Raw genomic sequence first — 65,396 nt, 5'->3', positions numbered from 1 at the left:
GTTAACCATAAAAATTATTCGATTATTTCCTTAAGTACGGATTCATTAAGTGGATATTGATGAGTTTAGAAAGTGATAATATTTTAGAGTTAAGATAATGTTAGGAATTGAAATAGGAACTTCAGGTTTAAATATGATATATCTATTCATTGGAGATTTATTTAAGTACATGAATTTTTATAGGTAACGATTGACAATTGTCCAGTACTGTTGTAGAAAAATTCTGAAAAACTAAGAAGTTCAGGTAATTGGAGTTTCAATACTAGATTTTGCATAAAAAAAAATGAAACGAGGTTGATTTGAAAATATGTATGATTGTTTTGAAAAGAAATCTAAAAACAACTTTAGTTATGTGTTTCCGCATATGCATGAAAGTTGTATAAGAGCAAATATTTTCTGTCATGACTAGTGTAGACATGAGTTATTTTTATACATTCTGTTTATAAACTATGCAAAATAAGCGAATATGAAATTTATGAAAATTTGTACATGTGATGTGAAAATCTTTTGAAACTGTTTTTGAATATGTGAAAATATCTGAATTTGTTCAGTACTCTGTTTTGGATATGTTGTGACATCTGGAAACCTTAGTATGAGATTCTGATTCTGTATTCTGATTAAGTCTGATTATGATGTTCTGCTTGGTTTCCTTTATGGCCCAACCAAGGGTTATAATAGTGGATACGGCCTAACCACGGGTTATAATAGTGAATACGACCCAACCACGTGTAATAATAGTAGATACGGCCCAACCACTGGTTATAATAGTGGATAAGGCCCAACCACGGGTGTAATAGTGGTTTATAATTCTACCATGAGAGTTAAAAATGGTATATGGTCTAGTCACAGGTATAATAGTGGTTTACGACCTTACCACGGGAGTGAAACATGGTATACGACCCAGCCACAGGTATAATGGTATTTTATAACCTTACCATGGAGGTTAAACATGGTATCTGTTCCGATGTAATGCTTCAATATGATGAAGATGAGGTCTCAAATTTTGATATGCCAAAAGATTTTGAATAAGAAAGTTTTCGAAACATGATTTGATTTTACATTCTGAAAGTAAATGTTTCTATTTTTGTACTCTGAAAGTAAATATTCTGTTATGCATTCTAAATTCTGAAAAATGCTTATATTTACATACTAGTATGTGTTCTCTACTTACTGAGTTGTTGATAACTTATTCCTTATCTGCACAATATTTTTTTAGATGATTATAATGATCATGCAAGCGAGTAAGATTAGGCTATGTTAGAGAAGTTGTGAAGTTCGTAGAAGAATAAATAACCGGGGGTACAAGTATTTATTTAGGAGTCTCTTTAGCTAATTTAGGATTTTATATTATTTTGGTACTGTAAGTGGTGAAAATTTTGAGAGTGTGTGGAATTCTAATTTATTTTTTTTACGTAATTAATTAGTGTCTTGATGGATGAACGTATATTTTTATTTTGAATAAATGGATTTCGTATTTGGATGGAATATCATAGTGTAAAAATCTGTAATGGAAGATGACGTTAGGTTATAAGAGCGAACTCTCCGGACCTCCGGGTACGGAGTGTTACAAATATTTCATTTATTCCCTCATTTTCTTTTATTTTGATTTTTATCATGTAAGCAAATTTTTTTTATTGTTCATCATTTAAAACACATATGTTTCATTTTATTCTAAAAAATATCTTGAAAATATTTTTAAACCAATTTTTTCATATTTTGATTTTATTTGTAATTTTTATTTGGTTTATATATTTTTGTTTTATATGTATAAGACTGAATTGTTTTACATTGTATATAAAAACAAATTACAAATAAACAATATATGGATATTGTAAATTTTATTGGTAGAAATGAAATATTTAAAAAGAATATTTAAATAATATAGAGAAAAAACAAATAAGCTGATAGATGACATATTGCAAAAATCAATATATAAAATAGAAAAAATAAATTTTAATGATATATTTTAAAAAATAGGATAAATAATTTATTGAGAATGCTCTAAAAAATCATAAAGTTTGGTTTCGTAAGACGAAGGAAAGGACAACACTAAAAGCCCCCAAAGTGATGTAAAAATTAGAAAAAGAAAAATGCTTGGGTCCCGTGAGTGGATCTTGACAGTTTTTTTTAATTAATTAAGTATTGTTTTTCTAATAATGTTGTAATTTTTTAAAAATATTTAAGAGTATAAGAAATGTATGAAAAAAAAATCAAATAGCCTTCTTAGTGAGTTTTCTCGTGCGGTGGGTGCAGCACAATCTTAAAAAAATAGGTTTATGAGTCTCGAGTTGAGAAATACCCGTCAGCTTCCCACTAACTAATAACAAACACTTTCTTTTAACAAAAAGGGGGTGCTTTTGGGTCATTACCTTAAAGGATGATGATATATACCTCTTTTCCACACGAAGTTCTACAGCGACGTGGCCCTTTTTTTTTTTTTAAAAAAAAAAAATGCATTTGTTTCAAAAAAAAAAAAGATCCTAGTAACAGAAATAGGCCCCCTCCCGTCACGCCGAGACCTATTCTCCTCTTCCCCTCGTGTTGCGTCTTATGTGACTTTGACTACTGTGGTAGGAACCCATGTTTTGTGACCCATAGTCAAGCCACTAGTCAAGTCAAGACAAGGTTGGACAGCTCCAAAACAGCCCCACGGGCATGCCATGGGGCCTGCCTTGACATGCCCAGGATGCCCAAGGAGGTTGGTGACGAAACCAGCCCATTCAGCATGGCCAGCGCGCGCAGCCCAGTGCGCATAGCGCGCCCAGCGCGCACGCCTTGCCCGAGCCCCGCGCACGCATGCCTCTCCAGCGCCCCGCGCACGCACGCCTCGCCCACACCCAACGCATGCGCCCCAGAGCCCAGGCCCCTGCCTGGGCCATGCCAGCCATGCCAGCGCCCAGACCATCCCAGGGCCCTGTCAGCCACATGCCAACAGCCAGCCTAGCCCACCTATGGGCTCATGCATGCCATGGGTCAACTTGGCCCATGCCAACTATGTTATTTTTTGTTATTAATTTTTATTTAATTATTTATTTTTCAAGGGACCTATTGGGAGTTTCCAACTTGTAATCCTTATAAATAGGACCCTTAGTCTTTGCATTCATATCTTTGGACATCTTTTGGCAAATTCCCTAGTGGGTAGACAATTTTGTTCTTGAGATTATCTTTCGGTGCTAAAGCACTTGGGCTTTTTGGGTGCAATTTGTGAATTCCAAAGAGAGGATCACACCTTGCAGTTCGTGAATAAGTGTGGTTCAATCTATCTATCTTGTTCTTGTAACTTGGTGCAATTCGTGAATCCAAGTTGTGTTTATCAATATACGAGGTTTATTCAATTCTTGTGCAATTCGTGAATCAAGTATTGAATTATCTTGTTTGTTCTTTGGTTCATTCAAGTAGTTAAGTATTATTGCTTTTACTGTTGAGTGTTCTTCAAAGTGTTCTTGAGTGTTCTTCGTTTGTTCTTGGTGTTCTTCATATTATTTTTGCTCTTCCAATCCATCCAAGCCACCAAACTCAACCACCACCTTGTTTATCATTCTTTCCATAAGTTTGTCACTTTTCATAATTGGTTTGCCTCATCAAAACTTGCCCTAGCCGAAATACACCTAGCCTCCACTCCCACTTACCATATTCGGCCATCCTAAGTCATCCACCATAAAACCTAGCCGACCACATCCTTACCCTAAGTCCAAAACCCTAAACACAAACCCTAAACCCAAGTGGTGCCAACTCCCTCATCTTAACCCTTGACCTAGCCATCCATCAAGAGTCCTCTTTGGCAACTTCCTTAATTCAAGGAAAGTTGACCCAATCCAATACAATCTCATAATTCTAGGAACTCCCCTAAAATCACTCCATCCCTCCAATCACTCATCCAACTCCTAAAATCTCTCAAGGCTCCCTAAGGTGATTCTTTCCTTTTAGGAGTCTTGACTTCCTCCAATTCAATTTCAAATTCAAATCCCAAATCCAATCCCTTAATTTAAGGAATTGTAAATCCTCTTCAATTCCTTGAATCACTCTTCCTACAATCACTCTAAGTTAACTATTGACTTGTCATCTTAATTCAAATTCAAATTTCCCTCTTCACTCAAAGATTCATTCCATCTTTCAAACTTACCATATCCATTCCTAAGCCAACTAAACCCTAGCCTCACTCTTCCATCTCATTCCCAAACCCTAGCATCATTCTAAGCTCAAACCCTAAGCCATCTCTTGCTAATCTCGAAATCCACCCTAGCCACCCCACAAAACCCTAGCCACACTACATCATACCTACCCTAATCACCATCCAAGTGGCCCAAACATCAAGGGTCAACCTTAGGCTATTCCCATTACATCAAACACCCATAATCCTAAGCCAATCTTCCAAGACCACGCCTACCCTACTTTCACCATAGTCCACGGCAACCCTAGTTGCCTCCAACCCGAACCCTAACCACATCTCATCCATTCAACCATAACCTCCCTCATTTTGGCACTTCACTCAAGAACAAGTCTAGCCACCTACATTGATTTGCCTTAGCCTAAACACTTAGCCTACCCAAGTACATCATCATTCCATCACTCAAACACCATCATTTTGTGGAAGGCCAAGCAAGTTGGCAAGGTCACTCGGTCGTAATCTTCACCAAGGCAAGTTAGTGGACCTTAGTGTTAGGGACAAGACCGGGGTCCCTAACATACCGTTCAACTGCACGGTCTCAAATGAGAACTCTTTCGACATTTCTCATTTGCCTCTCTTTCTCTCAAGTGACAAGGAAGACAGTCCATGTGAGTCTTTAGGTTATTATGCATGATTGATCCATTGAGCCCATGTTATCCATAAAAGTAGGCCTTTGAGCCCATGAATCTCTAGAACTCGGCGTGTTTTCATCTATTTGATTGTTGGGTCGGTTGTACTTAAGTCAAGGCTCGGAAAATTAGAATTGGGGAATAACCGATTCAATGTATCGGACAATTTAAAAAATTGAATTTGAGGATTCATGATAATTTTGAATCGAATGATTTTATACTTATAAAAAAAATTATACATTGTAGTCCAAATTCTTGAAACATCTAAAATTATATACAAATGAGTTAAAAATATTGATTCATTGAAATTGAATAACTTTATAAGAATATTATATAAATACAAATATAAAGTTTAAAATTTATAGCACTATAAGTCGGCACAATCATTGTCATCGTCGTCCAACTTAAGTCTTGCATCTACCAAGTCATGTGTAGATGAGTGCTCATTTGTTAAGCTAAATTCTACATTTGTCACATCATGCCCAAAAGAAGATTCATCTTCAACATAAGAGTTTGGATTACTTTTGTTAAGATGATCACCATCCTCAAATATAGTATTTGTATCATCAATTAGGTCCTGCATATATGGAGTTATGAGTAAATACTTTTAGATCATATTCATTATTGAGCATGAAAAGACATCTATTATGACTCGCTACTTCAACAATTGAATGATCATCTCCTTGAACCCATTCGTCCAATGGATTCCTAAGGAATGAGTGTATAAAAAGACAATCCCTTGCTACAGCTCCAAGACCAAACAAACATTGTCGAGAATCCACCAATGCATCCTAGTTAATTTTGACTATGCCTCGAGGTGGTGGCACCCAAGGAGATAGAACAACATCTGCTCTAGGAACTCTGGTCTGTTGGACTTTATTATTACTCTCTATATCCCTAAGTCTTTGACCTGCTTGATTGAACAATGCTAAGGGAGTAGTGAACTGGTTCTAAAAAACCAATGCATTTATTCTCTTCCACAATTTCCACATAATAATAGCAATCTCCATAAGCTCCCTTTCGTTCATTTGATAAAACAGATGAAACAACAATTCTTTGAAGCACTGATCTGCAATCTTGCTTTTCTGCAATCTCTTGTAGCTGTAAACCCACACATCTCTTGCAGCAACACAAGACCATAAAGCATGCTCAACAGTTTCCTCAGACTGGTCACAAATTGGGCACATGGGATTATCAACAACCTTTCTTTGATATAACTTGAGCTTTGTAGGTAAACCTTCATGACATGCCTTCCTAAAAAAAACCTTCTCAGCATTAGGCAACTTAAGGGACCACGATACACTCCACTTATCATGATCAGACCTATTAACAGAACACTGAGCTTTCTTACTCTCCTCAAGATCAATTTGCATGTGATAAGCTGATCTCACAGTGAAGATCCCATTCTTTGTACATTTCCAAATCTGTTTATCTCTACTTCCACATTGGCTAACAGGTATCCTAGTGATCATACCAGCTTCATCCTGGTTGAAAATGTGTCTAATAAGCTAATCTTTCCACTAACATGTGGTTTTATCAATGAGGTCTGAGACTAGAGCATCTTCAGGGAGAATTGAACATTTACTTGAATCTTGAAAGAATAAGTTTTTGGAAGCCATCTATCATACCAGATCCTTATGCCCTTGCCATTACCTACCCTCCAAATTAAACATTCCTGAAGAATTGGTCTAGTTAGTAGAAAACTTCTGCATAGATAGGATGGGTTTCTTCCTAGCTTTGTAGTCAAGAAATCACATGTATTGAAATACTTTGAAGCTAATATTTGAGCTGCCAAAGAATAGGGATTATGCACTAACCTCCAAGCTTGCTTGGTCAACATAGCCATATTGAACTACTCCAAGTCTCGAAATTCCAAACCTCCCATAGCCTTTCTTTTTCCTAGTTGATACTTTGGAATCCACTGAATCTTCCTCTCATCTACTTTTTGTCCCCACCAATATGCTAGCATCACTATGTTAATCTTATGCAAGATGCCTTTAGGAATTTTGAAAACCCCTATGCTATAAGTAGGTAGTGCTTGAATGACAGATTTAATTAAAATTTCTTTCCCAGCTTGAGAAAGAAACTTCAATTTCTAGTTTGAAAGTCATGCCCTCACTCTATCCAGAATACCATTAAAAGAGGCAATTCGAGATCTACCCACCATGGTATGAAGGCCAAGGTACTTTTCATATGACTCAATAACTTTAACCCCAGCAATCCTGATCATAGCGTTCTTCACCTCTGCCCTTGTATTCTTGCTAAAACATATTGAAGTTTTGTCCTTATTAACCTTTTGACCATAAGCCATAAGCCATCTCATAGGTGGATAGAAGCCTTTTGTAACCTGCTTCATTAAATAAAGTTGGCCTTGCAAAATATCAAGCTGTCATCAACAAAGAAAATGTGATTAACATGAAACTATCCTTTTGCTAATGGAATGCCAGAAATGTACCCTGTAGACTCAGCTTGATTCAAGATGGAACTTAGGGCCTCAGAACATAAAATGAATAAGTAGGGTGATAGTGGATCACCCTGCCTAATGCCTCTAGAGGGAATGAAATTCTGTTGAGGACTTCCATTAATAAGAAGTGAGTATGACACAGTTGATACACACTGATATGAAATCGTGGGAATGAAATTACTTGAACCCACAATCAATTTGAAAACTCTCCGAGAAAGCCAAATTCAAGTCAATGGATGGAAAACCTAGACCAGATGAGAACTCATTTCAAGAACCTAGATTATATCAAAATGTAGACCCTTTGAAGAACCCGCCTCAAGAACCTAGATTACAAAGGAGGAATGCTACAAATGTTGTGATTTACCTTTGATAAGTTCAAGAGTTCAATCAAGAACAAGAGGAGAAAAAACTCAACTCACAATGAATAAATTCATCAAATTTCATAAACTTCTTAAAATGAGATAACATAAAGTATTTAAACCAAACCTAATTAAAACCCTAGCCAAAATAATGCCCCAACTTCCAAAAATACCCTTGAGTGAACAGTGCCCCGGCTACAGTACGGCGCTACAGTAACTAGGCTACAATACTAACCCTAACCCTAGTTCAATAAAATAATAACTTTCCCAACATGCCCTTGCATAGGCCCCCTTAAGTCCTTCACATAATAAACTCAATTATTGTAAACTAATAAAATAAGTCATTTAAATGAATCAAACAAGTTGAAAGCTTTCAAGTGCCCAAAACCTTTAAGTCTTGTGGTTGCCATCTTCTATAGCTTATCATATGAATCAAAACTTGATCTCCATCCTTCAAGCCCATCTTAAATGTTGAGCTCTTGCTAAACTCGTCCCAAGTAGATTGCATCAATCCTTGCATTGTCTCATTAATCTTCTTGGCCCATCTGGAAGTTGCAAATGATTTTTAAGACTAGGCTCATCTTGGTTCCCATCACACACCTCATAATCCATTCAATCTATCTTCTATCGAAATTCATTTTTATCATAACAACTTCCAAGAATGACCATTCAACTCTATCATAAACTTTACTCATGTCAAACTTCAAAGCCAAATATCCACTCTTTCCCTTGATCCTATTATTCATTGTGTGCAACATTTCATAAGCCACTATGAAATAAAGCTGCTAATGCCTTATCTTGGCTTCATGTCTTGAAAAATGTATTTGGCACTAAATAAGGGATTACTGCTACTAATGTTCTGACAATGCTGGCTATTTGTACCTTACAAGTTATTAGGTTGGAAGAACTTCGCAAAGCTTACAACCAAGACCCTCAACTATGTAAACTTACTAATAATTATCAATTGGGCATTCTAGACTCTAGTAAATACCAATATTGCAATGGCTTGCTCTTCTACAAAAGCAAACTCCATTCGAGTACTTTAAGCAACAAGTACTATGCCAATTTCACAGTAGCCTCTTGGGGGTCATATGGGCACACATAAGACTTATTCTCGACAAAAGAATGAGTTCTTTTGATAATGGGTGTTCGCACCTTTGTTCAAGAGTGTGAGGCCTGTCAATGTAACAAAACTGAGACCCTTCATCCTACTAGATTGCTCCGGCCATTACCCATATCGAGCCAATGTTGGGTCCACATTAGCATAGATTTCATTGAGGGACTACCCATGTCTGGAGGTAAGAGTGTAATCATGGTTGTTGTTGACAAGTTCAACAAATATGCACACTTTGTACCTCTTGCACATTTGTATACAACATCCTCTGTGGCCAAGCTCTTTTTAGACAGCATCTACAAGCTACATGACATGCCACGGTCCATAGTTAGCAACCGAGATTTGGTGTTTAACAGCAATGTTTGGAGGGAACTCTTTCATATAAGTGGGACTGAACTATTACTCAGTTTGGCTTACCACCACAAACTGATGGACAAGTTGAGGTGATCAACAAAGGGCTAGAGTGTTACTTGTGCTGCTTCTCTAAAGACCGTCCAAAGGATTGGGCACTTTGGATTCCTTTAGTAGAGTGGGCTTACAACACATCCGCACACTCTTCTACCAAAATCAATCTCTTCGAAGATATCTATGGTTGCCCCCTCCATGATTATTGCTTTATGAACTTGGATCTACAAAATTACCTACAAAAGTACAGGTTGTTGATGAGGAACTAAGGAATCGAGATCTCATACTCTCTCGTTGGTCAAAGAAAATTTGCAAGAAGCTCAATCAAAGATGAAGTTTTTTACTGATAAGGATTGTACTGAAAGGGAATTTTAGATTGGAGATAGGGTGTACCTTTATTTGAGGCCCTATAGCCAAGAGTTGGTTGTGATTTGGAGGAACCTTAAGCTTTTTCTCCACAATTCTTTGGCCCTTTCAAGTCATCTAAGGAATTGAAAAGTAGCTTACAAGCTTGATCTTCCCAAGGAATCACTGATTTATCCGATCTTCCATATATGTAGCAGTTGGGACAACACATTAACCCCATTCTGCACCTCCCCAACATAGATTGTTATGAAGCCCTAGAAACGATTTGGGGAAGACGAAGTAAACTGAAGTCTGAAGTGAACTGGAAGAGATCGGGAACTTAAGTGGGAAACATAGGGAACTCGTTGTCCAGTGTGAAGAAACAAGCAAGGCGTGGCGTTTTGGATAAAAGCAAAACGTTACATTTGACTTAAACTATGATGTTGTCGTTTATAGCAATTTGTGTTATTTAAAGCTTTTAATAAAGGTTGTCGTTAATTGTAGTTGTGGACCGTTTTGGTATAGGTACCAAAATGGTGCATTTTGTCTGTTACTGTAGTTCCTGCTGTTAGTGGTTACGTTAGTTTTCTCTATAGTTTGTTACGAATCAGAGTGAGTATATGGAGCAAGTCAGTGAAGGAAAAAGGCGTCGAGAATCTTTTGAATGTTTTTCTTTGTAAGGAGGTTTGGGTTACCTCGAATAACCCAGTGAATTTAAGCATTGTAGTCATCTTCTTCCTTGTTGAATTACTGTGTTCCGTGTGTCTACTTTGGAGTATTACATCAGGAGCCTTAACAAGGGGTATCACAAGCACCGATCACCCATAAACACAAACCATAAATACCTAAACCCAGAAATCCAACCCAAAAAATTTGCCCACTCCAGACCCCCATTCACCTACAAAAAATCAACCAAACAGAAAACCATGGCTGATGCAACACGTTCCAAACAAAACAACCCTGAAGGTCTTCAACGCCAGATTAATATTTTGGGAAAAGGGCTGCGTGAAGTGCGTGGGAACTAGCTGATTGCCGACACTAGAATGGACCAGTTGATGGATATGGTGCGCAAACTAGTAGCAAATCAGAACAACACTGGCACCAGGGACCTGCAAAACACTTATGAGGCTGATCAAAATGAGAATAGGGGGCTTTCCACGGGGAATCAGATTAGATTTTCCTCATTTCAAGGGGAGAAATCGATCAGATTGGATATTCAAGGCAGCACAATACTTTGAATATCACCAAACAAACCAAGCTCAACGCCTATTAATTGCTTCCTATCACATGGAGTGGGAAGCTTTGGTGTGGTACCAGGATGCTCTTGACACAACTCAATTTAATAGCTGGGACACAATGGCGAGCCTTGCTAGTACGCTTCGGCCTAACAGCTTACGACGATTCTATAGAAACTCTAACTCGTCTTAAGCAAACTTCATCAGTAGCTAGTTACAAAGCACAATTTGAGACTCTATCCAACAGGTTACATGGACTCTCTGATCGTCATAAGCTGAGTTGTTTTCTTAGTGGGCTGAAAGATGAAATCAGGTTGCCCCTACGTATGTTTAATCCTCTTAACTTAGGTGCTGCCTTTGGGTTAGCTCGGATTCAAGAGGAATACATAAGTAGTACTCGGAAACCCACTAAGTTGAACAATGAGAAAGGATTGGTGTTAACTGGTCATGGTCCTAATAGCACCACCTTTGGAGGGGAAGGTAGTAATAAGGGGCAGAAAACCTTTCAAAGAGCAGTATTCTCATTGTCTTTGGATGAAAAACGAAAGAAGGGTTTATGTTATCATTGTGAGGAGAAGTGAAACCCGAATCACGCATGTAAATCCCCAAGGATTTACTTAATCCAAACTATTGAGGAATGTGCAAATGGTGGGATAGAAATCGAGGAGACATCAACCTTGGAAATAGAAGGGGATGTATCAACTTAGGTTGTGATTGTGGAACCTGAGATTTCTCTAAATGCGATTATGGGCACGCCAAGTGCTAAAACTATGAGAGTGATGGGGCTGATTGGGAAGGTGCAGGTGATAATTTTGATCGACTCGGGAAGTACACACAACTTCTTTGACCCGTTGGTGGTACAGAAGGCCAGATTAGTGATAGACACTTCTCAAAGGGTGACAGTGAAGGTAGCTAATGGGCAAGTTATCACAATTGAAGGTCATTGCAAGGAGATTACCACACAGGTCCAAGGTACTAATTTTAGTCCCTCTTTTTATGTATTATCTTTGCGGGGATGTGACGTGGTACTGGGCATTGAATGGTTGGAAGTATTGGGACCTATCATGTGGATTTTTCAAATCTCACTATGAAATTTATGTATAAGGGGAGGGGTACTCAGTTGGATGGTGTGGGGTTGAAACAACACACACTTGAGGGTAGTAATAAGGCCATGTTGAATTCAGTTAAGAGGGAAGAGGGCTGTTTTTGCATTTAGTGGTGGAGGAAAAGGGCACAAAACACTACCATTGGGGGAGGATGTCCACAAAATCTTGACCACTTTTCAATAGGTCTTTGAGGTCCATAAGGTGCTGCCTTCGTCAAGGGAACATGACCATAAAATTACCCTCAAGGAGGGAACTCAGCCTGTGACAACTAGACCCTACCGTTACCCACATTATCAAAAGGCTGAGATTGAGAAAATAGTTGCTGAATTGTTAGAAACAGGGGTAGTGAGACCCAGTAACTGTCCTTTTTCTTCACTCGTACTATTGGTCCGAAAGGCGGATGGGAGTTGGCGCATGTGCGTCGACTATAAGGCCTTTAACCAAGAGACGGTTAAGGATAAATTTTCAATTCCGATAATTGACGAGTTATTGGATGAGTTGTTTGGGTCGATAGTTTTTTCTAAATTGGACTTAAGGTCCGGTTATCACCAAATAAGAGTAGACCCGGAGGATGTGTTTAAAACGACATTTCGGACTCATGAAGGGCATTATGAGTTCTTGGTTATGCCGTTTGGGTTGACGAATGCTCCATCAACCTTCCAAGGATTGATGAATCATATTTTTCGTCCCTATTTGAGAAAGTTTGTACTGGTATTTTTTTATGATATACTAGTATACAACAGGGGATGGTGTGAACATTTAGGGCATTTGGAGAAGGTGCTGGAAATTTTGAAGAAAAATCAGTTGTTTGCCAAACTTTCCAAATGTAACTTTGGGGTGCCGGAAGTCGATTATTTGGGGCATGTTATAAATGCAAATAGAGTGATGGCCGATCTGAACAAGGTGAAAGCAATGTTGGAATGGCCTGTTCCAACAAGTGTGAAGTGGCTAAGGGGCTTTTTAGGCCTCATGGGGTATTATCAAAAATTTAATAAGAACTACGGTATGATTGCTGGACCACTTACAGATTTACTTTAAAAAATGCCTTTGTGGTCGGATGAAGCCTTGAGGGCTTTTAATGAGCTGAAGTCAGCAGTTACAAGTCCACCAGTCCTTAAGTTGCCGGATTTTTCAAAAACCTTCACTATTGAGTGTGACGCTAATGGGAAGAGAATTGGGGTAGTGCTAATGCAGTCGGGACAGCCTCTTGCATTTTTTAGTAAGGCAATCAAGGGTAAAGCCCTTCTCTTGTTCACCTATGAGAAGGAACTTTTAGCCTTAGTCACAGTTGTGAGGAAATGGAGGCCCTACATTCTAGGGCAGTTGTTTATTGTTAAAACAAATCAGGAGGCCTTAAAACACTTGCTGGAACAGAGGGTTGGTACAGTGGCCCAACAGAAGTGGGTGAGCAAGTTGATGGGCTATGACTTTGTGATAATGTACAAAAAAGGGAAGGAAAACTTAGTGGCCGATGCCTTGTCAAGGAGGGAAGAGGAAAATGAGTTAAGGGAAGGGTCCTTAGCCATGATTTCCTTTCCTTACAGTGAATGGGTTATGGAATTGAAAGAGAGTTATGAACACTCTCCTGAGGTTCAGGAAATGTTTAAAAAGTTGCAAGTGGACAGCTCAGCCTTTAAAGGCTATCAAATTCAGCAAGGGTTGTTGTTAAAGAATAAGAGAATTGTAATTGTGCCTAACTCATCCTTCAGAAGTAAGGTGCTGCATTACATTTATGATTACCCGTTTGGTGGACACTCGGGTTATTTAAAAACATACCCGTGAGCTAAGAGGGATTTATACTGGAAGGGCATAAAAAAGACATCAAAAGGCTGGTTTGGGAGAGCGACACGTGTCAAAAAGTGAAGTACGAGACAACTCCACCTGCAGGGCTGTTACAACCCTTGCCCATATCTCAACAGGCTTGGTCAGATATCTCTATGGACTTTATAGAGGGACTGCCTATGTCTCAAGGTCATAATGTATTTTTGTGGTCATCGACAGGTTTACAAAATATGGTCATTTTATCCCTCTCTCACATCCCTATACAGCCTTTGTTGTGGCTGCTAAATTCATGGAACATATTTTTAAATTGCATGGATTACCTTGAACAATAGTGACTGACAGAGACCCAGTTTTTGTGAGTGCTTTTTGGAAGGTTTTTTTTCTTACTGCAGGACACTGACCTACACCACAATTCGGCTTACCACCCACAGACTGATGGCCAAACAGAGGACCTGAACAAATGCGTGGAAGGGTACCTAAGGTGCTATGCAGGGATTAAGCTATAGTATTGGGTTTAGTGGTTACCATTTTCTGAATGGTGGTATAACACATCCTACCGCACAACTACTAAACTCACTCCATTTGAAGCACTATATGGCTACCCACCCCCCGAGCTAGTAACCTATGTTCCAGGAACTTCATCTAATAACCTAGTGGATCAGACACTACGAAACAGAGAGCAGATACTGAAGCTACTAAAAGAAAATTTAATATCATCAGAAGCTAGAATGAAATTCCATGCAAATAAAAATAGATTTGAGAGAAAATTTGATGTGGGAGATTGGGTGTACCTGTGGTTACAACCATACTGCTAAAGTTCGGTTGCTCTCTGCTACAATCTCAAACTAGCTCCTCGCTATCACGGTCCATTTCAGATAGAAAAAAGGATCGGACAGGTAGCTTATTTATTGAAACTTCCAGTGGCTTAAAAAATTCACCCCACCTTCCACGTGTCTTGCCTCAAACAGAAACTTGGAAGTCAGGTTCAACTCCTCGCCACGCTTCCTCCTGTCAACCCTCAGGGCGAGATTCAACCAAGTCCGAAGCTGTGGTGGAGAGGCGCATGAAGCAACACGGAAACAAAGCATTAACATAAGTTTTAATTAAATGGGTCGGTGCTAGTTAGGACGACAATACTTGGGAAGTTCTGTGGAAGCTACAGCAAAATTACCCCCACCTTGTGGGCAATGTGCGATAAGGGGGAAAGACTTCTTATGAAGCCCTAGAAAGGATTTGGGGAAGACGAAGTAAATTGAAATCTGAAGTGAACTAGGAGAGATCGGGTACTCAAGTGGGAGGGAAACATAGGGAACTCGAAACGACGTCGTCCAGTGTGAAGAAACAAGCAAGGCTTGGCGTTTTGGATTAGAGTGAAACGCGGTGTTTGACTTAAACTATGATGTTGCTGTTTATAGCAATTTGTGTCGTTTAGAGCTTTTAATAAAGGTTGTCGTTAATTGTAGTTGTGGACCGTTTTGGTATAGGCACCAAAATGGTGCGTTTTGTCTGTTACTATAGTTCCTGCTGTTAGTGGTTACGTTAGTTTTCTTTGTAGTTTGTTACGAATTAGAGTGAGTATATGGAGCAAGTCAGTGAAGGAAAAAGGCGTTGAGAATCTTTTGAACGTTATTCTTTTATAAGGAGGTTTGGGTTACCTCGAATAACCCAGTGAATTTATGCATTGCAGTCATCTTCTTCCTTGGAGAATTACTGTGTTTCGTGTGTCTACTTTGGAGTATTACATCAGGAGCCTTAACATAGATGGTACCCTAGCTCTTGAAATAGAAATTGTTTTGCTTTGGAGACTGAAGAAAAAGAAGAATATGTTGAGGGCCAAGCGATTAATTCATTGGAAGGGTACCTCATCCAAGGAGGCAACATAGGAGGACTTGGACGAGTCAAAACAAAAGTTTCGAGACCTTGTGGGGGAGGTCTTCTACAGATGGAAGACTATGTTAGACTCCTTGGAAGTGTGGAGGGGGGCGCCACTGCGGAGGGTGTGGTTGAGGGGGGCGTGATGCGAGGGGAAGCGGAGAGAAGGTTTGAGGGAGAGGGGCTGTTTCTATTACGAGGGATTTTTCTTTTTCAAGTTTAAGAGGAAAACAATTGTACTTAAAAAAAGGCAATGTCAGCTTGTTGTTGAAGTTTGAACAGGTGTAATGGTATTATTATACCTAAATATCCTGTAAAAGAGCGTGTATCAAAACCAGCAACTTGAAAAATCCAGCATATTAATCCCAATAATATAACTTTTACAGCTTGTAACAAAGGAGAGTTCGTTCTTTCGAATCACGCAAAAATAGAACAGAAATGTTTGATAGTTCGAGTTTGCTCAAAATCAGGGCTCCCTACAGCAGTAGGTTATTGGGTGTTGCATAAACTTAAAAAGGATTGTATTCAATCGCACACATACCATTCTCTGAAGCATTTTTAATATTTAATTTTCCTTTTTTATTAATTTTAATATCATTTTCATTCTAGATTAAGGATAATTATTAACTAAACACTAAATAACTATATGATAGTTGAGAGTGCAAATTATTAGAGGAGTAATATTTGATATAAGCTCCAAATAGACAAGTCTCGGACAGACTTTTTATAAAAAAGTGGGTCCAATTAAAAAAAAATAATTTTTTTTATACTTTTTTAAAATGGGTTCCACTTTTTTACAAAAATTGTGCAAAATTTGTTTATTTGGAGCTTGTACCAGTCATTTCTCATCCAAATTCCCTGTACTAATCTCAATCAACATGTAAACTTCGAGCTTATTTTCAGGCAGCTTGGTTCTTGTAATTTGCGTCAACGCTTTTCTCCCAGAACCTGAAGTGCAAAGCTCTAAGCTCCAGCATCTTCTCCACCTCCTCGATTGGAAGTCCCTTTGTTTCTGGGACGCAGATCAAGACAAAGAACAGGGCTACAACTGAAATGACCCCGAAAATGAGGAATGTCCAGGATGTCCCAATTGCATGCGTTAAAGTCAGGAAGGACTGTGCAACAATGAGGTTTGAGATCCAGTTTGCTGTGGCGGCGATTCCTCCACAGATGCCTCGATATCGTAGAGGATATATTTCGGAGTTGACAATCCATGGGACAGTTCCCATTCCTGGGGAGAAGAATATGATGTAAAGTGCCAGGCCTACAAGTGCAAGCCATCCAGTTTTGCTAGGACATCCCCTGGTGTACCATAACCTGTCTTCTCCGCGGCACGAGTCCTTCACTGTGTCATTTGAAATCAAACACTCCCCTGGAAATAGCTGCAACAATAGGAAAAACTATGAAGATAATCATGATGACGGGAAAACAACAAAATAAATAACTGTAAGGAATCCATACAACTAATCCTTAAGTTGTAGATACAGGGCTTGTTAGAGTTGAATTGTGTGATCATATGTACTCTTTGAGAAGCAGAAGTTCTATATGTTTACTTTAATGGAGGGAAATTGTCAAAAGGTGATTCCGAGTAGAAGATGGAATCTAAGAGGTATAAGTTTGGGGGAAGGACCAATTTAGTGATGGCTTTGGAAACTTTGTATACCGTCACATGGATAGATTCCAAGGAAGACAAAATCAACCTTATCGAAGTAGAAATCTAATGCAAGACTACTTGAAATTTAAGAGAGATGTCATGAATAAGGAATACACAAGAAATTCGTCTTTACCTTATTAGTGCCTGAGGCACAGAACCCACAGTCTGGAGATGAAGCCTTCAAACACTTCATACAGTCCCAACTGTTGGCGTTTACAGCAGAACTGTAATCTGGGCAGGTGTAATTTGTAAATTTAGAAGTTGCAGTTGCTGTAACCAATGGCGAATGGGTCGAAGTATGATAAAATATCCCTGATAAAAGCCCAAGTGAGAGTATAACACCAAACAAACTAATAATTAGAAGTTTCTTCCTCCCAGTCCTGTCAATAAAGTAGATGCTCACAATAGAGCCACAGGCATTGAGGCCAGCAGTGACGAGTGAGAGGAGGAGTGCAGTTCGATTAGATGCAATTCCAGCTAATTGAACTATGGTGGGGCTGTAGTACATAACTGTGTTTATGCCCACAAACTGCTGGAAGACCTGAAGGCCAACTCCAGCAATTAGTCCTCTCCTTACTGTTTTGGTTTTCCATAGTTCAGCATAGGTAATCTTTCCAGACGATCCTTTTGCCTGGATCTCTGCCTCAACTGATTCCTTTAGAGCTTGGATCTCTGCTTCTACCTCATTGGCGGAGTATATTTTCCTTAGTAAGGTTTTGGCCTCTTCTTCCCTTCCCTATTAATTTCAAAAAAGAAGGCTGATGATTTTGGATCTTAAAAAGCACACGCTTATTCTCTGAAACTGTAAAGCAAGCACTAACATAAAAGAGAATGAGAGAAAAACCTTGCGGTATAGCCAACGGGGTGACTCTGGAAGAAAAAACATTAACACAAACTGAATCAGGGCAGGAAGTCCTGCAACTCCAAGCATCCACCGCCACGTACCAGGTGCCTAAGCATTGAAATTGCACGTAAAAGGTACAAGTCAAATACAATTCAAAGTTAACTTTGCCATACACATTACGCGTATAGATTCTCACATGAATTGCATCTAAAGGTGAACCAAGACATATGGTATAAAATGATTCACCCCACTTCTTGTTTCTGTTTTACAAGAGTGAGTTTCTTGTATTTGCAATACCATTGAGATCATTGTAGAATTCAATAACTTTTTTTCCCATCACCAGCAACCATTGTATAAAGTTACCATTATTGTCATACATGTAAATTAAAAATTGACAGTATGTGTGAAGGAAGCTTTTGAAAATAACAAATTAGATTATTTTTGCTAAGATGATCACAAATTGAAGTGAAGAGGCAAGTAAAAGTTGCCTAAATTCTGTGTCTCAATGTATAACTACTGCAAGTTTTTTAAATGTTATAAACAACTCTTGGATTTGTACTCTTCAAGAATATCCAAGCACCACAACTACATGTGCTTGATTACCTTGGTGAAGGCCAAGTTGATAAGGTATGAAAGGAACTGGCCTCCAGTTATAAGAAATCCATTGGTACTAACAAGGGCACCACGGATTTTTGCTGGGGAAGCTTCAGAGATGTACAAAGGAGCTGTCATTGATGCCATTCCAACCCCTAGTCCAACAAAAATACGTCCAACTATAAGAAGAGATGGGCCATTAGCAGACGCCATGATCACAGCACCTACAAAGAACAGGAAGTCTGCTATTAAGATTGCAGTTCTCCGTCCAAAGCGGTCATTCAGCCACCCGCCAACTGCAGCTCCGATGATTGCTCCTGCAACCGCCATGCTCACTATGCTCTCCTATATATACACATATTGTCACCAACCACAGTATACTAAATAAATTTAGTTTTAATACATGGTAATAGGAATTTAATTTGAGACCCTCTAAAGATAAACAATAAAAATTAATCAGCTAACAGGAAACCAGAGACTTGGAAAGTGAAGCCTTTTTTTTTTTTTTGTGAAATTGAACTGACAAAAAAAAAAAAAAACTTCGAAGTTATTAAAAATATTAATAGACTGCTATCACTCATATATCCAATCCATAAGAGATTGAATCTGTGACATTTAACGTTAACCTCCATCCCTTTCTAAATAAGTATGCATAAAGCAATTGATTCGGAGTAAAAAACATTTGAGATCTTTGAAACTCAACATTTCTCGTCTGATAAGATGAGATGAAATAAAGTTGAAAGTTGAATAAAATATTGTTAAAATATATTTTTTTAATATTATTTTTATTTTGAGATTTGAAAAAGTTGAATTGTTTATTTTATTTTGTATAAAAATTTGAAAAAGTTGTAATGATTAAATGAGATGAGATGAGTTGAAATGAATTGTGAAAACAAAAATCTCAATATGAGAATTTTCATTCGAGGGATACATTAGATTAATTAGCATGCTTGGTTAAAATGATTGAGATTTTCACATCGGGTAAGCCTTACGGTGAAGAACAACGGGATCTTCACTGATGTAGAGGGCCTAGAAGCCCACAAAAGAATCTGGACCCTGACCAAGGATTCTCTGAGTCCAATTTCGGACTGTTTTTATTTGCAAGAACAGGAGGAGGTCAGAGGTCAGCTGCCTTATTGGACTGCGTGAAGTCCAAGACCAGGACTGTAACGTTGAAACATGTTTTGACACCTGTCAGTATACCCATGACTGATCTCCCAAAAACAAAGACAGACTTTTCAGATCATGTCAGATTTGTTGACTCTTAACACTAGCAAGACAATAATATTAATAAATAAATAATTTAAAAATTACCCAAATTAAATGGATTTTTTAAATTATAGTTAAAGATAAGCCTGAATAGAGAAGCCTTGGATCACGGAATCAGCCATCCAGCCTGGTGAGGGATATTTTGGGCATTGTAGGGGTGAATAAATTACAGGGTCCAGCCGCCCAAGTGCAGCCAAAGTTCAGCAGGGGCATGCTTATCTTTATCTAATAAAAATGAGAGATATAAATGGATCGAGTAAACAGGACTGATGTTAGGTTTACACAGTAAATTAGTTAAGATGAGATAGAAAGTTAGATAAAATATTATTTTTTAATATTATTTTTAATTTAAAATTTAAAAGTTTTGAATTATTTATTATATTTTATTTAAAATTTAAAAAAAATATAATGGTGAGATAAGATAAGATGAGAAGAATTGAGATAAATGAAGGATAATTATCGTCTATGAGAGGCTGCACAAAACCGGATGAAATCTGAGAGCATGAACAAGGTGGACAGAAAAATTAAATTATGTAATCACCTGCAAGAAAGTATTTTTATCCACCTCCTCGAAGTCATCTCTTATGTAAAGAAGTGCTCCTGATATCACACCTGCAATAACCAGATAAATATGCTTAGAATTTCATATTCTCTGAGAGAGAGAGAGAGAGAGAGAGAGAGATGTAGAGAGAGAAGAAAAGAAACCTGTGTCATAGCCAAAGAGAAGGCCACCAATCCCAGCGGAGAAGGCGAGGCGAAGAACATAAGGGTTTTTCCATGCCAGAGAGAAGCATTCTCTGAAAGCTGAGGAATCGGCCTCTATGTGTAACCCACCTTCCATTTCTATTTGTTTTGAAGGAAGAGCTAGCCAAGGCCTCTGTTATTTCCTTTTGCTCTCAAAGACACACCCTTTGTACTATGTTTGGATTTTCCGAGAAAATAGGTGAAAAAGAGAGCGAAAGACAGTGTCTGAGTTAAAACAGAGCGAGGAAGTGACTGGATATGGGGGGGGGGGGGGGGGGGGGGGGGGGGGGGGGGGGGGAGAAGATGATGATGCTAATTGCTGACTATAAATTTTGCAAGGAGAAATTTTATTTGCAATTTCCCTTCGGACAGTATGTACTGGTGGTTTATTAAATAAGAAAAAAAGGGGATATTTTTATAATTTTAAAAAAATTTAAAGATAAAATTATTTAAATTTACGCTATAATTTTCAAATAATAACTATACGTAACATTGATCTTTTGCAAGAGTCGTGCTACATCAGTCAGTCCGTCAAATTATTGCCAAATGTTTTTATTTATTTATTTTTTATCTTTAAACATTTTTTTTATAAAATTATAAATATTTTTTTTAAATATATAATATCATTAAAACATATTTATTTAATCTCTGAACTCAAACATTTCTGATTTTGTAAAGAATCTGGTACCGATAGCTAACAAAATAAAAAATAAGCACGGGTCCGTTTGGGGACCAATTCATCCGTCCCACTGTCATTTCCTTTCCGATTCGTAAAAAGGAGAACTTTTATTTGAGCAGTCGTCCCGTTTGAAAGAATGGAGAGATGGGATGGAATAAATTGAGAAGTTTTGTGAATAATAATAAAATTTATAAATTTAAATTTATAAATAATAATGAGATGAGTTTAGATGATTATTTTTTAATTCAAATCAGTTCTTAATTATGATAATGATTATTAATTGTATTAATTATAGGATAATGGCAATTAATGAAATAAATTAAATTGAGGAAACACAATATATATATTTTTTCCTAAACGAGGAAACACTGCTAAAAATATGACGCTCAGGAAAATTAAAAAAAAAAAAAAAAAAAAAACAGAGACAGAGAAATAAAAGAAACAAGATTATCAATCTGGAATACGTACTCAAAACTCGACTGACTACAATCTTGTCTTATGTTTAATTGATCATCATTTATTCTTAAAAAAAACATGAGTCATTTTGGTGTTCTCACCCTTTTGTATTGTGTTTAAAGTTAAAAAGGACTTTCCAATTCCATTTCCAGAATTCTTCACAATACTTTGTAAATTGTATTGTTTGATATTTGTATTGTTTTATTTCTAATAATGGTTTTTTTTTTTTTTACTTAAGAGTCTGGTTTTGGGATTTCAGATGTTGTAACTTATAACCCTCTTATTTTTTTTTGAATAAGGTATTCCTTCGTCTTAAGTTAAGATTTATTAATAAAATTAGGATCTTATCATCTTCTTTAAAAAAAAAAAAAGCTACATAATCTCCTTATAAAATTTACGTTCAAATTCTACAATCTAGACTTGAGTTGAAGAGAGACGGAACATTTTCTTATGGAACGGCCAAAAGGTTCATAAAAAAAATTAAAGCATAGAGTCAATAAAGGATAATAGAAAATAATATAAAATTAAAACGATGATCAATATCGCGGACAAGAGCGACCTATAATATTATATAATATATTGAGCCAACTGATCTAATGTATAAAGTAATACTAAAAAAAAAAAATTAAAGAAATAAATCAAATATTACAGGACCCCATAAGCTATTGATCAAAACAGCCAATTATACGATTATCCTACGTAATTAATTAACAACCATATATAGTATCCTACTATTTGTTAAAATAAAGTTGAGAGTTTAATCTTGAAGAGAATTAAGATAATAAGAAATGTGAATAAAAATGACCTTTTCAAATAATAAATTCATACCCACTCCAATTTCTGAGAGTGAGTAACTATACAAGTGTGTTTTATAAGTTACGTTTAAATATTGAGATGATCTCAAATTATTTATAAATAGTAGTAAAAAAATAATAAATAATTTATAAATAATAATAAATAATAGTTCACTAACCAAAAACAACTATATATCCTCGATCCATTTTAAATAATCCGAAGGAAGAAAAATAACAAGCTAGGACAACATGCTTAGTCAACCTTTTTTTGGAGTGGAATGATGTTTGATACTAATCAATTAGGAAACCACCATTGACTGTAAGCTTGAAAATGCGTGTAGCCGTGTTCTTAAAGGAAATCATTACTACATGATAAAGTATATTAATATTGTCAAAACCATGCCGTTGCTAGTATTATCAGTGTCATCTCCCGTCATAATTCATGGTTTAATTTGCTAATTATTTCCTTATCTGATCATGAGCTTTTGAATATAAAAAGCGTGACCCAAAATATAATCAGGGAGGAGGTTAGGTTAGCTGAAAGTTTCGGTTGAAATCACTGTTTATTCTAAAAATCTAAATCGATGAAAATATATAGATTTTATTATTTAATTAATAAAAAATCATATTCATCATTTTAATTCCTATCATCTTCTTATCATTCCTTGATGTGATATTAGATAATAGACTTACAAATAAAATATAATAAATAATCTCTCATTATTTAATACCACATCATAGGATGATGGGAATTAAGTTGATAAGTAGCATTATTCTTAATTAATTTATATCTTAACACTTCGTCTCACGTGCGGGCTAGATTGCATCTTAATAAGTAGGTCCAATAAGTAGAATATTTAATTAAATGAGGTAGAGTGTAGAGTACTCAACTCAATACGAACTTAGGACCTCTATTATGATACTATATAAAATAATTACTTGTTTCAAAATTTTAAGTTGATTAAAAAAGATAAATTTTATTATTTAATTTATATTTTTAACATCTATAAAATTAAACTGATGAGAATGTATTAGATTAATGAGAGTATTAGCAGTGGCTTAGCCATTTTTTAACTAAATTTTGACTAGAAAATTTACTTTTTTAAATCTAGCTAGTCACTTTTCAACAATACCAAATAATAAACTCTCTAAATCTATTATTATTCTATTAAAATATTAATTTTAGCCTTTTAATTTATTTTAATTCCAATTGTAATTAGAATATTTATTCGGTATTAAAAAGTACACATTAATTTCTAATGTTCGTCTTATTTCATTAGATATAAATTTGAACCCTTTTTTTTTTTTTAATTTTTACAACGGTTATATTCTTCTACTAACATAAACAAAATGCCATTAAATATCATTCTGGCCGGCAACGAGCAAACAAAACGCCGCTAAATAATTATATGTATAAATTACATGATTTGCCGTAACAAAACAAGAAATATTCCATTACTATATGATTTTACAGGAAAAAAAACAGATGTCTGTATCATGCAGACATGAAAGGATAATAACATAAATGTTCGTTTGAAACCCAGAAACTGCTTTGCCCACCATAAAGATGAGTAACGTTATAGAGAAATCACTATAGCAATACACACTTTATACTCACTGCGTGACTGCTTCTAATTGATTACTTATTTGGAGAGATATGTGGTCTACCTGATGTCACATTATGTGTGTAAAATAGATACTTTTAATAGTAACTTTTATCTATATTTATTCTATAAAGATAAAAGCGGAAAGAATACTTTTATGATCAAAAAATTATTTAGCCAGCAATTTGGGCCGGTTAGATTTGGTTAGTGAAAAAAGAGATGACTAAAATTATTGTATAAGTGTTGAGTTTGATGTAGATATATTTTAAATAAGTTTGCTAAATTTTGATCAAAATTTAATTAGAAAGAAAGAAAGAAAAAGGAATAATTATTAATAGGGTCATGCTACGGGTCTGATAAAAAAGTACCTATAGTTTTTTCTTTTTTTCACATATCTTTTAAATATCAATATATTTTTAAAAAAATATCAATATATATATTTTTTAAAATCAATTCACTAATAAACATTTTCTTAACCTTTTTTTTTTTCCGGAAGATTTTGGGGTCAAATTCATCGGTCCCCATCATTTTCCTTATTAATAACATGCCACAGTACATGCAGGGGAGGCCGTTAGGTGAGAAGTTGTCTCTTTTGATTTCGACATATTTCTGCCTCGGGTTGATCATGTGAAATTTTGCAGTAAGTATCAATGATAGCATTATATATATATATATATATATATATAGGTGTAGTACGTTACGTAAACTTAATTCCTAACCATATTATATGTCCATTTTCTGCTAAATAATATTTTACCCCAACAGAATGCAGGCCGGGATATCCCTGGGCCACACCACAACACAACACAACGCCTTGCCAAAAAGTTTTGCTTTCATGCATGCCATGTATTAATTTTTTAACATAGTTAAGTGCAGTGTGTTAGCTAGGTATGTTAAAAAAAAAATGTGCTACATAGATTTTCTCTTTAATTGGTAGCTGAAAGCATGAAAAACATGGTTGAAAGTAGAGCACTTCTTGTTTGAATTGGATGGTTGAATTCAGAAAACAAATAGATAGATAGAACATAAAAAGTACTTTATACTATATATATATATATATATATATATTATAAATATCTTGCTCATTGGAATCATATAATATTTATTATTATTTATGTTTATTTCTTTTAAATTTCGAAGATCAGACTCTTACATGCATTTGGACTCCACCATTTCTTGACGTTGATGCATGCAGCAAAGAGGCAAGTGGGTTTCCAGAGAGAAGCTCCAGTCACATCACATGCATGGATTCTCAACTTTTTTTTCCACATCTTTAAATATACGAATTCCAGATGCAGTAGCGGCAGATCAGTAAGGCTTCTTTTCTTTTCACAAATTCTATTTTTTCTCTTATTTAGTTATTATAATTTTATTAATTTTTTATATAAAATAAAATAAATAATTTAATTTTTTTAAATTTAAAAGATAAATAATTTGACACGTGTCCCAACTCTTCCAAAAAAAACAATAAATGTGGGATTCTTGACAAGCACTAGCTTTTAAACTTTGAAAGTGGATCTTCTTTATTAAAAAACACGAGCTTTGAGAAAAAGGACTAACGTTACGTTTAGATAGTTAAAATATTTGAGAAGTATTAAAAATATTTATGAATAATAATGAAAAAATAATAATAGAATAATAAATAATAAGTAAAAAATAATAAATAGTAAAAGAAATAGATAAAAAGTAATAATAAAATAAATAATAGTAATGATATATTTGAGATATTCTTGATATCCAAATATAGCCTAAAAGTATAAAATATAAACACGTCAAAATGCAGCATGTGGACAAGGACATGATCATCTTAGGATCATCTTAGGACTGTTTGTTTTTAGATATGAGATGAGATTAAAATTAAAAAATTAAATAAAATATTATTATAATATATTTTTTAATATTATTTTTATTTTGAGATTTAAAAAAGTTAAATTATTTATTTTATTTTATGTAGAGATTTAAAAAAATTATAATGATGAAATAAAATGAGATGAAATGTTTCCTGAAAACAAATGAGGCCTTAAGTTTAGGGACTCTACAAATGACTGAATATTGTTATATGGTTGGATGAAGAAATTTAAGCATTTTAAAGATTATTATAAAGAAAAAGTTTCAAACGAAGATCAGAGCTTAAAAAATAAGGTAAGTTTGAATTGTTTGGTGTTACTATATATATATATATATATATATATATATATATATATATATATATATATGAAAGCGGTAATAGTAATGACAATAATGACAGGAATAATAATAATAATAATAATAATAATAATAATAATAATAATAATAATAATAATAATAATAATAATAATAATGATAATGGTGATAGGAAGATGAATAATAATATTTGAATTCCGGATTTGGATGGCCAGAAAATCCTAAATAATTCAGAATTGGCACAAAATTTTAAACCAAACCATAGATCAAATAAATATTATTCGGACTTTCCAAATTACCACACAACGTATCAAATCTCACTTCAAAATCATTCTTCCAAGTACCATATTGAAAAGAATGGAAAAAGAATTAAGATCTATTATTTTGTACATGGTTACTTTTTATCATTTTTTTAAAAATAGATTTAAAAAGAGAGAAAATAGAATACAAATTAGTAGGAGGTGGGCATTCCGACTCTATCAATACAAATTAGTAGGGGTGGGCTTCAACTCCTACAGAGTCAGAATGTCCATATCCGACCTCCAACCTCCTACTCCAACTAGGGTCGGAGGTCAATTTACCCTTCGACTCAACTCTGATTGGAGACGGAGTTTGACTCCAATCGGTATTCGGAGCTCGGAGTTGAAGTGGTTTTGCCCTACTCAAATTGGATCTAGGCCTACGGCCCAATATCCAAGTCCAATTCACAGCTCATTTTCAACTCGAAATAACATGCATGTCTTTTGTAACTTTAGTGTCTAAATAAATAAGTTTTATATAAGTATTTTGTAAAAAAGCGAGTCCCATTGATAAAAAATAATTTTTTTATACTTATTTTAAATAGTGTCTACTTTTTTATAAGAGTTGATATGTGACTTATTTATTTAAAATTTTTACAAATAATTTCTTTTCCGATTAATACAAATCAAGAATTATCCGACTTTTTAATTTTTTTTACACTATCGAGAATCATTAATCTCAATAAGGGTATGTTACACCCACTTGAGACTGGTAATTGAAAAAAGTAAGCAATAGTGTAATTTCTTTTAAAATATTTTGTAAGCCTTTAAATAATTAAAAAAATAATAAATTTATTAAAAAAATACTTTTTTAACTATTAAGTAAAATATACACACACAATCGATACGCTTTATCGTTGAATTTTATCAGCGAGAATATCATTTCCCATCTCAATAAATAAAGGAAAGAGCTTATGTGTATACTGTTTAATTTTTATTTTTATTTTTTGAATTATGTTTAATTTTTTTTCTACTAAGAGGAGTAAAAAAGGATTAAGGAAACGACGTGATCATGTGCTACACCAAGGCCATATGACATCACACATGGTCAACTTAAATTATAGAGCCATGTCAGAGTTAACAACTAGTGTCTCCAAAAACCGTCTCCAAAAACCACTGAAGGGTCAACCAATACTCCTGTAGATATTGAGAACTAATTTGCAGGGGTGCGCAAAATCTCCGGCTACTCATATTCCGTTTGAACTCTGACAGCAACTCTAACAAAGTTGGAGTTTTTGGAAATCGAAGTCAGAACCAGAATTACTCCGACTCTCATAATCGGATTCGGAGTCAGAGTCCAGAGCTCCCGTTGGTTCCACACTCTGACTCTAAACTCTAAAGTTGAATTTAGATAGATAGTTCAGATAAAATTAATTGAATAATAATTAAATAAAATATTATTAAAATATATTTTTTAGTATTATTTTTATTTTAAAATTTAAAAAATTTAAATTATTTATTATATTTTTATATGAAAATTTAAAAAAGTTATAATGATGAGATGAGATGAGATGAGGGAATTGTGTATCCAAACTGAGCCTTAACAGTTTTTTTATTTATTTTAAATTTCACATGATCAAAACGACCTACCCTACGGCACCTTGTCCCGCCCCCATGTCCAGCAAGAAATCCATTTTTATAGTTTGAGTTCATTTTACCAAACTAGAGGGTGGTGACCCTAATAACCCCAAGCCAAGTGTAATCATTGTGAAAAAATTTATGAATACTACTATAGGAAACATGACACCTTACAATTAAATGTGTACTTAGAAGAGTAATATAAAAAATGTCTAATATTAAGATCATTATAAGAGAAGAGCCAACTTAAGCTAGAAATTAGACTTAAAAAAATGGCAGATGAGACTAGTGAGAGTGCAACTTTGAGGAGGTATACTAAGTATGATCCCGATGAGTATAAAATATACTTAGCTTGTATGATCATCATGGACGAGCTTCATTTTCAAGTTGTTAATGAGAAAGGGTTCCAAGCGTTTGCTCGCTACTTGGAACCAAGATTTAATATTCTTTTTCGCCACACAGTGGCAAACGAGGTAAAAAAAATATTTTTAGTCTGAAAAATAGAAGTTGAGGGGTGAATTGGCCGATCAATTTGTTTGCCTTACCACTGATACTTAGACATCAGTCTAAAATTTTAATTATATGTTTTTAGCTGTACATTTTGTTGATTGTAATTGGACATTGCATAAGAAAATTATAAAATTTTGTCAAATCACCGATCATAAGTGTGAGACAATTGAGAAGGCCTTGGAGGCCGCAATAAAGGAGTGGGGGTTGACCCCAATTCTTACAGTCACAGTTAATGATGTCTCGTCTAATGATGTCGCATTGGGACATCTGAAGACCTATCTTTGAGAGGCAAATAAGATAATCTTGGATGATGAGTATCTGTATGTGAGATGTGTGGCACATATTTTGAATCTATTGTTATTGATGATTTGAGGGATCTTCATGACTCGATTGCTTAGGTCAGGACTGCTTTGAGATTGGTGAGATATTCTCCTTCGAGGTTGGAGAAATTCAAGGTTGCTTCGAGGTCTGCAGGCCTAAAATTTAAGAAGAACCTCTATACTGATATGCCTACACGATGGAACTCAACATTTTTTATGTTGGAGGCGGCCCAAAAATATAAGTTAGCATTTGCAATATTGGATGATGAAGACATCCAATATGTTAAATATTTGGATGATCACAAGAGATTGAGGAAACCCATAAATGATGATTGGGAGATTGTATATATTTTTGCAGAGTTTTTGAGACATTTTATGAAATCACCACGAAGATATCTAGAACTTTGTACCTTATATCCTATCAATTTTGTCAGCAAATATGTAAGATAAAATAAGAATTAGATGACATAGTAGTGGATGGTCACAATAGGATGCGGGAGATGACATTGGTTATGAGGTCAAAGTACGACAAGTATTAGGGCGATTTTACTAGGGCTAATATTTTATTATATGTAGCTGTCGTCCTTGACCCAAGGTTTAAAGTGGATGACATGATATTTGGATTGTGCCTTGCGTACGGGCAAGCATAGACGAAGCTTATTGCAGTAAGGGTTTGAGAAACCCTTAGTAAATTATTTGATGAGTTTACCGTCCTGCGGGGTGGTAATATTGCGGCACTTGCACCTACCCCCACTTGTTCAAGAAGTAGATAGTGGGTAGAGACGTAGATTGGATTGAGGTGAGAGGTTTGAGCTAACCCCTTAATTCTGAATTCTGTAGAAGCTGAGTCAGAGATAGACAGATACTTAACAGCAGAGTTTCTACCATTTTCACGAGACTTCGATATATTAAGTTGGTGGAAGGTGAATGCCGTGAAGTATCCCATCCTTAGAGAGATAGCCCGCAGTCTTTTGGCCATTCCTGTTAGCACCGTAGCCTCAGAGTCGGCCTTTAGCACCGGAGGACGAGTATTGGGTTCATTTTGGAGTTCATTAGTTTCTACCACTGTTGAGTCTTTGATTTGCACGCAGAATTGGATCAAGGAAACTCCAATTTATGTTTCAGATGTTCTTGAGTATGAGGAGGCCGACGTCGAGGAGGAGAATAGTGATCAGCCTGGATCTGATATTTATTTTAATTTCATTTTCTAATTTCTTATTAATTAATTAATTTTCATTTAATTAGTATTAATTAATTTCATTTCAAATTTTGTTGTTATATTGATACATGAGACTGCATCTACGGCTACCTCCAATGCAATATGACTTTGTATTGGACCCACCATTGCCATTGTTTGTACAATCTGTCCTTTATTTGTTTTTTACATTTATAATTTTATATTATATTTTAGTATCTAATTATTTTACTTGTATGTTTTTTAGCTTTTTTATTCTCAATATACATATGCCGAATTCTAATGACTGATCTATGCTCATCTGTCTTATCTTCATCTCAAATTTCAATTGCCTAATCACAATCTCATATTGATTAGTACTTTTAATATTTTGTATTTTTTTTTAATTTTTGTTTCATTTTATAACTTTATAATTCTAATTTGTTTTATTTTTAACTTATGAATATTTCAGTTTTATAACTTATTAAATATTATGATATTAATTTTTAGTCTTACAGCAATCAACACAATTCACCATTTAGTGAACTCACCGCCACAGAGCCATCCTAAATTGATCAAATTGAAAAGTTATGAGTTATAATTGTTAATTTACAATTAAGTGTAATGTTGCTACAATAGTTAATAGTACAATTTGTAATATTTAATATTTTTAGAGGAGTTTGTAATATTGTAATAGTTTATTAATTCTCTTAGAATCTTAATTTGTATAATTGTAAATTGTAATTTATAATAGCTTAGTGCCTTAGTAATGATTATTATTTAATTAGTTAATAGTTGAAATTTGGTATATAGTTACTAGTTCTATATATATATATATATATATATATATATATATATTCAATTTTTAAGTATATATATATATTTTTAGTTAATAGTTCTAGGCCATTTAGGTCCCATAAAACTGAGCTGGGTCGAAGGCCCAGTAAGGACGAACGGATGGAGGTTCACCCCCGCACCCTGACGAGCAGACGAGGTACCCTGCCCAGCCTCGTAGGGGGCGGGTAGTACCGCTAGTTGAGATTAATTATTCTCGATAGTGTAAAAAAAAAAAAAGTCCTATAATTCTTGATTTGTATTAATAGGAAAAGAAATTGTACAAATTTTAAATAAAAAAGTCACACACAAACTCTTATAAAAGAGTAGACTCTATTTAAAATAAGTATAAAAAAATTATTTTTTATTAATGTGACTTGCTTTTTTACAAAATATTTATATAAAACTTATTTATTGAGACACTAAAGTTACCAAAGATAGGCATGCTATTTCGAGTTGAAAATAAGCTGTGAATTGGTTTTGGATATTGGGCCGTGGGCCTAGGTCTAATATGAGTAGGGTAAGCACACTTCAACTCCGAGTTCTTAATACCGATTGGAGTCGAACTCTGTCTCTAATCGAAGTTAAGTTGAAGGGCAAATTGACCTCAGACTCCAGTCAGTGTCGGAGGTGAGCATTCCGACTATGTCGAAGTCGAAGCCCATCCGTACTAATTTGTATTCTTTTTTCTCTCTTTTTAAATCTATTTTAAAAAAACTGATAAAAAGTAACTATGAACAAAATAATAGTTCGTAATTCTTTTTCCATTCTTTTCAATATAGTATTTGGAAGAATGATTTTGAAGTGACATTTGATATGTTGTGTGGTAATTTGGGAAGTCTGAATAATATTTATTTGATCTCTGGTTTGGTTTAAAATTCTGTGCCAATTCTGAATTATTTACGATTTTCTGACCATCCAAATCCGAAATTCAAATATTATTATTCATCTTCTAATCACCATTATCATTATTATTATTATTATTATTATTAAATTATTTATATTCCTATCGTTATTGTCATTACTATAACCGCTTTCATATATAGTAACACCAAACCATTCAAACTTGCGTTATTTTTTAAGCTCTGATCTTCATTTGAAACTTTTTCTTTATAATAATCTTTAAAATGCTTAAATTTCTTCAATCAATCATTCGTATAATCCCTAAACTAAGATGATCATGTCCTTGTCCACAACCTGCATTTTGGCATCTTTATATTTTATACTTTTACTCCTTTTTCTCAAAGCTCGTGTTTTTTTAGTAAAGAAGATCCACTTTCAAAGTTTGAATAAGCAAACTTTCAAAAGCTAGTGCTTGTCAAGAACCCCACATATGGGTATACTTGATAGAGAAAACTAACACGCAATATGATTATTTGAGTCTTCCGAAGAATTAAAGGGTTACATAATTCAAATTATTTCATCCTATCTCATCTAATCATTATAATTTTTTTAAATTTTTACACAAAATACAATAAATAATTCTATTTTTTCAAACCTCAAAACAAAACTAATATTAAAAAATTATATTATAATAATATTTTATTCAACTTTCAACTTTTATCTCATCCTATCTCATTTGTGTAATCAAATGAGGCTAAATGTTTAATAAATACAGTAGTATCTATTTATATGTTTATCTCTTTTGTTAAATAAGATTAATTTGAATTATGTCAAGCGGAGCGAAATTTTCATAAATTCATATTTTTATTCGTCTTAAAACTTACATTAAATTGTTGTAATTGCACCACTATATCACTTAGGAAGCTACTAAAGTTTTTAAAAATAATTCCACTTTAAGATCAAAAGTTTAAGATGTTACTCTAGAAAATTGTAGAGATAGAATGACTCTTCTTTAAAGAGTCTTCCGATATGGTGGTTAAAAAATTAATTAATTGCTAGTGACGGGAAGTTTAAGATGTTAGTACCTATTTACTAACATATTTCTTACTCTAACCTCTTAACACAAAATTCGAGGGTTAGAAAAGAATCATTAATTTTGTTTTGAGATAAATATACCGATATACAGTTAGTTGTAAAAAAAAAATATTGGGGAAAGAAAACCTAGCTAGGATGATATGTAGTACCGCCAATAGACATATCTTGTTTTGGAAGATGAAATTATGCAAAACACAAGCAGCAATATAACACTAAATTAAACGTTTTGTAACACACAAATATGCTCTGAGAATACAGTATAAAAAGTCAGGCTGCTACGGATGCAGAAAAAGTGCATGCTGTCAATCCCATCAAGTCTGCTTACAGAGGGGGCAACATTTTCTGAATTACATGAAAGACTTTTGTATAATGTGGCACCCCCTTGTCCATACGTACTTAAAGTTTCTTTTTTTCCATCACTTTGATCCACAAAAGTAAATCCACTCGATCATCTTTATGATCTACTTGACATGTGCATATCATCAAATACTAGAATCTAAGTAGAAGACTTTGATCTCCTTTTTCATTTCATTTCATTTTCTCATAAGCAATGACACCTACTACTCTCCTTTTTTTTTTTTTTTTTTTTTTTGTGTGTGTGTAGATAAATTCATTGAAATTTTTGTTTTTATTTTTTTAAAAAAATTCAGATTTTGTCAATCTAAGTACTAAAACTGACCCGGGCTGGTCCATGTTGCAGAATATGGCATGGGAAATCATTTGGGCTTCAACAGCGAGCATATCTTATCTTAATGTGTTTGCTTCATGGACGCCTTGAATGACTGAAGGAACTCTATCGCCACTTCATGAGACATGCAGCAATCTCTACTCTATTTAATTCTTCATGCTCTGTTTTCTCTCTGTTTATTGGAAATTGCCAACCTACTGCTATTACTGCAAAAAAGAAAACAAAAGTAGATAACAAAAGTGATTCCTAATGGAATGATGCCATGAGAAAAATACATACGGCCTGTTTGAGCATTGAAAAGCAACACACATTCAACATAGGCAACAAACAGGGTACATGGCTACAACTCAAGACAACATGAACAGCTGCTACCAACACACAGAAGCTGCAAAAAGCTACAACTCAAACTTCTGAAAAAACAAGGCACCAAATTAACCACCAACTACTTAGACTACGTACTTATTTCAGAAACTTATTCCCCAATTACAACCCAACAGTATTTATCATAGATTCAGTACTAATTCTGCACTTTTGTCTTCTAATCTTCCACTTGATGACTTGAGGTTTGGAGTAATGGGTAATAGCAAGCATTCCTCTGAACCCTGCAGATCATACGATAGGCAATTGCACTCCACTCCAATTTGCACCAAATAACTTTAAAATCCTTTCCTTTTAAGTTCTGAAGGCCCCATTTATTTACTTTATCATATTCTAATTATTGTTGACTGGTTCTACACAAAGGCAAAAACCCAGGATTGAGACCTTATTATATGTGAAAGTTCTTTATTTTTGTGTGCATGGATGCTGGTAAATATATAGCAAGAAGCTCTTTTTTTCAATGGCGCAAACTTGCCATGGAAAGTCCATACATATATATATAAGCATTCGGCTGATCTAGATCTCCAGGTATGATAATTAAAATGACTATGTCTAGCTATGAGTCTGGCAACAACTCATGCTCCTTTTGTCATTAACTTTATGCATGCTGTCTCTCCTATTAAAGCACCATTGGTGCATAAAAGGCTAAAGCTCTGCCTGCTATTACGGATGCATTATAAGATCAATGGCAGTATGTTTTGTTAAAATGAGGCCGTATGTCTGGTAATGGTTTTCTGGTTGTTTGGCCGTACGTCTTCAATTCTTGTTTTCTGGCTTTTCATTAGTAAAGATCCAAACATTTTTATTTTGGTGCGCCTTGTTATTTTATTGTATGCTATCTATTAATTAATTTCACGCAATATGTACATGCATGGTTTCACCAAAAAATATCAAATGAGTTGGCCGAGGATTGCTGTACGTTGCTAGCTAGATGTTCATATTAAGAGAAAAGCTACAGTCACAAATAAATTTCATAAAAATAAATTCAACAAATTGATTTCAAAATTGATTTTATAATATGAAATACCACGTGAAATTATGTCAGTTTATAAATTTAATTTTATGAAATTCTGATATAATGTTTTTTAGGTTTATGAATACGTATACTCATGATCATTAAAGTTAGATATATGACAAAATGCAAGTGAAGAGTTCAATATTTTCTAGAAACGGAAGGGACTAATTTAACAAAAGAATCTCCGCAAAGGATGAACTTCCATTGAAATTTGCCGACACATGATGCAGCAGCTAGCCCAAAATAAAAGCACTAACCCCCACAGTTGCCGGGTCAAACTCCTCCTATACAGGCACGTCCCGTAACAGACATTGTTCCTCCACAAAAACACAGCAGCTCCATCTGTCTCTCTCTCTCTCTCTCTCTCTCTCATGCACAAACTCAAACGAAAAGAAACAACATCGTTCAGCACAGATTTTGATCGACCGAAACGTGTCGGTGTTTTCCTCCTACGTTCATCATTTCCCGTCCAGTTTCCTTCTCACATTTACATCCAAAACAAGATCGATCTCCTGGCTTTAATCAACAATGGGCAGAGAAATCCGAAAGCAAGAAAACATACCTTTATTAAAATTAGGCAGAAATAATACCACAATGAGCAGGGACTCAGCAGACATTGACGAGGATCATCAATACACAAGCTTGAAGGACATCATACTGAGTTCACCACCAAAGAATTCCATGATAAATCAAGAGGGGAATGACTTCGACTCTTCGAACATCGCCATCAAGAACCAGCTGGTGAAGCATGCAGCCTCAGCATATCTGCAGTCGGCAGTTGTATTGGCGAGTCAGAACCAAAATTATTTTGTGAGATTTTGGGCGAGGCTATGGGATCAGTCCACACTGTGTTCACGTTGGCGTGTTTACGTTTCAAACCCCATAAGAGCATGTTTTCGGCCTATATTCCGGCTTATTGCTTGCATGCATAGTCGAGGGTAGGATCGAGTACGTTTCTATATTTCCAATTGGGATTTATAAGGTTGATCCATCGTCACACCGGCGTCCTTCCATGATCGATTAAAGGAAGACTCTACGAATCTCCGAGAGTGGCTTCAAACCCAATTACCAAATCAAAGCTGATTGACGAAAGGAAGTTAATTCTGGTTTTAGTGATAGTTTCCTAATATACATGCTTTTTTTCTTCAGTTTTAATCGTCATTATAGCAGGCTTTTGCTGGACCAAGTTCTTGGTCGCAAATGTGCTTGTTCATTTTATTAGTTAATATTTTCATAATTTGTTTCTGTAAGATTTTCTGATAAATCAATATTCATCATTGTAGGCATCAGCCTGAATATGATTTTGGTAATTAATTGGTGAATGAAAAACTGAGTCTTCTGCTTTTTCAAATAAGTTTCTTGTTTGCATTAATGATTTTCTCAATCTCCAAGATCTGGATATAACTGGCATCGTTTATGGCATGATTAGAGATGAAATGTCTGATAAACTAATGCTTGTTTACCTCAACTAAGGATAAGCACATGTATTTATAGATAACATGTAACAGAGATCATGAGGAGTTACAAGTGATAAGGATTAAAAGTTTCATGACTTTAAACTATATGATGATAATGTTAATGACTACTATCCAAGGCTTGAGTTTGGTTTGATGATCTTGAAGTAGTGTCTTTGTTGCTGAGCTGGAGGTATTGTTAGCACGCCCCCTCAAGTTAAACGTTGGGGTGTGTAACATTGAGCTTGTGCGATCACAAAGTCATGAAGAGAATCGAGAGAGATCAGAGATTGGTTGGTGAAGACATCTGCTGCATGCGTACCACCATATATATATATTACGAACAAAATGTAAATAAATTTTAACTTGCTTAGTTCCGGCATGGAAAATTGGATTGGAGGAGAGGTAAGTGCATGGCATCGATCTATATTCACACCAATATAGTATTGGTGTATGAGAGAAAAGGACTCCTAGTTCAATGAGAATATATATGAGATAGTTATGAGAGCCCAGGAACAGTATTGACAAGTGCTTTTTATTCAGATTGAGCTATGGTGGTAGGCCAATTCCTTGTAGCTCCAGAAGATAAGATTGTCATCAACAAAAACAAAGAAGCCACCGATGGAGCGACGATCATCTTGGCTGCAGGCCTTTGAGCAATATCCTTCCCCGTAGCCTGATCATTAAAAAGGAGATAGTGAGCTGGAGGGTGAAATTCAAAGAAGCTGGTATATATAATTTGTATCTTGATCATTTATACATTTTTTAACTGAGATGAGATTTTTTCGAATATGAGGAACATGTAAAACAATATGCAATTGAAAATAACGAGTGTATAGTAGTATCAAGGGAATGCCGTGAATCATGATCTGCTAAGTAAGGCAAGTAAAAGTCAGATATGCAAATAAAGTGACCAGCCCAATGTATGATCAAAGGGCAAGAATCACAGCTTCATCAGCTGATATTGTGGAGCATGTCTCTAGCATTGTAATTAATTAGTTGCTGTATTTAGTTTAGTTTATGTATTTAGTTCATACTGAAAGTTGTATATAATATCAAACATGCTGAAATTCTATGTGTGAAAATATATAATACAAAACAGAGGATATTCCTTCACATGGTATAAGAGCAGAGGTCCTGAGTTCGCACCCTGACTCTATACTCTACCCTATTTAATTAAATATTTTATGTGTTGGATCACCTATTAAGGGAGAGTTTGGCCCACACGTGAGAGGGAGTGTAATCCACATCCGCTATTGGGCCTAATCCTCTGATTCCTACCCCATCCGAACCTTCCCTTATTTGCATCAATGCTGCCATCCAGATCAACGAGAAACTCACTCCCGTTACTTTTCCCCAATGGCGGGCTCAATTTGAAGCTTTGCTCATCAGATATGATCTTCTAAACTTTTTCACCGACACTTTTCCATGTCCTGTTCCTGACAGCTCCAATTCTGAATCCTCAAATGCTGCCTGTGCTCACTGGGTCTGTCAGGACAAGCTCCTTCTTGATGCTATTCTTGCCTACACATCCACCTCTGTTACACCTCTCATAGCTTCATCCAAGACATCCCATGAGGCCTGGAGCACACTTACCCATCTCTATGCGGGTAAATCTCGAACCCGTGCAATGCAATTAAAAGAGGAGCTTACACTATCTCAGCGAGGTGATCGCACTGTCATTGAAGTTTTACACCACATGAAGCTTCTCGTTGATGAGTTGGCACTCATTGATCATCCTATCTCAAATGATGATCATACTCTCTATGTGCTAAATGGTCTGGGACCAACATACCGAGAAATCGTTGTGCCAATACGAACTCGTGAAACTTCACTCACTTTTGAAGAGCTTCACGACTTGCTAGTTGAACATGAGAGTTACTTTCATAGTCTCAACACCACAGCACAGTCAATGGTTGTCTCTGCTCACTACACTCAGAAGCAGGGCGGTTATTTTTCTGTTAATGATGGATCTGGCCATAGACGCTTGCCTTCAAACAAAGGCCATGAGTCCTCCAAACGGGGGACCAACGATTCCTCCAAGTCATATACGGGCTATCGCAAGTATAAGCCTAAATGCCAATTATGTGATTAGCTTGGTCATACTACAAAGTAGTGCAGGAAATTCTCCAGCAATGAGGCTACTGCAAATTGCACCACCTCAATCAAACGTAAGAATGCAAAATGGCTAGTGGATTCTGCTGCATCTCATAATATGACAAATGACTTGGCTAATCTTTCTCTTCACTCCGAGTATGTCGGGACAGATGAAATGGTTATTGGTGACGGCTCAAGTTTGCCTATCACACATACCAGTTCCCTAACTTTTGTATCTCCTACTCGTGATTTTCATCTCCATGCCACTCTTTATGTTCCTAACATCAAAAAAATTTAGTGTCAGTTCACCACTTCACCAAGCACAATAATGTCTATCTAGAATTTCATCCATCTCATTTTTTGGTGAATAATCGGATCACGGGGGCGACACTTCTCAAAGGCAAATGTGAGGATTGTGTGTACTCTCTTCTGGAGTCATTGGCTACGGTCTCAAAACCTATTGTTGCTTATGTGTATGAACGGACCACCACTGATGGCTGGCAAAAAAGGATGGGCCATCCCACTCGAAAAATTGTTCAACATCTTGTTCATGCTTTTTCATGACGTATTTCACAAAAATCAAATTTATCTTTATGTACTTCATGTTCAATCAATAAAGCGCATAAGCAACCATTTCATTCACACGGTCTCAAAAGCACGACACCACTTGATATTATTTATTCAGATGTTTGGGGTCCCTTTCAAGTTGTTGGAATTGATGGCTCAAAATATTACTTGATTTTTATAGATCACTATACTAGATATATTTGGTTTTATCCAATTCCACACAAATCTTAACTACATTTTTCCTCAATTCAAACAGCTTGTGGAAAATCGGTTTAACACCACCATCAAAAGTCTTTATTCGATAATGGTGGTGAGTACATTGCACTCAAGTCCTATCTTGCTCTTCATGGCATAAGTCACTATACCACTGCACTACACACTCCTCAACAAAATAGCATGTCTGAACATTGACATCGTCATCTTGTTGAAACTGGCCTCACTCTTCTCACCGATGCTCACATGCCCCTTCAATATTGGCCGTATGTTTTTTAAGTCACCACATATCTCATTAATTGGATGCCAACTTCCACTCTCCAAAATAAATCGCCAATTGAGGTGCTATTTGGTCAACCTCCAAATTATCTCAAATTAAAGCAGTTTGGTTGCCTTTTTCCACTTAGTCGGCCTTATAATCAGCACAAACTTCAGCCCAAGTCCAAGCCTTGTGTGTTTGTAGGTTATTCTCCAACACAAAATTCATACCTCTGCCTTGACCTTGCAACAACTCGTGTATATTGTTCACGACATGTTTTGTTTGATGAAAAGATTCTTCCTCTTGCCAAATCCTCTCATCCAGATTGTGAGCCACAACCTTTACCAGTCTCTTCATCGCCTTTTTTTCAGCCTCAGTCTACTACAATACCTATTCATTTTACACCATCGCTAGTGACACCATACTTTGGTCACTCCAGCACCGAACAACCTACGGATTTGTCTCCCCCAGCTTTTTCGCATGACTTGGTGAGTTCCTCTTCTTTACCTCCTTCTTTACATGCTAGGCCTGAATCTCAAATTGTTCAAACTCATCACATGGTCACTAGGTCTATAAGTAAGATTTTTAAACCCAAACAAATGTCCTTCGTCACAAAACTCCCCATAGCCCCCTCTGTGGAACCATCTTGTGTTAGCCAGGCACTGTCTAAACCTTAATGGCATGCAACAATGTCCACTAAACTCACTGCAGTTATGCAACACAATACTTGGGTCCTAGTTCCACCGAAAAAGGGAACTAACATTGTTGGACGTAAATGAGTTTTTAGAGTAAAAAGACATGCTGATGGCTCCATTGATAGGTTTAAACCTCGATTGGTTGCAAAGGGCTATAACCAACGCTCCAGACTTGATTATACAGAAACTTTTAGTCCGATGGTGAAGCCTACTACAATACTTATTGTTCTCTCTGTTGCTGTGATGCAGGGCTGGTCACTACGACAACTGGACGTACACAATGCATTTCTCCATGGTCATTTATTGGAAGATGTATACATGATCCAACCTCCCGGATTTCATGATGTAGAAAAGCTTGATCATGTTTGTCATCTTTGCAAGGCAATTTCTGGGCTGAAACAAGCCCCTCGGGCTTGGTATTCATCCTTGAAACAAGCATTGGTGGACTTCGGCTTTGTAAATGCCAAATCGGATGCTTCCTTGTTCGTGTATCACTCGAGTTCTATAGTTGTATATTTTCTTATTTATGTGGATGATCTCATTATCACTAGAAACAATTCTGATTTTATCAGCAGCATTGTTCAGAAACTTGGTGACAAGTTCTCCCTCAAAGACTTAGGTCCTCTAAATTTCTTTCTTGGAGTTGAGGTCATTCACACCACCACTGGACTGTTTCTCTCACAACAGAAGTATATTCGTGAGTTGTTGTAAAAAACCAGCATGGATAGTGCAAAAGATGTGAGCACACCACTCTCCACATTTGTGTCCTTGAAATTATTGGATGGCTCATCTGGTATGGATCAAACAGAGTATAGGAAAATCATTGGGGCCTTGCAATATTTATCATTAACTTGGCCGGATATTAGCTTCACAGTGAACAAGCTCTCACAATTCATGCATCGTTCAATGACCACCCCTTGAGTTGCCACCAAATGCCAACTGTGCTATCTGAAAAATACAATTTTTCATGGCCTTATGTTTCACAAGAATGTAGCCCAAACTCTATTGACTTACTCTGATGCCGATTGGGCGGGTAATTTTGATGATCGCATTTCTACATTAGCGTATCTCATTTTTCTTGGATCAAATCCTATATCGTGGAGCTCAATGAAACAACGTTCCATTACACGATCTTCCATCGAAGCGAAATATCATGCACTTGCTACTGCTGCCTCCAAGACAATATGGATTCTTTCTCTAGTTAAAGAGCTGCACTTTCCTCTTACACGACCTCCACTTCTCTTGTGTGATAACCTTGGTGCCACACATTTAAATTTTAATCCCGTTCAACATTCATGAATGAAGCATATCCAAATTAACCTTCACTTTGTTTGTGACTTGGTGCAAAAAGGGAACTAAGCGTTCGACATGTGCACACTTAAGATCAGCTCCTTGATTTTCTCACAAAGCCTCTATCCCAGTAAAGAACTCAATATCTTAAAGACAAGATCGGCGTTGCAGATGGCAGCCCATTCTTGCGAGGGCGTATCAAGGGAGATGTCGTGAGTCATGCTCTGCTCAATAAGGCAAGTAAAAGTTAGATATGCAAATAAAGTGACCGGCCAACATATGATCCAAGGGTAAGAATCATGGCTTCATTAGCTGATATTGTGGAGCATGTCTCTAGCACTGTAATTAATTAGTTTCTGTATTTAGTTTAGTTTCTGTATTTAGTTCATACTGAAAGTTGTATATAATTGCAAACATGCTGAAATTCTATGTGTGAAAAGATATAATACAAAACAAAGGATGTTCCTTTACATATAGAGAGTACTAGTTGGGTTGTCACAACATGGAGGATTGGGAGACCAATACCATTCCTAGTCTAAATTTGATTGGTCGTTACATGCTCGAGAATTCCTCCGAGCAAATACTGAAGTTAGCTAAGTTGGAGATGAAATGATGCGTGGTTGGTATAGACATACGAGCTTGATATTGCATGAGAAGTAGATTCTCATTGATAATAATCATCATAACAATGATATCAATCCAAGGCAATACGACCAGTTTTTGCAGACTTGGCAGAAAGAACAATTATTACATGTGCGCGGAAAAGGAAGAACCATGGTTGCATGCTTGCCTTTGTTGTTTTTGAAAGATGAAGTTGTCTAGTTGCCTTGGCTAGATTAGGTATTATTGAGTGAGCCTTAGCTGTGGCGAGTTGTAGAACCACGTACGAGTTGTGAGGTTTGATATTACAAGGAGATATTTCATGTGATCAACAACAGATTAATAACTTTCAAGCCGTTTTTCATGGGCGAGAAATTATTTCATACTCAAGTTAAGATAGATCTGACATGCAAGGAGATATATAGTTAGTTAACATGTTAGAAAAAAATTATGATAAGTACTGTTTCTTACACAATTAATGTTGAAAAATAATGATTTATATTTCCAATTAAATATAAAAATAAAAATTGAGTCTAGACAGACGTTTCCACTTATGCCCTTTTAAGATGTCAGACCTATTTTATTTTGCCCAACTTGGGCCCTCCTCCTGGGCTTTGCTAAATCTAGCTTTTAGCCCATCTCCCTGGCCTTTTTCCCCCTCCTATGATTTTACTAAGGAATCTTGCAGGCCCACGTGATCCCCTTCCTGAACTTCCTTATCACCTCCATCATCCTCCATCGATTCTTGCGTAAAAGTAGCTACCGTTTCCTTCTCAGACGCAACTGTATTTGCCTCTAAAATCACGATATTTATGGAATTCAACGTCTTCATGTGTTGGGGAAACTCCTCCTTCTCATACGGAGTCTGAACCTTCTCCTTTATTGCTTCCATAATCACATCACCCGAACAAACACTATGATTTCCTCTGTTACCTTTGGCAACATCCACTTTTCCTATATCATATGCTGAAGAAGTCACTGGATTACTGCTTTCGATCTCACATTGCATATCCCGATGATTCCAACGTCTTGTTCCTTGATTTCCTGCTTGCGACCGACCTCCATATGAAAAACCATTCTGTTCGTACTTACTCTGACCACATTGCCATTGATCACATTCCAAATGACCATGACCCAAAAGACCACAATAGTAACATAAATTGAGTAATCTTTCATAGGAAAGCCTAACCCAAACAGGATCACTAGAGCCAATGTTAATTATCTTACCTTGTAATAGAGGTTTTGTAACATCAAAATTAATTCTTACTCGCATAAACTCCTCCCATGCCATTTCTCCCTTCTCAATATCAACTTCTTTAACCATGCCAATTGTGCTTCCAATCAAATGGCCAATATATTTATTCTGTACTATCAATGAAAAATCATGCAAACGTACCCAGAACAAAGCCTCAGTGATTTGAATCTTATGGACTTGTTGATGGCCTTCGACTTCCTTCACTAGCACCATATGTTTATCGAAAGACCAATGACCATCTCTGTTAACTCGATCCTTATCATATTCATCTTCAAACTCTATCAACATAATCACAAGACTCAAATCCATGAAGTTAATGTTCCTGATCAGCCTCAATACTTTCTTCAGCGTCATCTTAAGCCTCTCGGTTGTAATGACGCTCTATGAGAAGTTTAACCAATAAACACTTACCACCACAAAGAACTGCATCTTGCAGTTTCTGTATTTCGACATGAACCTCCTCGCTCTCCTTATTTGTAAGAGAAAGTTTCTTATACATCTCTTCTAAGTTCTCTTCCATCATTCACTCACACATCAAGCTCCTCACTCCAACTATGATTACACAAGAGAAACCCTACACAGGGAAACCCTAGGAGAGGACCTAAAAAATCTTCATATAATTAACTCGTTGTAAGGACCCCAATTTCAGAAACTCACCAATGGACAATCTCCATTCGCAAAGGAAAGGAGAAGATCGATAATGAAGAAGTAACGAGCAGATTTATCTAGAGAAGGGTCGTGATAATGAATTCAAAGAATGTTTTGGAGAAGTTCCAAAATTTCATGTGGGCGGTGGCTGGATCCCAGCATCGCCAGGAGCCATGAAATGCCTCAGTTGGAATGCTCGTGGGCTTGGGAACCCACTAGGCATTCGTACTCTTCTAGATCTCATCAAGAAGGAAGCTTCTAACATTGTGTTTCTTCAAGAAACTCAATTGAAGGTACGTGAATTCGATGCTTGTAAATTTAAAATTGGTTTTGGCAATTGCTTAGTGGTGGATAGTGATGGAAGGAGTGGGGAAATTGTGATGCCATGGGGGAGGGATATCAATCTGTCAATTTTGAGTTACTCTAAATTTCATATTGATGCGTGTGTTATGGAGGAAGAGAGTAGAACGGTGAAGTATTTCATTATTGGCATTTATGGACTCCCTGACTCTAGTCTCAGATATCAGACTTGAGATTTAATTTGATCATTATGTAGAAAGGAGGATGAGGCGTGGATGGTATTTGGGGATTTTAATTAAATTCTTTCTCAGCATGAGAAGTGGGGTGGGAGAGAAATGTTTGAGAGATAGATGGAGGAATTTAGAATTGTTTTTAACGACTGTTTACTTAGAGACATTGGTTTTTGGGGACTGAAGTTCATTTGGTGTAATGGGTGGGAGGCCAATTCGAGTATTAGTAATGCCTTGATAGGTTTTTTGGTAATCCTTAATGGCGGAATTTGTTTTCACAAGCTAGAGTTGTACATGGTGGAGTTGTCTATTCTGACCATATCCCAATTTGGTTGGACTAAGAAGTAGTTCATATTGAGAGGAGAAGGGAGAAACCATTCAGATTTGAAGCCTTGCGGCTTGGTGAAAAAAGTTGTGATAAAATTGTTGAAGATATATGGAGAAATGGCACTGGCAGAAATACAATGGAACATGTGATGTCAAAGATTTCTGATTGTGGAAAGAGGCTACAAGCTTGGAACAGAACTAATTTTGGGAATGTTAAGAGGAATTTACAAAGAGCTAAGTATCGACTAAAACAGTTACAAGAAAGTGATCCTATGGGGGTTAGAAGAGAAGAACAAAAAGCTGTTAGGAAAGAAGTGCAGAAGTGGTTAGAACGTGATGAGGTGATGTGGAGACAGAGATCTAAGGAATTATGGCTAAGGGAGGGGGACCAAAACTCAAAATTCTTCCATATAAAAGTATCTCACAGAAAGAAGAAAAATCAAGTTGGGAAACTTCAAAATGAGGAGGGGGCATTGCAGGAAGGGGATCTGAGGGATAAGCCGATCATTGAATATTTTTAGAACCTGTTTACAGCATCAAATCAAAGAGGTGCTAGTGATTTTTTGGGGGTCTTAGCCGGGAAGGTGACTAGTGAAATGAATACTGACTTATCAAAGAGATACATAGAAGCTAAGGTTTTTGAGGCCTTGAAGCAGATGGATCTAGCTAAAGCCCCAGGACTAGATGGTATGGCCCATTTTCTTCTTTCAAAGCTCTGGGCCTTGTGTTGGAAAATCTTTCTCTAATGCTGTTCTTGATATTTTGAATACTCGAATTTTCCCTCCATCATTGAATCATATTTTTATTTAACTAATTCCAAAGAAGAAAAACCTTGTGAAAGTAGTAGATTTTAGACCTAGTCTATGCAATGCGGTCTATAAATTGATATCAAAGTCATTGCAAATAGACTTAAGAAGGTGTTGCCTTACATTATCTCGAATTCTCAGTGTGCTTTTTTTCCTGGTAGACTAATCATAGACAATGTGCTAGTGGCCTATGAGCTGGTCTATTATTTGAAGATGAAGAAGAATGGACAAAAAGACTATATGTCTCTTAAACTTGATATGAGTAAAGCATACGATACGATCAAGTTGAGTGGGGGTTTTTTGTAAGAAGTGATGAGTATTATGGGTTTTGATTCAAAGTTGATTGAATTGATTATGAGTTGTATTCAGGCTGCATGTTTTTTAGTTTTGGTAAATGGGGAACCAAGGGGTCATATAGTTCCAAGTAGAGGAATTAGACAAGGGGACCATTTGTCCCTTTATCTGTTTTTGTTGTGTACTGAGGGGCTTATCTCTTTATTGAAAGATGTTGCCATTAACCATCTTTCGTAGATGATAGTGTATTTTTTGTAAGGCTGATGTGGGGGAAAATAGAAAGATTCAAGCACTGTTGGCAAGATATGAGCGGGCCTTTGGTCAAAAAATTAATAGGGAGAAAACTGCTATGATTTTTAATGAAAATGTTTTAGTTGATAGAAAAAATGAGTTATTGTAGCTATGGGGTGTGAATGGGGTGCAACAATATGATAAGTATTTAGGACTACCTCCTAATGTTGGTAGATCTAAAACAAAGGCTTTCTCTAAAATAAAGCAAAAGCTATGGCAGAAACTCCAACTGTGGAAGGAAAATTTGCTTTCACAAGGTTGGAGAGAAATTTTGATCAAAGCAGTGTCCCTTTTAATTCCTACATACTCAATGAGTTGTTTTCTTTTACCTACTGGTCTATGCTCAAAATTGGAAGCCATGACGGCAAAGTTTTGGTGGGGCTAGAGGAAGGATGAAAGAATAATTCATTAGATAAATGTGCAAAAAATGTGACCAAAAAGGGAAAGGTGGACTTGGTTTTAAAGATTTGCATGTATTCAACTTGGCTTTGTTAGCCAAGCAATGATGGAGGATTATGCAAGAAATAGATTCTTTGCTTTATAGAGTGTTCAAGGCAAAATATTTTCCTAATGAAGTTTTTTTGAAAGCTGGTCTAGGTAAAAGACCATCTTTTGCCTGGCGAGGTATTTTGGAGGCTAAAAAACTATTGAGTCAAGGTTGTACATGGAAGATATGGGATGGTAAAACTACTAAGCTATGGGAGGACCGTTGGATCCCTGGTCACCAATCATTGATGTAGGAAAACACTTTTATTATGGATGAGTTTAGAGAAGCCCCTATGGAAAACTTAATAGATCCTATTACCAGAGGCTAGCAAGTGGAACGTCTTTGAGCTCTCTTCAATCCAAGTCTGGTTGGTGATATTTTGAAAGTAATGATCTATCCTGTTAAGGAATCTGATAAGATGATTTGGTCCCAAGAAAGAAGTGGAAAGTTTAGTGTAAGAAGTTGCTACAAGTTTTTCAAGGAGAAGCTAAAGGGTGGTATAGAAATGCACGAATGTAAGCCAACAACAGTTACTTTGGAAGGCATTGTGGAAAATGAAAGTCCCTAATAAAATAAAATTTTTTGCGTAGAGGGCCTGCATAGAGGGACTACCATCACAACATAATCTACTCAAAATACATGTTAAAATTGAGGGGTCATGTTGTTTTTGCAAGTGAGGGATTGAATATACAACACATGCATTGTTTTGCTGTCAATCCTTACACTTTAGCTGGTTTCTGTATGTTCCTTTGATGAAAAATATGGACAAGAATTTGTCTGTAATATAGGTAGCAATGCAGGTTTTAGAGAAGGCCAGGCAGGGAGCTCTCTTCATTGTTTTCTCTTGCATGGGGCTTTTGGTGGAGAAGGAACCAAATGATTCTTGAGTAGAAGAGTATAGCAGTGCAACAGGTTATTGATTATGCTCTTTCTATTCAAAGGTCATTCATAGATCTGAAGCAATTGCCTAAGACTATGGTTCGAGCTTACTATGAATGGAAGCCTCCACATAGTGATTGGTTGAAATTGAATGTAGATGGAGATGTTTTTGGTAAGATCAATAGAGCAGGGGTGGGGTTGGTGTTGAGAGATAGGAAGGGTGATGTTATGTTGGCAGCTAGCAAGATAGAGTATAAAGTAAAAGATGCTAAAGCTATTGAATTATTAGCAATCCTACGAGCCTTATAGTTGTGTGCTAACATGGGAATCCAAAGAATGTTGATTGAGTCAGTTGCTTGATGACTCATGTACAAGTGCTTAATAATGAACTTGAAACTGCTACTTTGTTAGATCGATCCTTTAGTGCATGAAATCAAAAAACTTCAAGGGTTATATGCAGAGTGCAAAATACAACATGTGTATAGAGAAGGCAATCGGGTTACTCACAAACTTGCTCGGTTTGCTTGGAATGTTGAGAGAATCTCAATGTGGGGAGATTGTTTTCTAGACTTTATTTTTTAAGCCATTTGGTTTGACAAATGTCTGTAAAATTATTTTTATTAATGAAATGTTCTATTCATATAAAAAAAATATATATATATAAAAAATAAAAATTCTATTCAACTTTTGTTCTTCATTTTTCGTAATTTATATTAATCCAAACCAACCAACCGAAAGCTAAACCATTGCCGAATTTACTTCTATATCTATTTTGAGGGGAGAAATTATTGCAGATCTAGATCTAGTACAGGTGTTTTCTAATTATATGTTCAATGTTTGTGGCAGTGTTGGGGAAGCACACAAAATGGGATCGAAATTTCTTTAAATTCTTACGGCCTGATCTTGAGAATTTTAAGCCGGAGAGAGATAAATGCATGAAGTGAACGAGCCATACAACATTGGTTAATTATTTAATCATATCCTAAAAAACTACATGTGATCAACAATAAATATTGTAGAGTTCTATTAATGTGTATCCCTAGTCAGTCTTTCTTCATTCAATGCTCTATGTTTGAATAAGAAAATGAAGGAATTTTTTCTCACAAAATGTAAAAATAAGAGAGAGAGAGAGAGAGAGAGAGAGAGATGCATCACGGATAAGGCGAGAAATTAACATATATAGGAAAGTTAGAATATCTTTAAACCTCGCACTAGTATATTAAACTTGAGGAGATCATCAAAATAAAGCTCATCTATATCTAGTAAAGGATAAAATAGCAAATTTGATACATATATCTATTCTTATATAAATAGTAATTAGAGTACTACTAGATAATAAGATGATCAACTTGACGTACGTGGAAAATGAACTTAAGAACCGCCATAAATAAAACGAATTACCAAATAAACCTTCGATTGAATGCATGCACGCATGCAGTACTGCTTTGTTTATAAGCAAACATGTATGAGTGTGTGTATTTATATATATATATATATACAATTTATCTTCTAAATCAAATTATATATGATCATATCATGTGAATAATCATGTATGTGATTCAAATGAAATCATTCATATTAACTAAAAGTACAAATCAGTACTTAAAGCAGGCTTTGAATCTGCCTGCCTGCAGATCATCTCCGATCCAATTGCTTCAAAATGAGCATGCAATATTTAATGATTATTCATTCAATTACATGAACTATACATAATTATTATTAAAGGAGTGATGCTTTCACGACATAACTTTGCTGAAAAGGACTACCATCCAATAGTTTGTAGTAATTCATGATGCTGTGCAATGGAAACAAACAAAAAACACCACCTGATCAAAGTTCTAGTATATTTAAATGCTCCTTAAATAAATCTCGTACGTCGGTTAAAGTGTACAGTAATATTATAGAACCCGGTTGGTGTGTTAAATCTTTGGTCGACAAAGACAAGTCATAAACGAAAAACGAAACAATAAAAATTTTAAAGAGATACAAATATTTTGTAAAAATGTGAATATCATTAATAAAGAATAGTTTTTTTTTTTTTTTTAGATGGGATCTACTTTTTTTATAAGTAATGGTATGAAATTTGTTTATTTGAGATTTGTATATATCATTTCTTTTAAAAATAAGAATAACACTATATATAAATTTCGAATAGATAAATTTCATATAAATTTTTTATATAAATACAAGAATTTATATAAAAGTTATCTATTTAGAACTTCAACAAATTATTTATATAAAGAGAAATGATAATTATAATTATGAATATATAAATATTGTACAATTATTTTAAAAATAAATAAATATAAATTTTTTAAAAAAATTAATTTTTTAATAATAAATCTTATTATTTTTCAACTATTGAACGCACTTGCGAATAAATTAGTATTACTCTTATATAAAACTGTGCTTTTAATTAAAGAAATCGGTAAAAACGGGTGGTACCGGCCTGTGGCTTATGTCGGATCCTCCCCATTCCTAGAGAGAGAGAGATGGCATAAACCGACGGCGTCACTGTCCTCGAGAGAAGGACAGATGTAGGTAACGACAACGATAATTTGACAGTCCAACGACGGCGTTTCCGGAATTGTTTGTCGGCTTGTCGGATCCCCTCTCCGCCCAAACAAAGCATCCTCTCCCTCCTCCCGGCCTGTAGAAATTGCCAGTTTAGGAATTTCGATCTGTTCAACCATTTGCCGTTGAAAAAGCTCCGTACCAGATCTCACGCGTTAAAAGACAGACACAGTGCAGTAAGCAACGCTAGCTGGTACGTACATCTCTATCTCTCTCTCCCCGGTTTTTGTGTGAGTAAACCCGGACTTTTACGGTTGGGATTTTTGGTACTGCTGCGGGGTTTGTTTTCCACCTTTCTTTTACCTTTGGTGGGTCCCTTTCTATGAGGCCCGGTTGATTGTGTGTGACTATCGTTGATGGATTGTAGAATGAATAATTACATGTCTCGGTCTCAACTTTGACTGTTGCATATATATATATATATCTATATATATATATATGCGCGTGAAGACAAGACAAAACAAAACGATTTATTAAACCCTTTTTAAGCTATATATCTACCTCCCTCTGTCTAATATTTGAGCATTAAAGTCCGAATACAAATTTAAAAAAATTTCAACAACTTTATATATATTTCATTAATAATGTTATATATAGTTTTAAGATGCATAACTCTTATATATATATATATATTTTTAAAAAAATAGAATTTATTATTAAAAAATAATTTTGTTTTACGTGAATCTGAAGTTTCCACGTAAATCTGCACGTCAAAAAGAAATATTGACAAGGCAATATATATGTATATATGCCTTGGGCTCTGGTATGTGTGTATATATATACACATAGAGCGTGTCCGTATAGTCGAAGAAATAAGCAGAGATCAAGCCGTCAGAGTTTGCCGGATACACAGCTCCCTCCCTTTCACCCTCTTCCTCAGGTAGCACTCTTTTCTGTCATCTCAGTTTTTATTGTTTTTTTAATCTTTACAGTACAATTTTCTAGATGCTAATTTATATGTTGGCAAACCCTAGGACACCTTTGATCTACATGCAGGCAATGCTTTCTCTTCGTTGGGCTTCCCTACTTACAGCGTTCACTAGATCAGAACGTTGGTCAAATACATTATAAATCATTGTCGCTCGCTCTTTTCTCCTTCGGTTCTCCTTCAAACTTTCAGAGCCTAGGAAACGTCCTGATCATCATTTCTCTCCCTGATCTCTCTCTCACATTTTTCTTTTTTTTTTTTGGCCTCGGCACCCTCCTGATTTCAATTTTAAGCGAACTTCGGACTCTTCTATCTTCTCTTTACCTCTCATCATACATATATAGACGTTATCCATTTAGCATTGGTTTTTTTTTTTGGTTTCCCTGCATCCAAGCCAGTTATAACATTCTACGAGTTTTCCAGAGACGAACCATGCAGGTCGCGAAGAAATCGGGAATCCAAATGGTCCACGGCATTGCCATCAACAGTGGCGCAGCAGCATCCATGAAGCTGGGAATGAGCCCATACTCGCTGGTGCGAGAGCTTGCGGCATCGAACGCTGTCGTGGTGTTCAGCATGAGCGGGTGTTGCATGTGCACCGTGGCCAAGCAACTTCTCCGCGGCCTCGGCGTCGGGCCCCTAGTCATTGAGCTCGACCAGCACGCCAACGGCCCTGAAATCGAGGCCGTCCTATACGAGGTCTGCCAAGAAGACCAGCAACCGATTCCGGCGGTCTTCGTCGGGGGAAAGTTCTTGGGAGGCGTGGAATCCCTCATGGCCTGCCACATCAATGGCAGCCTGGTGCCTCTCCTCAAGGACGCTGGAGCTCTCTGGCTCTGACTTAATTCAGAGCCGAGATATGATACTTGTTTTTCACTGACAATGATGACCGGAGCATGCTTGTGATCTTAACTCTTCTTTCTCATTTGGTTTTCTCTTATATGCTGCTATCTTACGTTCTCTCCCACTAAGACAGTCTTTGCCTATTTCATATAATTAGTAACCTATGTTACGTACCCTGTGTTCTTCATGTACAAGGTACGGATCGAGTGACAGAATGATCGGAGCATTGTTTCTTTGTCTTCTCGTTCTTTACTCGGGAAAAGAAAAAAAAAATATATAAAAGAGTTATATTAAGATAGGTGCAAGAGTTGGGCAATCTAAATATTTTCTTATATATGAGACTCGGGCGCGCGGGCAAGCTTGCGTTTTGATTTTCTTGCATGGATGGGTCGACCCTTGAAAACTGAAACATGATGTCCGAACTTTAGATTTGTTTTTATTCCTAATTAGAGCCTGCAACTCCATTGGGAGTCGTAAAAGATTTTCATTAGAAGCAAATTTGGGGATCAGATTGCCGGATCTTTGGTGTCGGCAGTGAAATAAAGAGGACAGGGTAACAGATCAGCCATGCAAAGTTATAGTTGGCGGATAATAGATAGGGTTAGACGAGATTGATTATCCGAATGAGAAATATGGAGGATATGCATGCCAAATATTCAAATAACGGTACTATATACTAATATATTCAAATAATAAAACAATCAATGGGCATCAACTTTATTGATAAATACTCTGGCCTTTTGTTTTTAGTCCCTAATTAACAAATAAAACAATAAACGATACCAGTGCATGAGGCCAAATTTGGATATATATAGCAAATGAGGTCAAAATAGCTTATTTATGATCAGTTATTTTCAATAAAAATAATTATTTCTTATCAAAATGAGTGTTTATATCATAAATAATCGTTATCATCACAAATGGTTGTTTTTCTTGTAGTGGTGACAAAATTAAAATGTTTTTCAATTTTTTGTTGATCTTCTTTTGCTTCGAACTTGATGATCTGTTAATTAAGCCTTGGCTTATTTTCCTTGATATTTTATTTTATCCCTTTAAGATCGAACCATATATATGGTACGTTCTTAGCCGTATTTAGTCACGGTACGTACTTACGTTCAATTTTCTGTTATTTCCATGTATGACTCGAGATATATCGAAGAAGGATCACGTATACGTTAAAAAAAATGAAAAATGACCCCTCTCACCGGCCACATTTAATATCAATTCCCATATATATGCATGCATTCATGCCAGTTTAAAAGAAAATTTCCCCTTCTTTTTTTTTTTAAACATATTTCTTGGCATGGGATGAATTAAAAACAATCACCACTCTCAGCCGTATTTAGTGTTTGTTTTTAGTTATTGATAATAGGATTAATGTTGAAAAGAAAGAATAAAGGAATAATAATAATAATAAGTATTTAAATAAAGTAGAAAAAAATACAGTGCTATATATATCAATATGCACAATATTTTCGATATACGTATATTTATAAACGTGTGTATATGTAAAATAGAGATCAATGAGATATTGTTAACTAAGATTTAACTAAATTTTTAAAAGAGACAATTTAATTATATATATGAACGCTCTTAGCTAGGGTTGTTAGATATATTTATATGATTATGTCTGTCTGTCTGTCTCTCTCTCTCTCTCTCTATATATATATATATATATATATATCTATATTCATTCGATCAGCCAAGCATAAAATATTTATATATGCACTCAAGGCCAGGTTGGTAGGTCAGAGATAATACCTTCTAATCAATTAGAGGTCACACGATTCAACACTCCATACTTTACTGATCCAGCAACATTAATAATGTCCATGTTAAAGATAGGGTTATAATCAGGTCGGGCTGGCTCACCATTAATTTTGAATATTTCTTCATATATTTTAGGTAATTCCCAGATCCTTAATTTTAAAAACTAAGGAGTACTTACTGATCATGAACATCTGTACTATATTATATATTTATAAGTGATGAGAAGATGATCGATCTAGGGGCTACTGGGATGCGTATAATGCCATGTTCACTTATATTGTTTCGGGACAAGTACTACGTACGTACGTCGTCTTTCAATAAGAGAGCACATGCAGCAGTACCAGTACTGCATCATGTATAATTTCCCAATTAATTCAGGACTTGCATTAATTTTTAGGACACGTTTACGATACATTGATGATCATGAAAGTTTTGGATACATGATGTTTAACCAATTATTATAGTCATATTTGTACGTACGTAGGAGCTATACATATACGCTGCGCGCTTGATAGACCTGAATGAAATTAACTCGGCGGTAGAAACAATAATTATAAGTGAGATAATAATACTACTGTTCACTTTAATGGCATAATTGCAGATATATAATTATCTACCAATCAAAAAAGTTGAAAGCTCTTCGATCGATCACCATCATGTACAGTGAAAAAATGACAGAAAAAACATGCATGCAGTTATATACAGTGAATTATATTCTTTGCATATTTTTTTTTAGAACGATTGTACGGTGTTTGCGTACTTAATTTATGACTATATGTAATATTATTCTATAAAAATAAATATTACCACCATAAATGATATTAAGATATATATATATATATATATATATACAGAGATTAATAATTAACCTATATAGCCGCATGAGATTGTAAATTTGTTTTCCAGTTTTACAAAAAATAAAAATTAAAGTCTATAAAAGCATATTGATGATCAGCCTCGCGAGTCGTATAATGCCATGTCTGGATCATAAGATCAAGAAAAGCAAAAGCTGGCTGAGAAGAACTGCGCAGCAGTCTGCATAAAAAGGACATTATATATCTTTGCTTACAGTTGCATATAATATATCCCACATCCTCGTAACGGAATCAAATCCTGATTGAATTGTCGATCTCGATCCTCTCTAGTCTGATCCCCCGCGCGTTTTGATGGCTAGATTTTCATGTATAAATCTTTCTGCAAATGCATGCATTTTGTACACAACCCTGCAGATCGACATTAATTAGTTGATCATTCATTAATTCAAACTGGCTATCTTCAACAACCGTTGATGATCAACTTGAATAACAGCTAGCCTTGAATATCGTCTTTTTTTCTTCTTTTCTTTATATATATATAGGTACTTACCATTTATGGGGTACGTATTTTTTTCTTTTGGCATGAGATTGATCAAATTAGTCTATATATATAATACATACAACAGTAAACCAATTTGTTTCATGGCAGTATAAAGAATAAAAAAAGCGTCACATTGTCAGGGAGATGGAGGTCAGGGATGCAGGTGATGATCATCAGCTTGCAGGGAATGATCATTACAAGGATATATATATATATATATATACACACACATACACACACCTATAGTTTGAAGGATTTCATGGGAAAATATATTCTGAAATGATCATAAGGAAGATATGAGATTTGACCATCTATTTCCCATTTCTAAAAGTAGAATTTGTGTGATTCTTGAATATAGAAAGCTAGCTGCCGCGCTGTATGCAATATCCCAGCACTACTGGAACGTTGTTTCTTGAGATTCCGTACGTTGCATGCATTGACCACTTTGAAATTAACCCATGATGGACCAATCTTTAGCTAGCTAGCTATCTGACTGATCTTTTGAATCCATTAATGTGATCTGGAGTAGTACGTACAATAATTGAATGTTTTTCACGTATAAGGCCGGGTATCTCGTTATTCAATTTAATGAATGTATTTAATCAAGATCAGTCGTACTGTATTTGTACGTACTATGCCCTGAGCATGTAGGCCGGATGGAATCAATATTTCTTACTAAACATACATGATATTTTGGGCTATATATAAAACAGTCATCGAGTTCCATGAAGTTTTGTGAATTAAAAGAAATGGTGTTTTTTCAAAATTAAAAAAAAAAAAAATCAATAATTTAAAGACCGTTATGATCATCTATCAATGAGTGAAAGAAAAGCAGGAAATAAACATCACATGAATTTAAGTACACCCAAATAGAAATAAGTTTAGGTACTCAACATTACTGCGTACGTACCCCCCCCACGCCCTGATCAACATTTCAATTATTTAGATGAGTTGTGTATTATAGAAGCTAGCAAACGGATCCGAGTGAGTTTGAGGTTCAAAGTCTAAATTTTATAGGGGTAAGCTTAATTTTTGGGCAGATATATATCTATCTATATATATATATATATATATATATAAAATATGAAAACTATATATGAAGTAAAACAACATAAAATATATTCGCTACAAAAAAATTAATTATTTTTGACTAGTTATTTTGTATCAAAATGAGTCTACTTTTATCGTAACTAATCTGTCACACATGTTCATTTTTTATCTTGTAGTGATCTAAAAAATTCAAAAGCGGGACTGGCCCCAGGTTCCATCTCGATCTCTGGACATGCAAATTGAAAAAAATACAGCGCATGGTTTTACAGATGACTATGTATTTGGTATTAACTAATGCGCAAATCGCGCGAGTCTTTAATTCTCTGTACTGGGCGAAGAAAGTTTCCTCCATCCATCTTTATTATATGGAAATTATAAGATCTATATATTAAGCATATGACAACACATTTTTTTTTAAAGTTCAAGTTAGAAAAATTGTCACGTGTGCCTTCATTTAAAAAGTAAGTATTTAATTTTATCACATGTTCAAGGGACAGATGCCAAATTTTTAGATAGGTTACTTCAATATCCAAACTGGTTTTGAGGAAAACTTCGTCCCTAATGAATTGTATCTGATAAATTAATATATATAGCGGTTAGTTTTTGATAATTAAATTCAAAATAAAATTTATTAATTCGTGTAAATTAATCATTTACTCTATCATGTTTTAAAAGAGTTATGCAGATTATAAACTTTGAACATTTTTTTTTTTAATCTTTTGCTTAAGACCATGCATGCTTGTCATCATGTTCTAGCTGCGCGCGCGCGCGTTAAACCCAAAGTTTAACGTGTCATGATCATGATGATCATGAGTTTCTTCATAATTAAGATCTTCAAGATTTTCTTTTTTAGAAACACATGAATTATATTAATGATGATTAGGGCTAGAGAGATTTTTTTTTTAATCTTGCATTATTGCCAATAGCATATGTTTTCTCTCTTAATACCGCTGCAAATTAAATTAGTTCAAAATCGTAATGAAATTTATCTCTAAATTAAATTCCTGCATGCTCATGACATTCAATCGAAAGTTGCATGAAGTTGAGTATGTGTGTGTATATTTTTATATAATACACACACTAAGATTATTCTATCGATATAATTAAGAACATGCATGATTAATGTTAGATTTATATAAGCATATATTGAGAACAAAAAGATCAAAAGGTCATTTGATCTAGCTAGCTAGCATTGCGTTCAAAGACGTGACAATGAATGATATTTTGATATCAGATGTGGAAGGGATAAAATAAAACAGGCAATGACGTTTTCTAGGCCCAGCCCAAGGGAGACTCATCAAGAGGGAAGAAAGAGATGGGAGGAGGGGACAAAGGGACGAGGGAGTGCAGAGTGTTAGGAGGGAAAATGAGTGATGTGACATAATGTAAAGGGAAGTGACATAAAGCCAATAGGGCATGAGATAAAAGGCACGGACGCATACGACTTCAGGGACTTTTGGCCAGGCTTGCTCGAAACTTCACATTCTTCAACCTCACTGTAGAGACTCCAGCGAGAGGATGAAAACTAGATAATAGAACTCAGATCTCCATTATACAGTGAAGACAATAGACTATGAGAGATTGTAAATAAGCATATTATTGTGGATTCTGCCCTCCTTGAATTCCCGTAGATGTAGACCCAGTGCCGAACCACTTAAATCTGTGTGTCTTCCTCTATTTATCTTCTTTATATTTATTTACTGTAAACTGCCATAGATGTACACACAGACATCATACAACTACATTGGACCATCGTTGGGGGCTCCACCCAACACCAATTGAGGTCCAGAACAACCTCAGCAGGGCTGAAAATGGATATTTCTCCTCTTCTAGACTGTTGCATTATTTTTAAGCGTTAACAAGATGAGAGAGAGAGAGAGAGAGAGAGAGAGAGAGAGATTTTAAACGTGATTCAAAGGGCAATTATATTAGTGATCCTGATCATTCCCGAGTGCATGGTCGAAATTATCAAGACCGCCCACCCACCTCATAATTGAGCGACAGCGCCAATGTACTGGAGAATCAAATGCATGTTGGTGTTCATGTATAAATATTTCAAGCACTTAAATTTTGTCTTACCTTGGTTATAAATTAATTAATGTACTCCTATATCTATCTTCCGCGGCTTTATATACATTTGCATTGTACTTGCCGGCGCCATATATATAAATATAATAGTTAGCCAGGCAGTACCTAGATTAATTATTAGACCACACACACACACACAGAGATTATAAGTTAGCCATGCTGTCCCTAGATTATTGGACCACACACGTATATGTATGTATTTATATATACACACACATTCATATACATCCGTACTGCAGCAGCATGCATGCCGCCCTTCCTTGCGACTACTTAATTAATTTACGCGTGAAATCTGATCATTTTTCGATTCTTTTCTTTTCTTTCGTTCATCATGTGCTGGCTAGGATATAATTAATTAATTAAGCCCTTTTTGTTATAAAAGCTTTCTTAATTTATAGGTTGATTCACCCTATGTATATATATATATTTATATATATAGCTCTGATCTTTCTTCATTTTCTTCATTTCATCTATCTTACTTCATTTCCGCTGTCTCTTTGGTATCAGAGCCATTTGTTTGCTGATAGTTCGGAATTATTTCTCTTCATTTCATTTGTTTTGTTATGTTACAACCCATACCTTGAATTCTTACTTTAGCTTTGTTATCCTTTTTTGTCAAGAGACCTAGAACCTTGTAAGACCCGTCAGCCAGGAGAGCGTTTGGGCAATTAGGTATAGGGGTGAGTCAGAGATGATAGTAATAGGTACTGAAGTGTGAATGTTTGTGTTGTCTGAAAACAAAATGAGTAGAATGTTTAGATTTAATTCAACTATTAGTTCTAGGTTGTCTATACCACCTGACATAGTTAATGAAGAAGATTATTCGTTTGAAGAAAATGCTTTAAGTGATTTCAACCAATGGAATATTCCAAATTCTAATTCTATTTATCGAACCTCATGGGTTCAATCTGCTTTCAACACTGCTTTCAATGATGGAACGGTTGAACAAACCTATGCTATTTCAAAATCTCAAGAAAAATGTTATTTGTTTACTAAAAAACTGATCCAAGATTTTTTAGTAAAAGGTTACAAATACTTGCATATTGGTTCTGTTCAGGTTGTTCTCAAACCTCTAACCAGGAAAGACATTAATGCAGCTGTTCTACTTTGTTTACGAGATGCTAGATTCAACAAGTTTGAAACAAGTAATCTTGGCATGATTCAGTCCTCTTTATCTAGAGGTCCAATTCATTTTGATTATTTTCCTGATTTAACTCTTACTTTGGATGATTAAAATATTATCAAAACTTTAACTTTGAATATTTTAACTTCTAGCTATGATATGCCAGAAGGAAGCAAACCCCTTACTCTTGTTTATTGGATTTACTACCGTCTTTTAAAAATGAATTTAAATCCAAAAGCTATTTCAAAACTAATTGCAGAAAAAAACTCTCATAATCCAGAGTTCTACCCCAGATGCGAACATTCAGGTTCCAAAGATGGTCTATTGGAATGATATTTCTCTTCCCGAAAAATGGACTTTAGAACATGAAGTTCCCCCTGTTAAATCTATTCTGACGATTTCAATTTAGACTACATCCGACAATATTTGGATGGTACTGTTAAAATTAGTTTTGATCAGACTAGCACTCCTAGCTTAAGAAGAAATTCTTTTGCTGGATCTAGATCTTCTTTTGCTGGTTCTGTTTCTGATAATCCAGCAAGAAGGGACCAAAATCTCAAATAATTTCTGGAAGATTCAGTCAAAACAGCATAGCATGTTAATCCTGATTTGAAATTGAAAGGGCTTTCTATATCCTCTCAAATTACTTCTGCTTATTATTCCACCAAGGATGCTGAGACATCCAAGGATAAGTCCGTAAAGGAAGAAGCTGATAAAGAAGAATATGATTCTTCTTTATCACCTACAGTTTCGGATATGACTGCTCCTGTTGCACCTATTCATTACAGGTAAATAGGCTTTTTGAATTTGATTTAGTTTCTCTTGTTAATGAATATAGTTCAAAAGAAAACCGTGACAAGAGAAAAGTTTATCATGCTACTTTTTTTGCTTCTGAAAAACTTCGTGGTAAACGAAAATGGAAAGAAAAGATGAATGACTTGCAAAGGCATATACTTTTCTTTGATTTTGTTGAAAACTATCATATTTCTAAGAATAGTTTAAATGTTGTTAAAAATGATTTTGTCAAAGAAGAAGGCAAAATGGTGATCCAATCAAGTCACCTGCCTTTGGAGGCAGTCCTTGTTTCTCATAAAGGATCTGAAGTTACTGCTGCTCCTTTCAAGATCTCTGAAACTGTGTCCAAGGATCCAAAAGAAGACAATATTAAAAAAAAAAACAAAAAAGATTATTCATCAGAATAATTTTGTAAATCTTGCTCTTTATACCATCGGACAACGGTTAGATAAGATTGAAGAAAAGATAAAAAAACCTATTTTTGTTTCGGTCCCTATTTCAAATACTATTGAAAATCCTTTAGTTTTTCCAAAAGATCAGCAAGAAACTATTTCAAAAACTGTCGAAAAACCTTTGATCATTTTACTATTGGATCGGCCAAGAATTGATTTTCAAAATACACAGGCCAAGACTTGGATAAAATCAATCAAATGCTTGCTGATCTTAAGAAAGAAAGGCCTTCTACTAGTGCTTTAACCAACAATGAGAAAGAAGCCATTCTTGTTGAAACCACAAATGAATCATCTGACAGTGATTCCTCTACTATTCAAAATATTGATTTAAAACCTGAAATTGCTAGATTTTCTTCAAAAGGATCCAAACCAATGAGTCTCATGAAGAACTAGTATTCCAGGCCTACTCATCCTGATTTAAAATTTGAAGAAAAAGTTTTCCAAACCCAATCTTCTTACTCTGCTGACAAAATTTACAAATGGAACATTGATGGATTATCTGAACAAGAAATCCTTACATGTGTAAAATGTCTTTAGTTGCAAATGCTTATATTAACAATAATATCAGATAACCTGATTTGTTATTATTTTAACTCAAGATTTTTCTAGTGTACTTTGTTATTGGTGGGATAAGTATCTCACTAATGATAATAGAATGACCATTCAGAATGCTGTCAATTGTAATGATGAAGGGTTACCTATTTTTGATGAAACAATAGGAATGACACATCCTGATGGTGTTAACACTTTGGTTTACACTATTCTTAAACATTTTGTTGGAACTCCTTCCAACATCACTAATCGTATTAGTGACCAGTTGAATAATTTATGATGCCGTCAGATGTCTGATTATAAATGGTATCAAGATGCTTTTATCTCCAGAGTAATGCTTAGAGACGATAGTCATAAGCCTTACTGGAAGGAAAAGTTCATTGATGGTCTACCCCAATTATTTGCTCATAAAGTCAAAGAAGAACTTATTGATATTTTGGGATTTCTCAATTACGAAAATTACACATATGATAATATTTTCAGTGTAATTAAGAAACTTGGTATTAGTATGTGCAATGATCAAATAATGCTTTGAGAACAGATGAAGAATAGCAAAAAAGCCAACTATGAAATGAGATCTTTTTGTGAACAAATTGACCTTCCTCCTATTGCTCCATTGTTTAGAAATTTCTAGTTCTTGATGAACCATTGTCTTCTTGAACTTATGAAGATATTTTTCTTTAAACTCAAGATTAATGATTTGGGAAATCAGGGTTAGCAAAAAGTTTTCTTGTTCTTCAACTTTGGTTAAAACATTAATTGTTTTACTCAAAGAATTGCAACAAGATTTATCACAGTTGCAACCAAGTTTTATATCAGGAGAATAAAGAGACTCAATTTCTGAGTGATATTCTGAATCACTAGAAGTAAACTCATGAACGTTAAATGATGAGAAATGTGTTTCTAGGAGTCGAAACAATTCTTCTTGATCAGACATCACTATTCAACTGATTAAGCTTCTTTTTAAATTTATTGGGCTTCTGAGGACACTTATTAGCAAAATGCCCAGATTAGCCACAATTATAACATTTTCCTTTTGAAAAATTATTTTTCTTAGGAAAAGATTTGGAAAAAAGTTTCTTAGAAGATTTTTAATCCTTTTCAAGACACTTTGTGAAGATTTTAAAAGAAAAAACTCAAAGAGGTCTCTACCAATGATTTACAATATGAAATTAATTTTATTAAAAAAGAGATCATTGAACTCAAAGCTAAGATCAATAATCTTAAATTTGAAAATGATGTTTTAAAACAAGAATTTTTATATTTTAAAATTGACAAACAACTTGATCAGGATATTCTTTCTGATAATGAGCAAATGAACGACTCTGATTCAAACCAAAAAGAGAAGGCTCTTGATAATCAGATATGTTTGATCCATCATATTATTCCTCCCAAATGGTTTTCAAGAGTTACTATTATTATTCACCATGAATTTCAATTTTCAGTTGTTGCTATGATTGATTTTAGATCTGATATGAATTGTATCCAAGACGGATTAATACCTAGTAAATATTTAAAAAAATCTACTAAACGACTGTTTTCGACGAACAAATCTCAGATGAAGATCAATTATGAGCTAAATACTGCTCATATTTGCCAAGATAATGTTTGTTTTAAAATCTTTCTGTTTTGGTCAGAAATATGTCTGACAAAGTTATAATTGGCATCCCTTTTATTTCCTCTTTATATCCTTTTATGACTAAAAAGATGGTATTACTCCCGATTCTTTTGGTCAAAAAGTCAAGTTTAAATTTGCTTCCAGATTTGAAATCGATACGGTCAAAAGTCTGAAGTCTTCACTTTTAGTAAAAACCAAACATTTGAATTTTCTCCAACAGGAAATCAAATATAAAAAGATTTCAGAACAATTGTCTAATGTTTTACTCTAATCCAAAATTGATGATTTTAACAAACGTCTGATTTCTGATATTTGTTCTGATTTACTAAATGCTTTTTGGTATAGGAAGAAATAAGTTGTTACTTTTCCTTATGTCAATGATTTCAATGAAAAGAATATTCCAACTAAAACTCGACCTATTCAAATGAATAGTGAAACTTTAGACTTTTACAACAAAGAAATCGCTGATCTACTCAAAAAGGAAATAATTAGACATAGTAAGTCCCCTTAGTCATGTGCTGCTTTCTATGTCCAGAAAAATAATGAGCTTGAAAGAGGGATCCCCTGGTTAGTCTTCAATTACAAACCCTTGAACAAAATCTTAGAATGGATTAGGCACCCTATCCCCAACAAGAATGACTTGATTCATAGGTTGAGTAATGCTGTTGTTTTATCCAAATTTGACCTAATGTCAGGATTTTGGCAAATCTAGATAGAAGAGTCAGATAGGTATAAGACTACCTTTAATACCCCTTTTGGACACTATGAGTGGAATGTGATGCCATTTGGTCTAAAAAATATCCTTAGTGAATTCAAAAACTTCAAGAATGATATTTTCAACTCATTTGCCCATTTCACCATTGTCTATATTGATAATGTTCTTATTTTTTCCAAGTCTATTGATGAACATTGAAAATATTTGAATTCATTTCTAGAATCATTAGACAGAATGGTCTTGTTATTTCAGCCAAGAAAATCAAACTGTTTCAAACCAAGATTAGATTCATTCGTTATGATATCTCAGAAAACAAAATCAGATCCATTAGTCGGGCTATTGAATTTGCTGATAAATTCCAAGATATTATTATTGATAGAAAACAGTTACAACATTTTCTTGCTTCTCTTAATTTTATTGCTGATTTCTACCAAGACATGAGGAAACAATGTCGCCTACTTTTTGAAAGGCTACAAACCAATCCTCCCCCTTGGACAGAAATCCATACTGTTCTAATTAGAAAAATCAAGACGCATGTCAAAACTCTTCCGTGTCTTGGTATTCCTACTTCTGATTCATTCAAAATTGTTCGCTTCCATTCAAAAGTCTTGAACTCTGCACAGAATAACTATAGTACTATTAAACAGGAAATTTTAGTTATAGTACTATATATTTCTAAATTTCAAAGTGATCTACTCAATAAAATTTTTTTATTACGTATTGATTGCAAAAGTGTCTAATATGTTATAGAAAAAGATGTTGAAAACATTGCATCAAAACATATTTTTGCCTGATGACAAGCCATTTTAAGCATTTTTTTTTATTTCGATATTGAATATATTAAATGATCCAATAATTCTATTCCTGATTTTCTTACCCGTGAATTCTTGCAGACTCTCAACCATGAGCAAACAAAAAGGAAAAATAAAAAACTGTTCCTCCGCCCATTCCTGATAAGCTCCTTATCAAGAATGAACCTGCTTCACCGCTTGACATTGCCAATCGATTTACAACCCTTGGCAAAATAATCTAACCAGCTACCTTTGCTTCAATAGTCTCCACTCCATATGATCCCTATTCTAATGCCATTGCTTCTAAATCCATTGTTACTACTCAGTATTTGCTTCCTAAATAAAAAATTGAGTGTATCAGAAAACTCCACTCTTCAAATCTATTTTACATAGAACCTAACCGTTCTACACACTGATCCTTTTAAAATAGCCTCATCTTATTTTTCCCCAGGATTCCATTGGATCCCGGAAAATTTCACCAAAACACTCCAATTGTATTCTAGTGTCATGGTCCAAACCGACTCCTTTGTCATAAAACCTATTTATGACAAAACTGATAAATCCAAACTGATCTATCATAGTGCCTATATCCTCCAAGTTATCACAGAAGAATAATGGGGCACCAACCCCTTCACTTCTAAGAGACTTGCTGATTCTGACATTGCTTTTAATTACTATGACTATATTGATGCTTGGTCCAGATTCATGTTGTTCCAGGTGCCAGATATGAGTCATTCATGGTTTATTAATTTGACAAAAAGTTCAAAGGAAAACTTCTTTTCTAGTTTCAAAAATAGTGGAGTCAGTTTGGTCCTGTTCTTGAAAACTTTCGTGACATGCTTTTAAGAGTATTCAAATGTTTCACCAATGTTGTTGGTTCAAAGTTGGATAGACATATGGCCAAGTTTCCTTATGATCTCCATTTTTTTAAATGGTACAAGATACCCTGGATTATGAAATGGAGTTATGACAGACATGTCGACATATTAGTCTGACACTGCTTCACAAAATGGTGGGATATGTTCCCTTATGCCC

The 65,396-nt window shown here is 35.2% G+C and overlaps 5 protein-coding genes across 6 annotated transcripts; 3 read left to right on the top strand and 2 right to left on the bottom strand.

The window, feature by feature from the left end:
* Positions 1-5,164: 5,164 nt before the first annotated feature.
* On the bottom strand, positions 5,165-7,108 carry LOC121265677. The gene is made up of 3 exons (XM_041169364.1): positions 6,962-7,108; positions 5,757-6,281; positions 5,165-5,374 (listed from the first exon to the last, which is right to left on the bottom strand). Exons 1-3 carry the CDS (start codon positions 7,106-7,108, stop codon positions 5,165-5,167), a joined length of 882 nt encoding a protein of 293 aa, XP_041025298.1.
* An 8,925-nt stretch (positions 7,109-16,033) lies between these two features.
* On the bottom strand, positions 16,034-20,932 carry LOC121265010 (probable inositol transporter 2). Its single transcript, XM_041168425.1, has 6 exons — positions 20,546-20,932; positions 20,382-20,452; positions 18,581-18,916; positions 17,978-18,085; positions 17,267-17,869; positions 16,034-16,861 (listed from the first exon to the last, which is right to left on the bottom strand). Exons 1-6 carry the CDS (start codon positions 20,679-20,681, stop codon positions 16,379-16,381), a joined length of 1,737 nt encoding a protein of 578 aa, XP_041024359.1. The 5' UTR covers positions 20,682-20,932; the 3' UTR covers positions 16,034-16,378.
* A 14,676-nt stretch (positions 20,933-35,608) lies between these two features.
* Positions 35,609-38,563, top strand: LOC121265676 (retrovirus-related Pol polyprotein from transposon RE1). The gene is made up of 3 exons (XM_041169363.1): positions 35,609-35,804; positions 36,298-36,320; positions 37,793-38,563. The coding sequence occupies exons 1-3, from the start codon at positions 35,609-35,611 to the stop codon at positions 38,561-38,563; spliced, it is 990 nt and encodes a 329-aa protein (XP_041025297.1).
* Positions 38,564-45,086: 6,523 nt separating this feature from the next.
* Positions 45,087-45,470, top strand: LOC121265675. Its single transcript, XM_041169362.1, has one exon. It carries the CDS (start codon positions 45,087-45,089, stop codon positions 45,468-45,470), a length of 384 nt encoding a protein of 127 aa, XP_041025296.1.
* Positions 45,471-51,013: 5,543 nt separating this feature from the next.
* LOC121266078 (glutaredoxin-C9-like) lies at positions 51,014-52,297 on the top strand. Of its 2 annotated transcripts, none has more exons than XM_041169799.1 (2): positions 51,014-51,160; positions 51,632-52,297. In XM_041169799.1, exons 1-2 carry the CDS (start codon positions 51,029-51,031, stop codon positions 52,046-52,048), a joined length of 549 nt encoding a protein of 182 aa, XP_041025733.1. In that variant the 5' UTR covers positions 51,014-51,028; the 3' UTR covers positions 52,049-52,297. The 2 variants fall into 2 exon arrangements, with proteins under 2 accessions (XP_041025733.1, XP_041025734.1); XM_041169800.1 differs by having other exon boundaries at positions 51,624-52,297.
* The last annotated feature ends 13,099 nt before the right edge of the window (positions 52,298-65,396 follow it).

The sequence above is a fragment of the Juglans microcarpa x Juglans regia genome, chromosome 5D (assembly GCF_004785595.1).
Source record: "Juglans microcarpa x Juglans regia isolate MS1-56 chromosome 5D, Jm3101_v1.0, whole genome shotgun sequence".
Classification (NCBI taxonomy): Eukaryota; Viridiplantae; Streptophyta; class Magnoliopsida; order Fagales; family Juglandaceae; genus Juglans; species Juglans microcarpa x Juglans regia.
Note: the sequence above shows the minus strand (reverse complement) of the source record. Positions and strands in the feature narration are given on the sequence as shown.

Excerpts from the sequence above, each read along its gene's own strand:
- LOC121265677 (XM_041169364.1), bottom strand. The coding sequence starts at position 7,108 with ATGGCTTATGGTCAAAAGGTTAATAAGGACAAAACTTCAATATGTTTT. Across the intron at positions 6,282-6,961 it reads ACCTTGGCCTTCATACCATG|GATGAAGCTGGTATGATCAC; the intron begins GTGGGTAGATCT and ends ATTTTCAACCAG. Across the intron at positions 5,375-5,756 it reads GGAAGAGAATAAATGCATTG|GACCTAATTGATGATACAAA; the intron begins GTTTTTTAGAAC and ends CCATATATGCAG.
- LOC121265010 (XM_041168425.1), bottom strand. The coding sequence starts at position 20,681 with ATGGAAGGTGGGTTACACATAGAGGCCGATTCCTCAGCTTTCAGAGAA. Across the intron at positions 20,453-20,545 it reads TCTCTTTGGCTATGACACAG|GTGTGATATCAGGAGCACTT; the intron begins GTTTCTTTTCTT and ends TGGTTATTGCAG. Across the intron at positions 16,862-17,266 it reads GTGCCTCAGGCACTAATAAG|CTATTTCCAGGGGAGTGTTT; the intron begins GTAAAGACGAAT and ends CTATTGTTGCAG.
- LOC121265676 (XM_041169363.1), top strand. The coding sequence starts at position 35,609 with ATGAGCAGGGACTCAGCAGACATTGACGAGGATCATCAATACACAAGC. Across the intron at positions 35,805-36,297 it reads GTCGGCAGTTGTATTGGCGA|GCATCAGCCTGAATATGATT; the intron begins GTCAGAACCAAA and ends TCATCATTGTAG. Across the intron at positions 36,321-37,792 it reads TCAGCCTGAATATGATTTTG|ATCAACGAGAAACTCACTCC; the intron begins GTAATTAATTGG and ends GCTGCCATCCAG.
- LOC121265675 (XM_041169362.1), top strand. The coding sequence starts at position 45,087 with ATGGAACATGTGATGTCAAAGATTTCTGATTGTGGAAAGAGGCTACAA.
- LOC121266078 (XM_041169799.1), top strand. The coding sequence starts at position 51,029 with ATGCCTTGGGCTCTGGTATGTGTGTATATATATACACATAGAGCGTGT. Across the intron at positions 51,161-51,631 it reads CCTTTCACCCTCTTCCTCAG|AGACGAACCATGCAGGTCGC; the intron begins GTAGCACTCTTT and ends CGAGTTTTCCAG.